General features: G+C 38.9%; 4 protein-coding genes across 6 annotated transcripts; 2 read left to right on the top strand and 2 right to left on the bottom strand.

The window, feature by feature from the left end:
• Nucleotides 1-12718: 12718 nt before the first annotated feature.
• LOC131692627 (craniofacial development protein 1) lies at nt 12719-13988 on the bottom strand. Its single transcript, XM_058979784.1, has 2 exons — nt 13857-13988; nt 12719-13723 (listed from the first exon to the last, which is right to left on the bottom strand). The coding sequence occupies exon 2, from the start codon at nt 13715-13717 to the stop codon at nt 12935-12937; it is 783 nt and encodes a 260-aa protein (XP_058835767.1). The 5' UTR covers nt 13718-13723; nt 13857-13988; the 3' UTR covers nt 12719-12934.
• Nucleotides 13989-17304: 3316 nt separating this feature from the next.
• Nucleotides 17305-48332, top strand: LOC131688987 (transmembrane protein 170A). 3 transcript variants are annotated; one of them, XM_058973696.1, is made up of 3 exons: nt 17305-17613; nt 17679-17991; nt 46281-48332. In XM_058973696.1, exon 3 carries the CDS (start codon nt 46764-46766, stop codon nt 47154-47156), a length of 393 nt encoding a protein of 130 aa, XP_058829679.1. In that variant the 5' UTR covers nt 17305-17613; nt 17679-17991; nt 46281-46763; the 3' UTR covers nt 47157-48332. The 3 variants fall into 3 exon arrangements, with proteins under 3 accessions (XP_058829679.1, XP_058829677.1, XP_058829678.1); XM_058973694.1 differs by having other exon boundaries at nt 17305-17991; XM_058973695.1 differs by having other exon boundaries at nt 17305-18046.
• LOC131688986 (uncharacterized) lies at nt 20941-23212 on the top strand. The gene is made up of 3 exons (XM_058973693.1): nt 20941-21189; nt 21545-21883; nt 21938-23212. The coding sequence occupies exons 1-3, from the start codon at nt 20961-20963 to the stop codon at nt 22993-22995; spliced, it is 1626 nt and encodes a 541-aa protein (XP_058829676.1). The 5' UTR covers nt 20941-20960; the 3' UTR covers nt 22996-23212.
• LOC131688009 (uncharacterized) lies at nt 29531-31380 on the bottom strand. The gene is made up of 4 exons (XM_058972133.1): nt 30820-31380; nt 30566-30762; nt 30179-30414; nt 29531-30121 (listed from the first exon to the last, which is right to left on the bottom strand). Exons 1-4 carry the CDS (start codon nt 31152-31154, stop codon nt 29531-29533), a joined length of 1359 nt encoding a protein of 452 aa, XP_058828116.1. The 5' UTR covers nt 31155-31380.
• Nucleotides 48333-60948: the final 12616 nt, after the last annotated feature.

Below are 60948 nucleotides of genomic sequence, written 5' to 3'. Positions count from 1 at the left end.
AAAAATACATGCAATTATTCTAACTTTAACATAATAATATTCCATGTCTATGTACTTTAACCGTAGATAATTGTGCTTTACTAAACGTACATTTTATTTTAAAGATGAAATTTATTTCTTCACTCTAAGTCGAAAACTGTTCTACGGTAATTTTTTTGGATTCTGGATTCAGTATACGATTTTACATTGAAAATGACTATCAATTTATTGAGTTCAGAAATGCTTATCTTTCGGCATAAATCTTTACATGTGTACGAAAACAGAAATGCCACAGTTCCAGATTCCTCTCGGTAACAGCATTTGACATAGAAGCTGTCACTAATCACATTTTTTGCGAAACTATTTTGGTAATGGTAATGTATATGACATAACAGGGGTTTCGTGACCACATTTCGAGGTTATTTCAAATCTTGCAAAGCATAAATAGACCTTTCTCGTCAAAAATTTATATATGATAGGATGCTTCCCTTTTTATCCCCGATTCGTTACTGCCTATTGCCGCGATGATTTGGTACCTCTAACTATTGAAAAAATCAAAAATAGTGCAAGCTGCTCATTTAACCCCATATTCTGAATACCTATCTTGCCTTGTTTCCCCGTATTTTTACACCATTTGGATGAATTTCCTGTGGGGAATACTAAAAGGATGCCAGATCTGCATATATATTAGTAAATCTGCAGATTTTGCATTTTCACCGCAGATCTTTTGCAGATTACAAATATTTAGCAGAACAAAGCCTATGCCAGCCAATTTATACCAGCCTTCGACATTTTTGATCATTTAAATTATATACATACTACATTTCTACGTCAAATTTATTGAAGATTTTTGTAGCAATCTGCAGACTTTTATATTTTTACTGCAGGCTATTGTTTAAATAGACCTGGCATCACTGATGCTGAAATGATTCATTCATATACCTGTCAAAAACATAAAGCATTGTATGAAAATGTATAACCTCACTTTTCTGACAGTTCGGTGTGCTTGTTTACCTAAGACTTGTTTACATGGACTTTAAAATTTACATTACTTGAATACTTTCGATGCTCTTTGAAAGAATATCAACTGAAGAGGGTGGCATATGCTGAATCGCAAGATCAAGCATTGGGCTATAAAACGATTGCTTTCTGGATGATGGATAAGGATTTGTACACATTTGTTTGTTTACTCGTGGGTTAAGTCCTAACAAGATGATCCGATTGATTACTCATTTTTAGGTGGTGAAGTTTACCTGAACTTTATAGGTAACGAATTCGGTCAATGATAAGTTGTTGAAATGATTTTGATCGTTCAATGCCCATTTCGAAGAACGTTTCCATTGGTCAGAATGCCTACCAGCGTATGATAGCTGCAAACATGAGGACAACAAGGTTATCACTTTCGAATGGAACAATTATTTATTATTCGTGTTCAAGTTCCATTACAGGAAAAGTTTCGTAGATTATCGCATTGTCGTTGATTTAGCCGTTTAGATTTACAAAATAGTGCTCGGCACTGACAATAAGGAGTAAGAAGGATTTGATAGGAGTGATAATAATGCAGAGCATTATACATTCTGGAAGAATATCAGGGAGGAGAAATTATATGTAAATTTATATTATATTCCGAGTTGCCATCATTTTGGCACCGCAATAAAGCTATCTACAACTGCTGTCTTGTTCAAATTGGCGCGAAATAACTAGGCAGCGAATGATTAATTTCATAGTTAATTTATTTACTTTTTCGGAAGGATAAGTAATTAGTATGTTGTGAATATATGTGTCGCCGGTGCCGTGTGTTATGGTGGTACGGAACGGAACCGTCGGTCAGCAGACAGTCCTTGTCGTACTGGTCATAGATGCGACGTTTTTTCTCATCTGATAGCACTTGACATGCTTCAGAGATCTGTCTTAACGCTCTCTACTTAGCGCAGGATACGCGAAACCGCTGCTAGCTTTCGAAAGAAAATTTCTAGCTTCTGTTACTCTATCAGTCTCTCTCTCGACTGAGAACTACAATTTCGGTCGATAAAATTATGCTATGAAAATTGTACTTCCTGGAATTTCATCTAACGAGATCAATTCATTGTGAGGAATTTCGCTGCGTTCCAATATTGCTTGCCTCTGTAGGTGATGATGTGTGTGGATTCACTTCAGCAGCCAGATCTTGTTTTGGGTAATTTTGCTATCTTATTCTGCTAAATAAATCATCTGCCTAAAGCCTCTACGTTATACTACGGTCACTTTAAAAACGCCCTGCTATTTAATCTTGTAGCTCTCGGCAAGTCAGTCCTGGCACTCTTCTCGACTATTCCTGGCACTATACCGCTGACGTCACACTTATGGCGGTGATCAAACTTGGCGAGAGCGGCAGTGGTTTCGTCGGAATTGGTCACTCGACAAGCAGTAAGTGCAAGGACTCTGCTACTTATGCCTGAGCCCCTCATTGAAACCTTCGTCCTGCCGGAGTGCTAGCTTCGTCCGATACCGGAGCGTATTGCTGAACCGAAGCAGTCTGCTACTGGCTAAATTCAACCCAAACATTTGAAACATTTGAAAAGGGTCTAACTGCCAAACGTAAACCTTGAGAAAAGCAAAAGAAGTTTTGGTCGAATTCATTATAATTCTATTTAAAAATTTAATACTGTTTTATTTAGTTTGATTGTGCACATTGTTTACATCAGGAACTCCCTTTAATTCATTGAGTACGTATTTCACTGCCTTTATAATCCTTTTGGAATCAGTTACAATAATCCTTTATTATCATTTTATAATAAACGTATTGCTAGTTAGCACTTTTATATCAGCCGGGCCCTTTGATAATTTGTTATAAAATCATTATCAAAATTCTTCATAATCCATTGTTGCGTTATGTTTATGCACAGGGCCAGATAGATAGTTTTTAACTGGGAGGTGACGTGTGGATACGGAAAAAACCTAATGTCAATTGCAGCCAGGGGGAGCTGTCAAATGCAGCCAAAGGGAATCGTCAAATGTAGCCAGTCCATTTAAAATATGTGAGGAAGAAAGAGTGGCTATGCAAGACAAGAGATCAAATGAACAGAAAAAAAGAAAACATCTATCCACAGGTTTTGTCCCAGGATTTCAATAGAGAACATGAAAATTCGATTTGTTTGCATTTGGCAGTAGGCCTTTTTCAAATGCTTGGCTAGAAATTTCTTACTTCTTCAATGAATCATGTACAAGAAAAGTAAAAATGTTAAATTTATCGAAACAATGTATGATGCTCCGGATGCCGACATCAAATAAAAAATTACAGCTGAGCGACCTTGTTTGGAAAGTGTTAACATTTGGCAGCGAACCAAACCAAGTTTCTCATACTATGATCGAATCAACAAAAATTCCAAGACCATGTAAACAATCTCTCTGAACTGTCAAAAAAGTGAGGTTAAACATTATCATGCAATGTTCTCCACCGAGAGGTTCACTTTAGTTTGTTTACATAACCAATGAACTTTGTACCGCCACTCACCACTTCATTTGCCGCGTTGCCAGGAACTCAAGCAAAAATATACAACACAGTGTTGCCCAAACACACATTTTGAGTCCCACCATTCTTGCAAAGGTGAAAAAAATACTCAACATTCTTGCATTTTTCAAATTTAAAAAATCCATTAAAAAATCACGATAGCTCCAAATAGTCTCATTTCAACGGTAATATTCTTAAAAATGTGTAGTCTTTTGAATAAAAATAAGAAAAAAGGGGGTTAGGTAGGACGAGAAAGGTCTATTGACATAATTTCAATGATTGTTCCTATATGAATGAAATTACAAATTTTCAGGTTAACACGGCAATAACTTTGCAATTTATAGAACAATTTTATATTTTTAGTTATCATATAATGATTGTCATCTCTTCCAAACAACTTAACCCTCTGCTGCCAACCACGTGGTTTTGCGGGGTTAAGGAGAATCATTGTAAAATGTCCAATACACGATTTTATGTTGTTACCTCCACTAAAACCACTTCAAAACACTCCCACCTGTCATACAAGTACATTGTCTGCTTGTTGAAATCATATGAAATTATTGACCTATTATTGACCTCGATTTGGGTTGACAGATGTGCGATTCGTTTCTCCAGAGACATAATTCGGGTAGTTATCATGGCATCAGACTTGTGTTGCATATCAATTAATTGCTGCGTATAGGTCAAGCATTGCAGCATTGAAAGTTCAGAAGCAGGTGATGAGTTTGACGTTAGTGTAATTGCTTCCGGCAGCTCGTTAGGGTCAAACTCAATACGGTTGGTCAAAATGTGGTGAAGGCGGTAAATTAATTGGCTGCAATGTTGCAGTAGCTACGGGGATAAGAGATTGTGACATGGACGTGCTAGATACATTTAGAGCAATGGGCTCAGATGGTGGATATTGTGCAACAGAACTTTCCGAAGCCACGATTGCCTGCTTCTGTGTTTTTAAACACAACAGCTGGTTTCGGAAGCGGTGCCATAAATTTTAGGTTAGATTTTTTGTTTGCGTTTTTCGGATTTGTATTGCTTGACATAGTGGGCGCATCTATTTTAGTTCATTGGGTCATTGTAGGAGGCGATACTTCTAGGGGCCAATTTTCCGGAATCGTTATCATGAATGCATCTTTTTGTGCATGAAATTGCTGATGACACATGGGCTCGTTTTACTGATTTTCTTCTTTTTTCGAGCAATAGCACTAAAATCAGATGATGAATCGCCCGACATCTCATCTACGATTTGAACAGCTTGATCATAAGATATTTACACGTTTTACATGACATTTGGACTTGTACCAAGATTTTCTGGGCGCATTTTCATCTCTAATCAGCTTTTCTTGTTCAGAAATGGTGGTCCCGTTTGACCACATTAAAATATCACCTCTAGTAGACGAATCAACCCATTTGTCAGGGACAATCGAAAGCTCTTTCCTCCCTCTGGCGTCTACAGTCTGGAAAACAGTGAACGGCATATCTTGAACTAAATATTACTAATATAGTTACATGAAATATTCTCACTAGTTAATAATCTTACCTGTTTGAAAAAAACTTCAGTTACGCTGAAAACGACCCATCCACATCCAGATTGACGTTTGGGAATTTCCAGCGCTTCAAGTGACAGACGTATTGAAATTTTCACTGCGGATTCTGCACTCAACTGTGATGAAATAATGTGTAGGCGAACAACGCATCACCGATCTATATTTCAGATGGCGTAGTGGTTCGAGGATTGGTTTCCACGCAAGTGTTCCGGGTTCAAGTCTTCATGCAGGTGAATTTTCTTCAACGTAATTAATAATAAAAAAAACCCTAATTGAATTCATACATAACAAACCAGCAATCTGGAACGGGAAAGGTGGGATAGGATTGTGGGAGCATAAGTACTGGAGTATGTTGTGTCTCCTTCATTGTACACTGGAAGATATGAAACATATTTTTATGCGCCGTATTTCTTAGAAGTGTCTCTTTAAGCTGCAGAGAATGCTATACAGAAGCTACGCATTGGCCCGAGTTATTTACAGTTCGAATATGAACTTCAAAGTTCTCCTTCTAAGCTCCTTAGAAGGCTACTCGCTTGTATAATGGCAACTTTAAAGTGTGTATAATTACTTAAAAACTGAGCTGCTTAGAATGCTATTCGAGAACTTCTTCTTAGCTGCTTAAGCCAAAAAATGCCCTCTTATCCGAACTTTTGTTTACTTGGGATAAAAGCTCTGATTCAGTCGATGACGATGTAGTCTCTTTCTTTTTCTTTGAAAAATATTACTAATAGTATGTGTATCTGCTATTGAAACTTCAATTGAAAAGTTCTCAGCATAGAGCAAATATGGGCAACTAAAACCTTCGCTATACGTTAGAAGAATCTTTGAAATGGCATCCTTGAACATGTTTCGTTCAAAATTCAATAAAAGTTACGAAAAGTTTTAAAAACGCACGTGGAATGCCTTTTTTTAAAGTTTCGTCTTCAAACGTCCAATTACCTAGTTAAGTCGATTATTTTTCTGACAGACCCAAGGATTTCCTTTATTATAGTGTATATAAACACTCAGTGCAACGTTTCCCATAGTGCAACGTTTCCCACACTACTTTTACAGTAAACAGCAAGTTACGGCGGGTAGCCTAGAACAAAGTTTCAATAGCCTACCAATCGCCAGCATCTAGTTTAACCTACAGACACTTCATATAACAGACTAGCGGAGAGAAAAACAGTAAAACTAGCAACCATGAATGTAAACTGGCATCACGGAAGCTCCCATAAGCTTTACATGGGCTTTCTCTTGCACTTCCCCTCTCAAAACCTTCATGCTCGTTTGGCTGCACTTTTTGACAGTCCGTTTGGCTGCAATTTTTGACACTTCGCTAGTCTGTGTATAAAGTATCTGTAGTTAACCCGTCTAGCCGCTTTTTCATTTACTGGGTTCGAAGGGATATCCCCACACGCAGAATTTTATTTATGCATCGATAGCATACTTTTCTATCTGGCTCTCGTTTCTTCTGCTGTAAATTTTATGCTTTGGACATATTCGCTCTATCCATTCATTGAATGCTTACTAGAAGTATATGCATAAAAATGCATAAAAATGACAACATAAGAAAAAAGACGAGAATAATAAACGAGATAATGACAACATAAGAAAAAAGACGAGAATAATAAACGAGATAAGTATGCTAACTATGCATATTTTTGTTTCTCAGTGTAGTCTTTATTAGTCTTATACAGTCGTGATTCGCTGGTTGGGCCACATCTCTGTCCAACTAACGAATTTGATTCGTTAGTTGGACCGACTGACAGGTGTCAAAAACTCTCCAAAGGAGATGTTAGGAGCGTAATTGCATCTATTCACGTCTCTAATAATTGTCAAAATGATTGTCAAAGTAAATTTGACATAAGATTTTGACATTCAGATGTTTTTTTAGTTGGACAATGGTCCAACTAGCGGAGGTCCAACTAAAAAGCGGTCCAGTTAATAAGTGTCCAACCAGCGAATCATGACTGTACACCAACAGACATACCAAAGCCCCAATGGTGTTGGTCTTAATAATAAACTTATTACTAACATTGAAGTCATATATACAAAAATAGTGGTCATACAACCCGGTCAAAAAATGCGGACGAACATGGTCAGGCGATTTAAACAGTTTGACCACAGACTAACAGACATAACACTTAAAAACAAAGCTTCGCCCGCTTTAACAGTCATTTTAAATATATTTGTAGTTGGGACTGTGGCCACATTTGAAATTATGGCACCACTGACATATGAACAAGTATATGGGGGATAGACCACTAGTGAAAAATTGCTCCCAAACCTGAGGGGTAGCTCACCAGTAAATGAGTGTTTGGGACCGTGAATAAAAGGTGGAGCTAGTATTCTGGGAAAATGGTCGGATCGATGTTTTTTGAGGAAATTCCCTCATAGTGTTATGTCTGTTAGTCTGTGGTTTGACGTTTAACTCAACTCGCCTGTGATAATTGCCCCTAAGAACAAATGCAATTTGCGAATGCGATTTAAAGACGATTTCAACACTCTTAGACAAATTTTCTGGCGGCTGAAAAAGACTTCGTTGTTTTTGCGTTTTTCAAACATGGCGGTTCATGTTTGGCTTAAGCTTAAAATAGTTTTTTAAACAATTGGCGTGTTCTCGCTTGTATTTTGTTTGTCTAGTGCACTTCATTTAGCCAACGAATGTGGGAAATTGTGGAATCGTGTGTAAATATAGTGGAACAAGATCTCTGACCTAAACTCTTAATAAAAGTCAGATTGTGGTAAGTTTTGGTGCCAATGCCAATTTCACCATTGATTCTTCCTATAGTTTGGTGATGATTACCTAGTGTAGTGATAAGTTTATGTGAGTAGATAATGAATCCGAAAATAAGTATTATTTGTAATTTTCATATTAGGCAATTAAGGGCGATTAAATGGCGCGTTCCCTGGGCGATTTAAGGGCGGGTAGAGCGGCTAAAAAATGACGGCGGCAAATCGCCCAAATGTTGCATTTGAAATAGCCAGCAATTTGATGGCAAATTGAAGGTCAATTAGCGCATCCGAGTTGACAAATAGCCCCCCGCTAGCCAGCAACTTGCCTCTTTTGACCGGGAATAATTCACAAAATGATAAAAAAGTCAAATGTGGTTAAAAGATCCATTAAAAAGTCTAGAAAATCGCTGACGCAGAGTTTGTCTAGACACGTTGAAATCGCAAGCTGAAGCACCCTGGTTGAAAAACCTTTGTAGACCAGTGATGGCTCCATGCATACAGTCGTGATTCGCTGGTTGGACATTTTTTATCTGGACCGCTTTTTAGTTGGATCTCCGCTAGTTGGACCAGTGTCCAACTAAAAAGCATCTGAACGCCAAATCCCATGTCAAATTTACTTACTTACTCAATCTGACAGTATTTAGAGATGTGAACAGATGCATTTACACTGCCAACATCTCCTTTGGAGAGTTTTTGACATTTGTCAGTCGGTCCAACTAGCGAATCAAATTCGTTAGTTGGATAAGGCTGTGGCCCAACCAACGAATCACGACTGTACTATAGTTAGTGCGTCTGAACCAGCCTCCTGGCAACCCTATACCATCATATGGAGTTTGACAGCGACCAACATATATGGGGCGTTATAGCTATAAAGCCCCAAACAAAGAATTATGTTCGGCACTATACACGATATTCAAGCATTCCACACGAAGTTTTGCATCTTGTGGGATGATATAATACCATCTTATTCAGAAAATCAACATTTAGTAACTAATTACAGCTTTTAAACATTCGATTCAAAATTTATGTTTTGATTTTCATGGCAGTGATGCTGGCTGTACAGAGACGTCGTCCTTGACAGGGGGCTGGTCTGAACGGTAATCGAAGCATAATTTTGTTGCGTAATGTTCGTGGTGCGACATTTATATTGATTTGTTCCAATATAGCTGGGGCATCTATATGACCTTGCAAAGTGTCGGCGATGAACAAAGCTCTTGCTGTATTCCTTCGAACATAAAGGGGTTCCAGTTGAATCAGCTGACACCGGTTTTCATAGCTAGGTAATCGGACAGGATCTCTCCACGGCAATCTACGGAGCGCGAAACGTAAAAAGCGACGCTGTGCGCTTTCAATTCTCTCAACGCCGTTATTGTAGTTTGGGCTCCACACTTCAGGACAATATTCTAGGATTGATCGGGATAAAGCGCAGTACAGCGATGTGAGACAATAAACGTCTGTAAAATTTTTGGCTATCCTGAAGATGCATCCTAGCGCTCGAGACACTTTACCGACTGCATAGGAGACGTGTTGTTTGAACGTAAGTTGAGAATCCAGAATCACTCCCAGGTCCTTCACGTGACTGACGCGATCGATTTCTGTTTCTAGAAGACGGTACTTAAAATAGATCGAATCCTTTTTCCGTGAAAATGATATTACCGAGCACTTCTTTGGGTTTACATACATGCGGTTCATGGTACACCAGTCAGCAAAGGCTTGAAGCTGCTGTTGGAGAAATCTGCAATCTTCAATTTTACGAATTATGCGAAAAATCTTGAGATCATCCGCGAAGGACAATCGGGGAGTCTTCAGAATTAGATGTACATCATTGAAGTATATCAGAAACATCAACGGTCCTAAGTGGCTTCCTTGAGGTATTCCTGACGTAAAAGTGGCAATCTTCTATGACAACCGATATCTCTCGGTCTGTGAGGTAAGATCGAAACCACTGCAGAACACTACCATTTATTCCAAATCTCTTCATTTTTGCTATTGTGATATCGTGGTTTAGCTTATCAAAAACGACAGATAAGTCAGTGTAAACGACGTCAGTTTGAGCGCGACGTTCCATACTCTCTGTTATGTAGGATGTTAAGCATAACAGGTTAGATGCAGTTGACCGCCCGGACGTGAAGCCATGTTGATCGTCACTTAGGTACTGCTTATAGTGAGCCTGAAGAGGTTCCATAATCACCAGCTCGAACAACTTCGAGACAGCACTCAATGAAGTTATCCCACGGTAATTATTGACGTCTCGCTTATTGCCCTTTTTATGAACTGGGAACATGTTCGCTGATTTCCAGCTAGATGGAAAAATACCTCTAGTAATAGATGTTCTGAAGAAGCGGATCAACCAAAACTTCGACGGCAGGTCTGATTCCTTGCGCTGCTCGTTCACATATTTCCAGAAACGTTTAGGATGCGACTTGAGATTACGCTGAATATTTTGCTGATATCGATAGAAACAGTGTTGACTGGCTCGTTTGTACGCATGGTTGAGACTGACGTAATAGTCTCTGAGTGATATTGTGAGATACTTGGTAAACCTCCGCAGGGCAGCTCTCTTTATAGACTTCAGCCGTCGCAGTGTACTCGTTTGCCATGGAGGGCCGGTTTGTCGATGGTGGACTTTCTTTGGAACGTGCCTGTCAATAGCGTTCACCAGAACGTTTGAAAAGGTTTGAACTGCGGTTTCGACATCTGCGGGATCCAGAATATTTTTTTGCAATCGATGGTGGAAAGAAGGTCTGCGATGCTGCGATGATCAGCTTTACGGAAATTGTAGGAGACAGAAAGCGGTAATATATCGAAGTCATGCACCACAGAGCTATCAATCGTGGCGATCAGTGGAGGATGATGTGCCACTGGTTTTACTAGGGGAGAGGAAGCCGTCACTATTGATGTGGCGGATACCTGATCGCTGATAAAACAAAGATCGAGATGGCGGCTATTGGCAATGGCAATAGGATTGATTTGTAGTAACGTGGCTCAGTTATAGCTGTCAAGTAGCCTCACTGCACATGGGTGGAGAACGGAATGGTCCGAATCCGGATAAAGAAATGAAATCCATTACGGGAAGATTTCCATGAAATGCTAGGAAGATTAAAATCTCCTAGTACCATGATCTCATCAACAGCGTTAGCATCTTCGAGGATAGTAAAAACTGAGCTGCAGTGTGCTTCAACGTATTCGGTATCACGAGCGCGGTCGGGCGGAACATACAACGCACACAAGTACAACTTACGGTCGCCAAGCTCGATAATCGTCCAAACCTGCTCTAGACAAACCCAAGAAGTATTCTCGACGATTCTTGCCTTCTAGCTGGTTTTAACAGCTACTAATACGCCGCCTCCGGTGGATTTTCGGCTGTTGCTAGGGATCCGGTCACAGCGAAACACCTCGTATTCAGTACCGAACACCTGACTGGAAAAAATGTCATCATTCAACCATGTTTCGACGAAGACAATCATGTCAAAACTCTTATCGGAGACTGCAAGACGGTATTGCTCAACGATTGAATTAATACCACCAATATTTTGGTAGGTTAGCAGCAGTTTAGCCCCTCGTTGACCAATGCTGGAAATCGAAGAGCTTTGAGGCAAGGAAGAGCTCACAGATGCATTGTACTTGCCTGAGGTAGGTTTGCGGAAGACCCCTCGTCCCATCTCCACCACAAGACCGGGTCAGCTGCTGGTCGCTGGCAGGAAGGGTTCGACTGTGGTGGGGGGATTAAGGGCTTCCTCACAGCTGGCGGCAAGTGTCCGTCCCGGTGATCGAAGAGACGACATTACATGGGATATATGCAATGCAGCTGGACTAGGTGTCTCGTAAACAGTTACTCTCGGTGCTCCACGAGTATAATATGAATATTAATTATATGAATTATCTCACTGCTAGGTGGATTACTTTGTGGTCTGTGTATTAAATATACCATCCAAATCAACTACACGGCTGAACGCAATGCTTTATCCGAGGGGAAAATAGATCAACTCTGGACAATTTTTCACTTTGAAATGAACTTTTACAGATAGACATACGACTAGCACATAACAATTGTACACTAGTACGGAAAACTACTATTATTACAAATCGACAACTAATAGGTTTCTACTTATGTATTTATTAAATTAATTTAATTTGTCTATGCACGATAACGAAGTCGACCGATAAATGGACACACAATGACTCTCACTGTGAGCCCCTTCCATGAATACCGTCATCAAATTGTGGAACAATGTTTGTTTGCCGTACACAGCAAAAGTCAATTGCAAACAACCCGCCAGTCAGCTACGTCACCGCGCACAGACTAGTGGTTGATCGTTGGTATGCGCAGGTGCAGAATATGAAAAATACATAGAACATAAAAAAGGCACATAAACCCTCTCGGTCTCCTCGATGCACCACTATCGCGGCGTAATGCAATAACCATCTTAAAGCAATTTTCTGTCAGATGATCTGTAGCACCCATCCACTCAATATGCTTGATAATGTTTGCAATACCGTCGAACTAATCAATCTTGGGGAGAGCTTGTTTTTCCAACATATTTACATCAAAAACATAGCTTGTGTCAGTTATCAATGGTAGAAGGAACCATATAACCACAATTTAATAAAATACTGACGAAAGTTCAAGTTGCTCTACAGTTGGATATACTAACAATACTTATCTCCTTCAAATGGACACGAGAAAAATCTTCAAATGAGAAATACAGCATTTTTTGCTTCAAACTATTCGTCTCTCAGTAAGAAATATAAACGTCGTTTTTAGCTTACATCTGCAAGTAGCAACTTACAACTATTTTGGAAAAAATATTTTGATTTCTGTTGTATCTCGGAGTATTTTATAATTTATATTGGATATGGCAATCCACGACGACCGCAACCAGTATATTTTAGAATTGAAATAATAATTATACTAATGGTTTTGTTTATTATGGGAATAAAATGTTGTAACAATCAAAATGCATTCTTGTGATATCGTAGTGATACAGAATTTTAGGTCCTTTTCATATTTTTTAATTACACTTGTGTTACGAAGCTCATATCAATAAGGATAAACTAAGCAAGTTATGTGGATTATAATAGATACAATTTGATTATCAATGTTTGTGGTTACAGTCCTGTGTATTTTCTTAGTTGGTTAAAAAAAACCAAAAAGCTTTGAGTAACACTGGAAAGCTAAGGCTAATCATGGAACGTAGCAAGCGCCCTATCGATTACTTCTACTCGTTTGTCGAATAGATTTTTCAATCTCAAATTGTCGCAAGTCTGCCCGCTCTAGGAAATCTTGTTTTTCTAGATATCCATTCTTCCCTTTGTTGTGTGTTTGTAATTCCTCTTCGATTCCTTCAGTGCGCTTGAAACTGTTCCAATCAAGCTTAGTCTTTTCCAAAGTGCTAAGCTTATTTTTCTTCCCAATTTGATTTAATACTGATCCAAGACCACCGCCAGACGGACGACCTAATAGTGGCCGCGGTGGGCCACCTCTTAAATTCGACGAGACTGACGCTAGTGCAGGTTTGGGCAATACTTTTTCTTCCTTTGAAACTGTGATGTTTTTAGTTACTTCTACTGCCTCCCCAGCAAATTCGAATATTTTAGTAACGGTTTTTACAGTTTCGACAGGCTTGGTGGTACTACTTTCTTTCGGCAAACTAGTCGAAGAGCTGTTAGAGCTTCCGGTACCAGCAAGGAAATCTGCCCACAAGGCATCTGTTTTTCGCTTTTCCTCTTCTTCGTCCAATTCATCTTCTACAGGGACAATGTTTTCTGCTACCAAAGGCTTACTTTCAGACTTCGCCTTTTTCTTTGCTGTTTTTCCCGCCTTCCGTTTACGTTTCTTGCCACTTTCAGATGGTTCGTCATCGCCGTTCACATGCTGATCATCGACAGCATCGTCAGATTCTATTTCACTTCCGGAATTACAATCATGGCCAGGTCGGAAATCTTCGTCACTTTCATCGCTGTCGCTGGGGTAATCATTGGGATCCATTATGGTCTGTTTGAACGTGAATAATCAATATGGGAATTATGAAACATATAACAAGTTTATGGTTTTATTTTAATGTTACTATAGAACATATTTTGCAAGTTTATTGCGATAAACAATAAAGAATTTTGGATTTACTTACTTGAATGATTTTGTTGGTTTAAAACGGTCTTTTTTAACTGATTAAGGTCTGGAACTAGTGGCTTGGAAACACAATCAGGTAGTTTCTCAGCGAGGCTCGGTCTCGATGACAGATGTATTTTTTGAGTTTTACTCACAAACACATTCAAGAAAAATGTCGGTATAACACACGCTAACGATAAATTGCCAATAACGTGTTTTTACACAAATTAGACGTACAGTCAGGGCGGTTAAATTGTAATTCAATATTAATTCTTCAAAAGGGCTAATGAGATTTTTGTAAACAAACTTATTTCGCTCATTACTCCGCTGCCGAGCTGAATTTCATGAAAAATACACATGAATCAACATCTTTACCCTTAGTAGAATCAATTTCAAATGTTTCCTGTGTTGAAATTATAACAAAATAAGAGAAATTAGCAAAACAAAAGTTTGTTTACAAATCTTATTAGCCCTATTCAAAAGTTGATATGGAATTGTCGTTTTTGTTTATTATTTTCCAACAGATCGTGATGTAGTATTTGTGTCACTCATGTGACGTGTATGTACACGAGCTGTAGAAAAGTCTATTGATTGCCATTGAGTTATCTGACGTTTAAAATACGCACACTGAGATCTCGTATTTTTAAACTACCGCCATCCAAGCGGTTTGTTTGCCACCCAATTCGCCGTGTCCATGAGACGTTTCTGATCAGCTGATTGTTTCTTGTTTATTTCTTCTGTCGTTACTCGGGTGGGCGTGTCCGACAAAATCATCGATTCGATTTAACATCAAATGAGTCGGACCCATCAAAAATGCTCGTCGGACAAGATCTTCTGTTCGCATTAATAGAGCAAAAAATATTGTTGACAGAACATAAGATGAAGAGAGATAAACCAACACCAAATGCGCAACTGTCACCATTTCATTTAACCATTGACACCATTGACAGTTGATCACCTAGAGATTTAAAATTGGCCGACATAGTCATTTCTCTAATTTGGGATAGGCTGGAATGGCTGTGCTATTCTATTCTATTCTATTCGAATCCTTACACAGCCAGTATTGAAAAGCATCCTAGAAAACACTGCAGTTATTCTGTAGTGTTTTTCTTGTCAATATTAATATTTGAAGTATATTTTCATATGTCGCAAATATTAAAACGGCCAGGCCTACTGTGCAGAGTTGGGATTGAAGATGTTTTCAAAATTAGACGACAATTAAATTATTCATTTAATGAATAAGTTAATTAACGAATTGTTTTGAATCCTAAAGGAGGAAGAAACGAGGACAACCGTACCAACCGTTTCAGTTTGAAGGGGGTATAATAAATCGTTGGGAGTGACTTGGTTAAGAAGGTTAATGTCACTCCTTTGGTCCTTTGGGATGGGACAGAGGTATTTACACCTTACCCTGGCTAATAAGCCTTGGTTAAAGCGCCTTTACTCGCTCTTAATTCGCGGCCGAGAAATCCAGATGTTTTTCCGAACTATTCTGGCTGCTTCTAAAAACTGAAAAATTTGACCAGCGACAATCGTACTTTCTCTTATTCTAAGGAAGGGAATCGCGTCGGAGGTAGTGCGCATAATTCGTGCAATGATGCGCTATAATGCGCACTACCTCCTAAACAAGCGAAAAAACGACTGTCGCCGGGCGGACCCTCCAGCTCTCAACTGCAACAATAATACTAACGAACGAACCAACTAATTTCAGAAATAATCTGTTAGAAAATGGCAAATAAATCTGACTCACGTGTAATAAGATCATCCAGAATGCTGTCATCTGCATCTCTCGTGATGGCGGCATTGACTCCCACACACAGAATACTCACAATTTTCTGGGTTCCAGTTGTAGTTGATGTTGCTTTCAATCGAGCCCAAGAGATCCCTTATCGAGCCAGCCATCGCTTCAAACATTTTTTGAATTTTGAACACTCCGAAGTGAACGTCTTTGTCGGGTTCAGCGACACCTGCAGCCAGGAGGTCACCGGAATGAACCAGCTCTGGGTTTGCCAGTTTTGAGGGCATTTCCTGAGGTTGGGCCGCTTGCAGGGTGATGCCTGTGGTCGTATTTCCTCGAACTCAGTCCGCTTGGGGCACGAACTTCTATATCCAAAATTGTTCTCTTCATCAGCTGAGGTGTTGAAGAGCAGCGAAAGGAAAACTTTATTTTCTGAAAAATGTGTCAGCAGCGATAAAAACACCTTCGCCGTCAGAGGTTGCTGGAATGGCTGTGCTAGTGTTTTAACGGATTTTCATATAAATGTTTGCACAAGCATTAAAAACTTATTTGTTTGAACATGGATGTCTGTTCTCTGTACTTGAGCTCTATCGATGTAATTTGACAGTTCAAAAGTTTCCAGTCTACCGACGAAATCGGGCGCTTGGAGGTCAACCGATTAATTATCTGATTTAATCAGATTTAATCTGTATAAACCTGGTTCCAATTTTAAACCGATTTAATTGGTTGAAATCATGGGTTGAAATAGACCGATTTCAACAGATTTCCTCGGTCATATTTAATTGGTTGTCGCGTCGGCAGACGCCCATGTTAAACTCCCATAAGAGTCGGTGCAACAATCGACCGAATAATTGGTGGTATAGTTGGCCGATACTATTTTTGGTTGGTTTTTAAAAATGCATCACAAGTGATTTGCCCCTAGCAGTAGGTAATTTTAAGTCTGTTTCTTCTTTCTCCAACGAAAAACGAAAGAGTAAAAAAATAATTAAGCATCCCCCAAAGCCGACTAAAGTTCTTGACAAACATATGATTAGGGCTCAGAAGCCAACTGTCAAAATAAACTTTGGGGGGAATTCTGGACGAACCATCATCCAGCACAGCCGTTGAGAACAAACAAAAGAGAAAAGTTGACCTGTATGCACCGTGTTTATGCCCAGTTTACATTAGTGCTGGTTGCCATCTGCTGGTGCCAGCATGCTGGCAACCAGCACTCTACCAGCATAATGTAAACGCTTGCCAGCAGCTGGCACCAGCAGATGGCATGCGTTTACATTATGCTGGTAGAGTGCTGGTTGCCAGCATGCTGGCACCAGCAGATGGCAACCAGCACTAATGTCAACCCTACATTAGGTGAAAACGGTTTCACCAGAATTTCTCCTCTAAATGAATTTTGACATTTTGATTAAGAGCCCTAATAATCATCCTTATTTTACTTAAAATGAAATCAGATTCTCATTAATTTTAGGTAAAATATGCACTTCCTCGCCTTTTGTTTCCGGCAGCGTAATGAGAGCATGCAAATTTAAATTACCTTCTAATAGGTAATGGATTATTATGTGTGCAATCAAAGTCCTTCTAATTGGGACTTTGGTGTGCAATCATGTTGTGCATTCTAGTGTTTTTTTTGCTGTGTACATTGCGATCCATTTTGTCGGAGTTATATATCTGACAGTTTGATTCATTTTTTTCCCGATACGTCATTTTTTGTATGTTGCTATTCAAAGTGACAAACCATTGAAAAGCAAGACGAGGCGCAGAAGAGTACCTCCCGTTCGATTGTCTCCTGATGGTGTCGTGAAACCTCTTTCTGATTGCTTGCATCGGAGCAAAAACGAAAATAACGATGCAGAATTACCCTGTGAATTTATTGTGAACAAATTTGTGTGCTATCCTGAAAAACTATGAAGTGACCGTCAAGGATTTAGTGTAATGTTTTGTTTTTTTTTGGATGCGCCCCATTTTGGATGTTCCGTGAGAGTAGTGGATTATTCATGTGGTAATTGGTATCTGTATGTTTGGGATCCTCTCTACCTGTGGGGTAAGTGAGAAAACTTGAAAATCGTAGTTATCAATAGCCGTAATTTTGTGTACGAGTATTGATAGGAAAGTGAAAAATTGAAGCAAACAAAATGAAAAAAGTGAAGAGCACACACTGAAAGTGAATCCACTCCCGAGTGATTATGAAAACATTCCTGTCGAGTCTTCAAGGCTGCCGTGTTTGTAATTGCTGCTGTTGGTGAATGGAAAAGATGGAAGCAGTGTCGGAATGAGGCGATGAGAACTGCGCCTAGTTCAATCTGCCAGTAGAAAAATACAACGACGTAGTGAAGACTCCTATTAAATGTGTCCTAAATGTACGCTGTTAAACGGAGATTAAAGGTCATCGTCGGAGCTAGCTGCAAAAACTGATAGAAAGGTACGGTCCAGTAAATCTCATCACAAAGGAACTTGTAGTTTGCAGTCCGGAGTAGGTTCGTACATACATGACAACACTTGGGTAGATTATTTCTGCTAAATCCCCGTGCTTGCTGGCTCTGAATAATCGATTTGGCTGTCATAGGGAAACATTCGTTTATTTTCTGTCGCAGCTTTTGTCAATCGATTAAAATGGCAACAAATATCGGTAGTAATTTTTCATTGCAGGAAGCATTATTCTGTTATAATTGTTTTGTATTGAAATTGCAACTGAGTTTTTTTCTGTACCTAGTTGCTCATGGGGAGAATTATCCATACGACAACAGCACTAAGACTGTGTAAATATGTGAATGAATGATTCACGATCCTCTGATAAGGCGTTTTTTTTTCTTGATAATGCTTGATAGAGAAATGCTGAATCAATGTGGCTAAATAAAGTTACTTTGTTTGTTGTGGCCATGTGTGCGGAAGTTATGTTACTACCATAGTTTAGAGCAATCCACGCTTCGAAATGTAAACGGATCCAGCATATTATAATGTCAAGGACACAGGATAAAGCTTCTCGTTAATGCGGCTTAAAAATATATTGTTATATTGTTTCACTTGTCCTTTGATCACATTCATCTGTGTATCTTCTCGTTCCAGAATGATTTCTGAAAATAACAAGATTTTCATAGTGTTTTCCCCTTTACCTTGTACTGCACCGGTGTACTGTAAAAAGAGATAAATTACATCCGAGTTTGAATGAGTGTAGCATAGACTGTACCGGTGCAGTGTGTGAAAAACGATTTTTTCTCAATGACCTGACTGAAAGGGGTTTCGAGATTGTTGGATGTGCAGATGACATTGTCCTAATTGTGAGGGGAAAACATGAATCTGCACTAAGCGATCGGATTCAATTAGCCCTGAACTTCATTATGACATGGTGTTTCAAAACTGAAGTTGGTTCCCCTAACCCTCAGTGGAACTACAATCAACTACGCAGAAGAAGCAAAACACCTATGTGTTACCCTAGACAAAAAACTGAATTGGAACTCGCACTTGACATAGTAATGGCCCAAAGTTAAGCAAAAGACGGCCCAAGCTAAACTAACTTAAGTTCAGAGGCTGCCTCTCTATCACAGGCGCTGTGAAATCAACACCCACTACAGCTATGGAAGCCATGCTTCATCTATACCTTCATTGCACCCAACATGTTATGGGGGAGGCAAGACTTGGCTTTCTGAGAGTACGAAATGGTAAACCATTATTTAATGACGATTTAAATAATTATCTGAGTATAATAAAGGAATTGAAGCTAAACCCTGTCTCGACTACAGTTCCTCGGCGACCAAAAATACAGCATGTACTTTCATTCAACTCCTCATAATTATTTCTATAATCATTATGCTAAACAACAAACTGAGGCGACATTCGGACACTCCACAAAAATAATCTGTACCCATAAAGGATGTGAGCAATATACACCTCCAATATCAACGACGACGGATCTCCAAAATGAACCTCAAAAAACTGCTCGAACCCCTGGACTTTCCAAAAGCGCGTATGCACTGCCCGACGACCAAGAACGCTTTCTTGACTCTGAACTCAATGTGAGCAGACCAATTTAGTTTGGAATCCAACATAACTCCAACGTAATTGACTTGATCCGCACACAGTGGCTCAGAATCAAAGAACTGCAAGGGACAAACCTCGGTTGTTATTCGCTTCTTCGCGAAAAGAGCCATTGAAGTTTTGCTTGGGTTAACTGATAATTTAACTTGTCGACACCGCTGTTCGACAGCTCTTAATGCCTGTTGCATTAAGTTGTAAGTAGGGGTTTGCCCACTGCTCGGGTTCTTGTTTGCACGGCGAATTTCCAGGGTGACCTAGGTGCTTCTACAGAATTTCGGATTTTCGTTTCACAAGAAAAAAGTGTAAACAAACAAATAAATTAATAGATTTGCCGACTTTTATTCCACCAAATCTCCTCTTTGCTGCACTCTGTCAATGAAGTTGATTAGCTGCTTCTGACGATGGCGGGAAGGCGGGCGGTTTCTTCCGACCGGCCGGGAACACTCCTGCTGGTGTCGTTGGCTGCTCCGGCAGCGGTCCTTGACTTTTAGCTAGGGAGGAATAAATCTGGAACGTCTGTTCCTGGCTGTGGTCCGTCACTTTCTAAACCCGATGGCCGCCTTCCGCACTCGACTATCACAAATCGCCAACCGCCTTGTCGCATAGCTGCCAACAATGAGCAGCATAACAAGTGCACACGTATTTTCGCAAGAGGAGAGCGGTAGCCTACCTAAGCCCTATGTTATTACAATTGTTATCACAATTGTCAAACAAAATTTACTACACCTATCTGCACGCACAAGACCGTTCACAAACGCAAAACTATATTGTAAAATCCACGCAAAAACGACCGCATGAGCGCTGCTATCGCGATGGTGAGCAAAATCAAAACAAACGTCAAAAGAAGTGTGTATTTTTTAAAAGTTTATTAAAATTCATTTTTTTCCTGAATAAGCAGATTTATTTGGTTTAAACGCTATGATTGGGGTAAAAAAATCGATTCCTCACAAAGTGGTATGTAATACATATAGTTTCTGTCCTTCTAAATACATTTTTTGCAAAGTGAAAATCGAATTTGCAAAGAAACACAAAAGCTTCTTCGTGTCCTTCCAAGAAAATATCTTATTCGTTAATTTTGTTTTTATCTAAGGATTTTAGATCCAACCAGCGCTGTATTGTGCCGAAATGTTACACAACTGGCTATAAATTACTTCGGGTACCACGTGCCAGCAGCAAAGTATTTAAACGATGGCAAAACCTGCTAAATGTAACAGGTTATGGAGGTGAATTCATTAGCGAAAGGCATTTCAAAACCGATGATTTTGTCGAAAGTAAATCTAAATAACCTACACAAAAAAAATATATATTAAGTAATATTTCAATACAGATTCGAGAAAAAAGCTGAAAGCATCTGCGATGCCATTTTTGAAACTACCACCCACTTCCATAAAGATAAGGATACAATCCGGATGTTGTATAATAGGTTGTCATTCGAAACGCATAGGAAATATGGAAAAGTTTCCTCAGAGAAAAACGGCGTCGTTCGGAAAATGGTCAGAGCTACTGGGAATCACAACTGAGGAAGCAACTAACCTTCCCCTGTATATTTGTCGGAGGCATTTCGCAACAACAGATTACGTAACAGGTAAACCAATTGGTAGTCGAAACACTTGTCGCGATATAAGTGTTGTTTGGTGGAATGTACCCACTTAGTAACACAGTAGTAACGTACATTTCATGCATTAATGGGTGAAGGAAAAGCCCTGTTACGGTATGGTGTACTCCCATTAAGGTAGTAAAGCTTTATATTAATGGTTTCCAGCCAATACAATCACAAAGACAACATGAGTAATTAAACGTGGGAAACTTGTTAGATCATTCGGGACTACGAACAAATTTCAATTTTAATTTTCTAGTTTTATTTATAGTTTCATGTTTCCTGTCACTCAAATTAGCAAACCCAATCATTAATATTAGTCTCTAAATTATGTCTTCCTCAGTTCGTTCTCGATATTTGAAAATGAACGCTATTCCCTCCCAGAACATCGTGAGGATGATTAAAATGCCATATATGGATCGAAGGAAAGTGAGGGATTTGCCGACTCTAGCATATCTGACAGATCACAGTTATTGCAAGGAAGACTTGAAACCAAGAAGCAATCGATGTTGTTTTGTGCCAGGATGTTCTATAAAAAGTTCGAAAGGGATATTCTTGCACAAATTTCCAGAGAATAAGACAATAGCGGAGGCCTGGAGACATGCCATCAAATCAGTACACAAACCGACACAGAATTCCTTCATTTGCAGCCAACACTTTCATCAAAGTGATTATGTATCAGGTATAGCTCTTGTGATATTGTATGTATGAAATAAGGCAATCTATATATTTATAGGACGAAATTTATTGAAGAATGGTGCTGTGCCTTGCCGCAATTTACCTTCAACACTACTGGAGAAAACTCAATCAGCACGAAGTAGTAATAATCCATATTTGCGAGCATTCAGAAGTTTTCGGAATCCAAAACCTACCTGTCCTTATCGCGCCCTCGATAGTATATCCGACGAGGAAGTGAATCCCGTTATTACAGCACAAACCATGAGCAACAAATCTAACGATGATAGCGCAGCAACAAAGGAAGATAGTTGTCGGGATTTTCCTACAGATACATACAATAACGAAGGATGTGAGGAAAAGGTGTCGTTTTTGTCAGAACTTCCTTTCTACGAAACCACTGAAAGAATCGATCAAAACAATAACGTGACTGACTGCACAAATACTGCAGAACAGATCGATATCGACCGCACTATTCGGGAACTGCAGCAAAAAAGGAAAATTATTCTTAGTGATCTTTTAGTCACGGACAAGGATTTGAACGTGTGGACGGGTATGCCATCAATGTGCATATTGGAAATCGTATGTACGACAGTTAAGAATCTAGAGGACAATGTGTATAAGAACAAGTATAAAATGCACACCACTGACCGAATAATTCTCACACTGTCTAAGCTGAAGCAAAATGTATCATTTGCAGCGTTAGCTGCACTTTTCAGGATTTCACCAACTACAGCATCATATTATTTTTCATACACTATCCAAATCTTATCAGAAGTATTTAGTCCTATGATTTACTGGCCGACAATGGAGGAAATTCGTAGAAATATGCCACATTGTTTCAAACAAAAATTTGGTAATGTTCGATGTGTACTCGACTGCACCGAAGTGGGCATTGGCTGCCCTAACTGTTTGAATTGTAGAATAGCTTGCTATTCTAATTACAAGCACAAGCGAACGGCAAAATTTCTTATCGGCGTTACGCCCGCTGGATTAATAAGTTTTTGCAGTCGAGCGTATTCGGGAAAAGCTTCTGATAAATATATTTTCAACAACGAGAAATTTATGGAAAAGTTGACGAGATACCAGGATGAAAGGCTGAGAGTAAGAGTGGGTTAAAATTTTGTTCAGAGCAAAAGTGGGTTAAAATATTCTGTTAGATCAGAAATGGTATAGTCATCACACCTCAGGCAAAAGTGGATCAAATATTAATTCGCGCAAAAATGGTTCGACAAAATTTTCAGGGCAAGACTGGTATAGAATATTAACCCATTTTTGCGCTAAGAAAAGAATCAGAATTTTCTTATTCGGATTTGTGGGAAATGAAATTTTATTAAATTTTTCGATGCCTTAGAAATCGTGTAATATAGGACCCGTATAGGTCAATAGGCATCGGAAATTGACGATTGCCGCCATTTTGAAATCCAAGATGGCGACTTCCGGTTCCCACAAAATAGTGAGAACCACCATCAATATGGGTGTCATTTGAAAGGGGATGGTGAGCAGACACCGAAAATTGACCACCACCGCCATTTTGAAATCCAAGATGGCGACTTCCGGTTACCACAAAATAGTGAGAACCACCATCAATATGGGTGTCATTTAAAAGGAGATGGTGAGCAGATACCGAAAATTGACCACCACCGCCATTTTGAAATCTAAGATGGCGACTTCCGGTTACCACAAAAAAGTGAGAACCACCATCAATATGGGTGTCATTTGAAAGAGGATGATCAGCAGACACCGAAAATTGACCATTACCGCCATTTTGAGTTCCAAGATGGCGACTTCCGGTTACCACAAAATAGTGAGAACACCATCAATATGGGTATCATTTGAAAGGGAATGGTGAGCAGACATCGAAAATTGACTTTCACCGCCATTTTGAAATCCAAGATGGCGACTTCCGGTTACCACAAAATAGTGAGAACCACCATCAATATGGGTGTCATTTGAAAGGGAATGGTGAGCAGACATCGAAAATTGACCACCACCGCCATTTTGAAATCCAAGATAGCGACTTCCGGTTACCACAAAATAGTGAGAACCACCATCAATATGGGTGTCATTTGAAAGGGACAGACATCGAAAATTGACTTTCACCGCCATTTTGAAATCCAAGATGGCGACTTCCGGTTACCACAAAATAGTGAGAACCACCATCAATATGGGTGTCATTTGAAAAAGGATGATCAGCAGACACCGAAAATTGACCATTACCGCCATTTTGAGTTCCAAGATGGCGACTTCCGGTTACCACAAAATAGTGAGAACACCATCAATATGGGTATCATTTGAAAGGGAATGGTGAGCAGACATCGAAAATTGACTTTCACCGCCATTTTGAAATCCAAGATGGCGACTTCTGGTTACCACAAAATAGTGAGAACCACCATCAATATGGGTGTCATTTGAAAGGGAATGGTGAGCAGACATCGAAAATTGACCACCACCGCCATTTTGAAATCCAAGATAGCGACTTCCGGTTACCACAAAATAGTGAGAACCACCATCAATATGGGTGTCATTTGAAAGGGACAGACATCGAAAATTGACTTTCACCGCCATTTTGAAATCCAAGATGGCGACTTCCGGTTACCACAAAATAGTGAGAACCACCATCAATATGGGTGTCATTTGAAAGGGAATGGTGAGCAGACATCGAAAATTGACCTTCACCGCCATTTTGAAATCCAAGATGGCGACTTCCGGTTACCACAAAATAGTGAGAACCACCATCAATATGGGTGTCATTTGAAAGAGGATGATCAGCAGACACCGAAAATTGACCATTACCGCCATTTTAAAATCCAAGATGGCGACTTCCGGTTACCACAAAATAGTGAGAACCACCATCAATATGGGTGTCATTTGAAAGAGGATGGTGAGCAGACATCGAAAATTGACCTTCACCGCCATTTTGAAATCCAAGATGGCGACTTCCGGTTACCACAAAATAGTGAGAACCACCATCAATATGGGTGTCATTTGAAAGAGGATGATCAGCAGACACCGAAAATTGACCATTACCGCCATTTTGAAATCCAAGATGGCGACTTCCGGTAACCACAAAATAGTGAGAACCACCATCAATATGGGTGTCATTTGAAAGGGAATGGTGAGCAGACATCGAAAATTGACTTTCACCGCCATTTTGAAATCCAAGATAGCGACTTCCGGTTACCACAAAATAGTGAGAACCACCATCAATATGAATGTCATTTGAAAGGGACAGACATCGAAAATTGACTTTCACCGCCATTTTGAAATCCAAGATGGCGACTTCCGGTTACCACAAAATAGTGAGAACCACCATCAATATGGGTGTCATTTGAAAGAGGATGGTGAGCAGACATCGAAAATTGACCTTCACCGCCATTTTGAAATCCAAGATGGCGACTTCCGGTTACCACAAAATAGTGAGAACCACCATTAATATGGGTGTTATTTGAAAGAGGATGATCAGCAGACACCGAAAATTGACCATTACCGGCCATTTTGAACTCCAAGATGGCGACTTCCGGTTACCACAAAATAGTGAGAACCACCATCAGTATGGGTGTCATTTCATACACCTTTAAAATTTGAAGATCCAAGGAATATTAATAAACCCAAAAATGGATTGAAGTGAACCAAAAGCGATTTTATTGAAAATTAGCATTTTTTCGCTTTTTTCCTCATATAACCTATTTTAAAACCACTAAAATTAATATGGAATTGCATATATAATATTTTTATTGATGCGAGAAACAAATCACAACATTTTAATTTCGCGCGGGTCGATCATTCTTATCCAGGGGGTGGCATCCGTATGTTGATGTACAGACGTTGACAGTATCCAACATATAGTGGGCCCGGTCGCTTCTAGGCTCATACCTTCCATGCTCTTGCGCTTCTAGGCTCATACCTCCCATGCTCTTGCATTGGGTTGTTTTATCTTTATTGTCTTCATGCCTCATCCACGAAGTATGAAGTGTATGGTGCTGCATCCGTGATGACTCCACCACCTTTGACGTGAGAGTGTCTTGGAGTGCTCGAGTCGAATAAATCGTAGTTAAACTGAATCGGATAGCGTTTCCGAGTGAACGTAACGATTGAGCATTTACTCGGATATAAAACCATTCTGTTTAGGTCATACCACGTACTAAAGCTCTCCAGTTCACTCTGAAGAAACTCGGAATCGGTTTTATCCCGTATTTGTCGAAAGATTTTCATATCATGGGCGAAAGAAAGGCGGGGTCCTTGTAATTTAATATTGATGTCATTAAAGTAGAGGAGGAAAATTAATGGACAGAGATGGCTACCTATTGAGATGCCGGATGTAGTGAAGAATGGTGCAGATAGACAGTCCTTAATGCTGATTGGGAATTGCCTTCCATCGAGGAACCAACGCAGAAGTTGTCCATGAATACCGAGTTTGTGCAGCTTCGCTATTGCGACATCATGGTTGATTTTGTCGAAGGCCGAACCGATCCATGTGAATAGCATCAGTTCGAAATCCGTCAGTAAATCCATCGAGTACATATGTTGTAAACGAGAGCAGGTTGGTCGTTGTCGATCATTTAGGCATAAAACCGTGTTGTTGCAATGTAATGTTTGCAGTGAAAGAAAATCGGATCTAAAACGGCTACTACTGAACACCCCCTTTCAAACGTTACCCATGTTTATGATGGTTCTCACTATTTTCTGGTAACCGGAAGTTACCATATTGGATTTCAAAATAGCCTAATTGTCGATTTCCGATGTCTACTGACCACCCCTTTCAAATGACACCCATATTGATGGTGGTTCTCACTATTTTGTGGTAACCGGAAATCGCCATCTTGGATTTCAAAATGACGTAATAATCAATTTCCGATATTTACTGACACCCGCTTTCAAATTATACCCATATTGATGATGGTTCTCTCTACTTTGTGGTTACCGGAAGTCGCCATCTTGGATTTCAAAATGGCGTAACAATCGATTTTCGATGTCTACTGACACTTTTTAAATGACATCCATATTAATGGTGGTTCTCACTATTTTGTGGTAACTGAAAGTCGCCATCTTGGATTTCAAAATTACGTAATAATCAATTTCCGATATCTACTGACACCCCTTTTCAAATGACACCCATATTGATGGTGGTTCTCACTATATTGTGGTAACCGGAAGTCGCCATCTTGGATTTCAAAATGGCTGTAATAATCAATATTCGGTGTCTGCTAACCACCTCCTTTCAAATGACACCTATATTGATGGTGGTTCTCACTATATTGTGTTAACCGGGAGTCACCATCTTGGATTTCAAAATGGCGGTAATGATCAATTTTCGGTGTCTGCTGATCATCCTCTTTCAAATGACACCCATATTGATCGTGGTTCTCACTATTTTGTGGTAACCGGAAGTCGCCATCTTGGATTTCAAAATGGCGGTGGTGGTCAATTTTCGGTGTCTGCTCACCATCCCCTTTCAAATGACACCTATATTGATGGTGGTTCTCACTATTTTGTGGTAACCGGAAGTCGCCATCTTGGAATTCAGAATGGCGGTAATGGTAAATTTTCGATGTCTGCTCACCATCTCCTTTCAAATGACACCCATATTGGTGGTGGTTCTCACTATTTTATGGTAACCGGAAGTCGCCATCTTGGATTTCAAAATGGCGGTAATGGTCAATTTTCGGTGTCTGCTCACCATCTCCTTTCAAATGACACCAATATTGATGGTGGTTCTCACTATTTTGTGGTAACCGGAAGTCGCCATCTTGGATTTCAAAATGGCGGTAATGGTCAATTTTCGGTGTCTGCTGATCATCCTCTTTCAAATGACACCCATATTGATGGTGGTTCTCACTATTTTGTGGTAACCGGAAGTCGCCATCTTGGATTTCAAAATGGCGGTAATGGTCAATTTTCGGTGTCTGCTCACCATCTCCTTTCAAATGACACCAATATTGATGGTGGTTCTCACTATTTTGTGGTAACCGGAAGTCGCCATCTTGGAATTCAAAATGGCGTAATTATCGATTTCCCATATCTACTAACCACCTCCTTTCAAATGATACCCATATTGATGGTGGTTCTCACTATTTTGTGGTAACCGGAAGTCGCCATCTTGGATTTCAAAATGGCGGTAATGGTCAATTTTCGATGTCTGCTCACCATCCCCTTTCAAATGACACCCATATTGATGGTGGTTCTCACTATTTTGTGGTAACCGGAAGTCGCCATCTTGGAATTCAAAATGGCGTAATTATCGATTTCCCATATCTACTAACCACCTCCTTTCAAATGACACCCATATTGATGATGGTTTTTCCTGATTGGTGATAAATCATTTTTGAAAACATTCTTAGAATAAAAATGGAATATATATCCTCTCAGGGCAAAAGTGGTATATCTTTTTAACCCACTTTTGCGCTAAGGTTTTTTTATCCCATTTCTGCTCTGACTGGTACTTAAACCGGTTTTGCTCTAAATAAAACGTATACCGCTTTTGCTCGCAGCGAATTTTTAACCCACTCTTGCTCTCAGCCTCTCAAATAATGGTCGACAAGGGATTTGCTATTGAATCAGAATGCTTAGAAAACGGAATTCGCCTACACATACCTCCAATAATGCACAGTGAGCGATATTCTGAAGAAGATGCATTGCTGAACGAGTCAGTAGCAAAAGCGAGGATCCACGTAGAACGCGCAATATCTCGTATTAAAATATTTGGTGTATTGCAACGAAATTTAGATGCCAGTACATTGAAACACGTTGATGAAATAATGAATGTTGTCTGCGGGATCGTTAATATATCAGCGCCGATATTACGAGACGATAAGTTTTGAGCAATTCATATATTTTTTTCTGTTCCGCAATAATACATTTAACAGATATTTGATGTAACCGAATAAAAACATACTAATCATCTTACTGAGTTCTTTTGCTAAATCAACTATACTTCCGAGTTACATATAATAGTTCCACCTTGATAGTAAAGCCATGGCAAACAGGACTGTTATGCGTATCGTGGTAGTATATGCTGTTTCCTGTATGAATTATATGCACTACTTGAGTTGATGCTGAATGATAAAAATCTTCCGAAATCGGCCGCCGAAATGCTTAGCGTCGTTAAACTTTATAATCATCATCGTTGCCAATGAATCCGGGAGTTATTCCGGAAAATGTCCGAAAGAATTTCCTATGACTATGGTGCTCTTCAGCTGATAATACAGAACCTCCCACCATATCTAGACAAACACGTGAAAGGAGCATAACTCTTTGTTTACTTTATCTTCCGTCAATAAATCGGTCGCTTTTACGTTTGCTCCTTAATTCTTAGCATAATATGCTAGACATCAGAGGCCTTCGATATTTATTGAAACAATGTTGGGAAGTTTTGTGATGACGTCATTATTATCGAAAGAGAAAGTAAACACAGGGGCTCTCATTTGCGCTTAGGCCCTTTTCACATGTTTATCTAGATATATAAGAAATACCGGAGCAAGTTTATACGGTTTGCGTCTTCAAAGCTGTACTGTCTTCCTGTACTGCTTTATTATTCGTGTTTATCTTTTAACGACTTCTTGATATATCAGAGGACTTTATGGTTTAGTCTTATTAGTCTAATTGTAGGGTAAAATCGGTTTATTGTTACCTTTTTGGAGATACAACAAATTATCTACACAGTTTTGGCAAAATTTCTGAAAAATAATTTTTTTTTCAGGACATGCAGCAGTTCTTCTGCGAAGGTTTTATCGTAACCGACCTCTATGACAATAAAATCGTTCTCTTGTTTCGAATAAACAATGAAATCAGTTGTTTCACAGTTTAAAATATGCATATTAACCTGACATTGTGCATAATATGAGTGTTTCTTATTTAAGTAATATTTTGCATCTCCATCAATCTTCACGTATCGCTGTGTGGATGAGCAGTTTGCCATTATCCAGTGCAAATCATGTTCTTCTCCTGCAGCAGGACATTTTATCTCCAGGACAATTCGTGCCATGGTGTCCAAACCATCTGGACTACCTCCGATCCATGGGTCCTCGTATTTAATAACAAAACCAGTTTTTTTAATGGCAGGATTCCTTTTTTGTGCATAACACAAGAAAGCCGTCTCCTCAGTTTGCTTCCCATAGCGCGTACTTTTGGTTTGGAAGTTACTGGGTTTTAAATATTGGTATATTTTTTTCTCCCAGTTAGGTTTTGGATTTTTGGAGTAGGTGAACAGACCGTAGCATGAACTTGCAGTAATACGCCTAGATCGCTGTATTTTCCAAGCCTTATTATTTTGAGCGCATGTTTCCGTAGCAATCTGACATACCTGCTGCTGCGTAACACATACAAATTTTTCGTAGAAAACCTGGTGTGAATGATCAATGAAGTGAGTTTTAGCAAGTTCTGTCACATCATTTCCACTGAAAAGAACAGACTGCAACTCCTGCTCTGTACAATAAATGTCCGTATGTACATGAGCAATAGAGCTTATACCAGTACGAAATTGAATAATGTTTTCGTGACGTCCAACCATATGCTTAGCAATTGCGGATTGAGATGATACTGTAAAACATAAAGCATCAAGTAGAATCAAGAAACAATTTTTAAGGAGCAACTATACTGCCGTGACACGCATTAGAGTCCCATTTGCATAAGCAATCCATAGCATATAAGGCAGTTATGAGTACCACGGCAGTATGATGAGGAATGTTACCAGCGATAATCTTTCGAAAAGATTCTGAAAGTAGTTGCTCCTTCGTTCCAACGTCAACGCAAATGTTGGGTTTACGTTGCCTCACACAACATAAGTCTTGAATCAGTTTTGCACCCCAAAGACTTGTTTTTTCAATTTTTGAATATCCCCAAGCCTGGGCAGAATCCGTGCAGGAAATTTTTTCGAGTCTGTTGCATCTGAAATAGTAAAAAGTTTTTGAGTTGGATAATTAACAAAATATTATTTTCTCTTACTGGTTGATTCGCAACAAACACGCCACGATATGTTTACACCGTCTTGTACCAGCCTTACAAGAGCAATTCAGGTCCCAAAACTGGTGATTTTGACAAATTTTGAGTGACACTTCGTGTGGGATCCCTCCAGGATGAGAGCTTTGTAAAACATATCCTTTGGCATGGATATACATACCAGATCTGCTGGTGTAACCTATGCATACAATATGGTTAGCACTTAACACCGCTAGGCCTTCCCTTATCGGTCTAACAGAATCACCAACATACTCCAGCACATCCTCAAGTCGAATGACGATATCTTCTGCGACCGGTTCTAGATCTGAAATAAATAACATAACCTTCAAAATCGATTCGTATTTTACCTTCTAAAAATTTAATCGCGTGTGACTGTTTCACTAGCCGGATCTAGTTTTTCTTAAAGATTATCGATTTTTTTACCTGTTTCGTTCATAGTTGTAACAGATATAAATCTTTTCAAATCGCAATCGAATTAAAATGTGGCTGTATTGGAAAAAAACGTATCGAATTTGTCAAATGACTCACCATCATGCAGTTCCAATTCTTGTCACCATGAGCGCATACGTTTCTGTTGGATACGTCAATAAAAATTTACAAAAAAGTGAACGGTATCGAAACAGCGGTGAGCATAAATTTTCGTAAACAATACACTCTACGGAGAGAGTACGCACGAAAGGGTATATTTCCACCCAGTGCTAAATTGTTACCTTGACGGGTTACAAAGTCAAAGATTGTTTCGATGCAAAATCCAGTAATTAGTGTTTGGTAATCGTCAGCAAACCCGTAGGTTGGAAATCCAAGCTCCTTGAGTTTCTTCAACAAGCCATCGGCAACCAAGTTCCGTAACAAAGGTGACAGAACGCCACCCTCAGGACAACCGCAAATACTCAACTTCCGTATCTCAGCCTGTCGCAGTGCCGAGCAAAGAATGCGGTTACTAAGCATTGCGTTTATCCAACCCGAGATACATGCAGATGACCGCGCGTTGCTTCCAGAATAGACTGGAAGGACATTATCAAAAGCACCCTCAATATCTAGGAATACACCCAAGCTAGATTGTTTGAGCGAGAAAGCTTTCTCAATGTTGTAAACAACATCGTGAAGCAGAGTGATCGTGGATTTCCCACGCTGATATGCATGTTGCATTTTCTTCAGTGGATATTCAACAAAACTAACGTCCCTAATGTTATGATCGATTATCCGTTCTTTCCAAAGAAACGAATTCAAGCTCCCCCGTCCCCCTTTGGGAATAAATCTAACAGTTACTTCTTGCCATGCTGTCGGTATATACCCGGTAGCAAGACTGGAAAGCATAATCTTTTTCAGGACCTGTTTGAGAATATCAAATCCCTTTTGCAGTAGCACAGGAAGTATTCGATCTTTTCCGGGTGATTTGTATGGAGCAAAGCTGTCAACTGCCCATTTAACCGATTCAGTGGAAACAAATGTGCGTGCTAACGCCCATGAGTCCGAATCACCAGAATGAGTGAAAAATCTGTGAACATGATTCAGCTCCAGATCGATACAACCTAGAAAGTGTGAGTCGAAGAATCAATTAAGAACATCTTTTTCGTCCGTCACATATTCCTTCGATTTTTTTTAACCTGAATGTCTCGTGCCATTAGCGCAAAGTTTTTGCCAGCCAGCCCACTCTGCAGCTCTAAGACATTTCTTATATGCACTACAAACTGACCTAGAAGCCCTGGAGTCATCACACTGATGCCGGTTCCAAGCTATTCTCATATCCTTCTTCATTCTTTCAAGCTCGGCCCTCCACCAAGGGGTTCCCCTAGTCGATTTAACAGTACGAAGTGGAAAAGCTCCTTCGTAGGATACTATTATGAATGAGTTTGTCGTTTCCACAACGACATCAAAGTCTAATTGACTAATTGTTGAAAAATATCCATGAAATTTAGTCGCCAAGTTTTCCGAAAAGAGTTTGTAGATTTGGGATTACGATATGTTAGCACATTGAAGGTGACATCAAAATGATCGAAAAATTTATGATTGGAAAGAGACGGTTCAGTTTCATTTGGAACCTGCCAATTTCCCAGTTCATGCAAAATTCTATCAGAGCAAAGCGTTATGTCTAACACTTCCTCCCTCCCAGACCTCGCAAAAGTTGGTCGGTTTCCCACATTCAGAATATGGAGATTTGTACTACAGGCCAGATTCGATTATCCGTAGGGTGCAGAAAAATTTCGCTTCGGATAATCGAATCATCCGGATAATCGAATCAAAACAATTTTTTTTTTCTCTTCATGAAATATATTTGTTATATGTTGAAAAACAGTATCTAAGGTGCATGCATCAATGTTTGACTCATGGAACTTTTTTTTTTAACAATCTGTTTTAATAACGAATATCGATCACTTTATATTCTATAAAGTGATAGACATATAAGAAAAATAAGTTATATAGCCAAGTTATTTTATTTTAAAGTATTGTGTTCGATTGATTGGGACACTTATGTTTGGTCTCTGGTAAATTCTCTGCGTGAATCTTCAGTTATCTTAATGCTGGTTTCTGTAAATTCAGACAGAAAAAAACAACTAAATTTATGATTACGCACTACTGGTTTGTATATAACAACACAACTTTGGGAATTCTCTAAGGGCCGATTTCGTCACCCGCGCTTAACATTTAAACCAGGTTCACCAGTACGTTTCAATCCAGCTAAAGCGTAACGCGAGGGTGAAAAAACCGGCCTAAAGAGAAGCAACACGCTAGATTCCACTGAGAAGCTTTAAAATTTGTTTCAAAACCGTCCGAAACTGGTCCAATAATGGACGCTTGCTGAACGGTCTGCTGGGCGTCGCTTAATGTTGGTCCAACGAAAGACCAGCAATGGACGATTGTAAAACATGGATTTTTGCACACGTTACAAGTAAAAAAAAACCAAGGATCGTGCGTTGTTCAATCAGCAGCATGCGCTCTAGGGCTTTGGAGAGCCACTTGGAAACTAGCTGATTCTTGGTTCTTGGAAATTTTTAGCTATAAATATGGCCAAACGCATTCAGTTTGTTATACATCATCGCACAGTAAACTTTTTTCTCTTGTTTGCTTGGTGGAAACATCATCCAGAATCTTCATTTGGCCATTGTCCAGCGTTCTACATAGCCGAGTCACTCAAAAGGATGTTCCGTGAATCTACTTCGTAACGACATACTAGCGCTGTTCTACAGTGAAGATCCTATATTATTAGTCCCCGGGTTTGTCCGCCTCCGAATTTGTCAGCTTTTTGACCCGATTTTGTCAGCCACATTTAAGACAAAGTCTTGTGGTTTGATTCTCTTATGTTATATGTTGGGATTAAAGTAAAAGCCTTTTACTTAAGTGTGCTAACAATTCCAAATGTAGATGTTCTTAAAGTGATTAAAATGCTTCGATTTTTGTTAACTGATGCGATAGTAGACTAATTCCGAAGAGTTAAGTGGGGTTTTATATGATACTTTAGATAGTTTCAATCAATATGAAACACATATATTCAGATTTTGTCAATCTTCAATACATAAATGGGACTGACAAAATCGGTCATTATATTCATTCTAAAAATTACAGAAAAAATCACAGATTTTAAAATTTTGTTCTTGTAGTAATTGGTCGGTGTTAAGTCAGACCGAACTAAGTCGCAAAAGATCAACAAATGAGATAATGATAGTAATAGATAAAGAATTTCATCAGCGACATTCGACTTTTGCCAGATTTGAAATATGTAACAATAAACAAGAATTATGGCAGGGGTGGGCGTAGCGTAGTTGGTAAATCGATTGCCTTGTACGCAGCGCACCTGGGTTCGAGTCCCGACCCCGCACATAGGGTTAGAAATTTTTCACAAGAGATTTTTCTAACCCGAAGAGGCGAATGACCTTATGGTTAAAACCTCTATAATTGAAATAAAAAAAAAAGAATTATGGCAAAAATTTATTTTCATTTATAATGTAAAGGATGCTGCGATCCAAACTTTAAACTCGTTTTTCTCGAAATCAATATTTTGTCACTTAGTCCGGTCTGACTTAACACCGACCAATTATAGCTGACATCTACAGGAAATTATAGTTTGTAGCCAATCTATTAGGTGCATAAAATTTTATAGGACACTGCACTAAATTGAAAAATTTGTTTATTATATGAAATTTCTTTATTTTCCCAAATTATTGTAATTTTTACGAGAGTTTAAAATTTTGTGCTTCCAGGAATTGTAGCTGATATCAATTTCAATCGATTGTTGTATTTAAATATTGGGATAAAAAAAGTTTGTTTTTGTGAAATATGCGATATTTTGTGAGAACATAAAATTCTGGTCTTCCAGAAACTGTAGCTAGTACACCCAAAACAAAAATCGCTTGCAATAATTATAAGCGACAATCACTTGCAAATAATGTTAGCATCGATTGCAAAAACGCTTGCAATTGTTGCAAGCATTTACAATCACTTCATCTCTCGTTATACGTACATAAGTTTCTTCAACACACTGTCAAAGGATTACCACCACATTCACGTGCCTATACTGGGTTTTTTAGCAACGCACTGCGAGTTTTTATTTTATGTCTACTTTTTATTCATTCCTCACCAACACCATTAAATGCAGTTTTGTGACTTATTCATTACACACGAGACGGCATCAAATTGCGGATGTGCTGATTGTACGAGTTTTAACGCTCTATCCACATGTGCTAAGGTAGAGCAGTGCCTATAGTCAGACGATGCACAAGGACGTGAGTTCGAACCTGATGCGTCCATTATTTTTCATTAATCATGAAATCATCCAAGTGTTTATATACGACTTTTACCCACTCATAACTATCTGATAACAAGGTTGGATGGATTAAGTATTGGTTAGTGATCTGCCCGTATGTGGCTCATTTTCAATGCCAGCAGTCTTTTTTATCTAACGCATATTAGTCACCAATACACAGACACCGCTAATACATAGGCAAAATTAGTTTTTTCTGTTTCTTGCATTACATGCAAGGAAGCTTCTTGCAATTTTTGCACATTACCAAAACGCTTGCAATTTTCGCTCGTATTTATTGCATTAATGTAAGCGATTCTTACAGGGTACGTTTTGGGTGTAACAATTATAATTGATTGGAGTACGAAAATATGTAAGTCATCGCATCGAATTCAAAATTATATGTCTAATTAAAATTTCTGTATTTCTACGAAGTTTTCATTATTTTTTAGAAACTGTAGTTGGTAGCAAATAATAAATTATAAATGTGTAATGTAGCTTGAGAAAAAATAATGTGCCGATAATCGAAACAATTTGTTCGGATTATCGTACTACGGATAATCGAATCATTATCTACGGATAATCGAGTTACGGATAATCGAGTCTACGGATAATCAAGACTACGGATAATCCAATATGGCCTGTACTTATGTATTCCATCAGTTCGGAGCCTCTTAGATTGATGTCTGAGCTGCCCCAAATGATGTGACGAGCATTCGCATCACTGTCGATAATGAGCGGAAGCCCATTTCTGCTACAATATGATACAACGCTTTTGAAATCATCAGAAGGAGATGTCTCGTTATTCGGTAGATTTGCTGAACAATATTTATATAATTTGATATATATATATATATATATATATATATATATATATATATATATATATATATATATATATATATATATATATATATATATATATATATATATATATATATATATATATATATATATATATATATATATATATATATATATATATATATATATATATATATATATATATATATATATATATATATATATATATATATATATATATATATATAATTTTTGTCTACGTTGCCGACAGTCAGAGTAACTGTGACAACACAGATATCGCGAGTTGTGAGTTTCTATATGAGACACGCGTCAATTGAAAAAATGCAAGCACGAGGTATTTCACGTGGGTTAGTCATGCCTGTCTTGTTGTAAGCAATGAAGGCAGAGTTAAGTAACTTTCCAAAATAGAAGTTTCCTGTAGGGAAATACGGTTCTTGGACCAATGCTATGGAAGCTTTACTTTCCTGCATGAGTCGAGATGAATTCATAGTTGCTGTACGTTTATGCTAGAGATTGATTTGTGTTATTATAACCATTGTTGATTAGAGAACTGTACATTTCATTTCCAACACAATTTGCCAACAACTAGAGGACACCAAGCAAGTTGCGATGCCATATCAGGTTTAAATGGGACACGATCATTTGATTCCACGATTTATGTCCTCGGCACGGAACTACACTTTGACTTAGGGTCTCCTACTTTCAGTCGTCTCCTACGACATGGGAGCAGGAACCCAGTGGCTCAATTCTTGGCCGGATACCACACGGCCTCTGGGCAGGTTCGTCTGTACACACCGAAATTTGATAATCGAAAGCCAGCAAAACTTCACCGAACTACCATCAGCCGAGAGTCTCAGCAAACCCCCAGCCAACAAAAATACAGCAAAATTAAGCGGATCATTGGCGAAAAAACTTCGCTGCGTAGAGTGAACGTTCCGCTGCGTAATGAAGCATACTGGGGAGTTCGTCCGGCTTTTCCCAGGCACCAGTTCGCCATTGACAATATTTTAAATCCCCTCAACATTTTTAATCATAGCACGGGTCGCATGACACTATAGAATTGGCGTTTCCTGTTTGGTGGGTTTTTACCACCGGTACAGGTAGTCCGTAGTGTAATTCTTAATCAGTTGAAACAACCACTACCGACACTACACGGCTTATCTAGACTGTTCGGCGAAAAAAGCTGACATTGCAGTACAGCTTCCATAGATGGCCGAACAGCCGACCATGCCTTCAAAATCGTTAAACCATATTACTTTCGATTTTGGCACTTTACACCAGACGCTCCCCTTAATGGTTTCCATGAGACCAGTGTGACCTTACTAACCAACCTGTAACTCCGGAATCAAAAGTCAATATCGAATGAAGTTCAACAGCAGTCAAGGGGATTACTGTGTCTTTCATTTGAAATCAAGTTTGTAACAATCGGTAGAGAATTCGTTGGGGAATGGGTGTGATATTAGCTTAGAAACTTGGCGAATTCCCCGGGGGCATCAAGAACCGTCATACAGTGATGGCATTTCACTCTAGTGATGCACTGGCGCGTAAGTGTGATACCTACACAGAGGATACAATGATCTCACACCACAGAAAAAAGCAGAACGCTCTTTCTTTCGGAGCTGTATAGACCGATTTCAAGTGTGCGCTGGTGTTGAGGTAGTTGGGTGCGAGATAACCGTGCTCTCTTGCTCTTTAAATTCTCTGTGGCGCGCTCAGATAAAATCACCACCGCGCGCGCCCCAGAGTCGCTGTGGTGTATTCACTGGCGTGGTTTCACTGGCGTGTATTCACTGGCGTGTGATCTTTGGTTTGTTTTCGTCTTACAAGCGGCATTGCGGGTGAGATTGATTTGATTTGCACAGGTTGTTGCGTTGTGTTGTGTGGATGGTGGTGGCTTATTTCAAGCTTATATGATTTTCTACTGAAGATTTCATACAAGTTGCTTGGTAAAGCGAACGAGTTTATAAAGTATTGATAAACTACCTGCAAAACTAAAAGTACTCGGTCCTTGGAGCAAATTGGGAAAACTTTTTACGTATCATCGTATAGAGAGTTTTATAATGACCAGAGGCACCTGATATGCAAACTCGTGTTATAAGTATTAATAGTTTTATTATAACTTAATCCTACAAGTTTAAAACGAAATCTTAGATTTCGTCGACAGGGTTGACATATTCAGTAAAATTAGGTATACGCTTGTGGCGATAATTAATTCACATACAACATCACAATTGAGCGTACACCCGTTATTCATTTGTTCATTTGTCTATTATTTTGCGTGGAAATCGTTTAAACAGCAGGCGAAAGCGAATGTTTCAAGAGCATGGGAGCTAGGAACGGGATTCTGCGCGTCAATGAGCGAAATAAATTGGCTCAGTTTCGGGGTCAAGAAAAAAGGCCACTAGTGTTCACGCTTATTTTAAATGAACAATGAATCTTGTGTTCCATAAAAGGATGTTATAAATGGGTCATCAGCAACAATGTTTATGTATTCTAGATTTTTGCGTCAGTTAGTATTTTAGACCGTAATTATAATGCACGGATTCATTGCACGTAATATCAACAGCAAAACAAAGTATTAGGTATCTGGTAGTATCTGTCGGAATCTCTGTCAATCTCTATGAAATTTTCGTATTTTAAAATAACAAGTAAGGTGTTTCCTCAAGTTTAAACAAGCGATTTTTGTGTGATAAATTATTCCTCATTATAACTTTCTTGAATGAGGTGTTTTATCAAAAAGGTACAAGGAACCAGTGTTGGGAAAATATCAAAATATCAATGTTCACAACAGAATCTTTTCATAGCCGATTTTCTAATAAAAAGTTCACTGATATAAAATATCGCTACGGAAAAAATCGTCAGTGAACTTCAAGAGTGCCGATGTTTGGGAACATTATTCGGTTCAAGCAAATATCGGAAGAAGAAAAAATCGCTCGCGAACTTTTATATCAATGAAAATATAGAAAAAAGTTCGCCTTATGAAAACATCTTCCACGATCTTCGAACAGGGGATTTCCGAGGGATTTCCAACGATTCCAAAAACCTGTAGATTAACATGATAAAAAACTACGTTCTATAATATTACGGCGATAGCTCAATGGGATAAAGCGTCAGGCTACTTTAGTGTCAACGAAGCTTTCTTCTGAAGCCACCGTGTGAAAAAAAACTTTTCGTCAATCGATAGAATTAAAATGGGAAAGAATTAAAATGGTGCTTGAATGGTATGTTGTCAAAATATATATATGGAAAAAAGCAAATTCTGGTATGGTGGCCCTCATATTTCATACTCGGTCATACAACCCGTTGTTTGTATGACCGAGTATGAAAGTTTCACATACAATCATATTTTCAATGTGATGTGCAAAGCATCACTAAAAGCGTTTTTCGCTTCCGAATGTCTCTTTTTCGATGTTGCTTTGGGCGAACATTCTTTCAATAGTTTTACTGAGGCAGAAGTTCGTGTGCGAACTTCGATGCTAAATCATTGAATATTTGTCTCAAGAATGATACATTCGGATGCGATGTTTGGTTTCACAGATTTTTGTTTGGAAATGTTCTGGGAAAGATTGATTCGCGAATGAACCTGGAATGAACTTTTATTGATTATGATTTTCCCAACACTGCTAGGAACAATGAAAAGTTCCAATTGCAAGCTTGGAAATTTGCTCAAAAACAGTTGTAAAAATGCGTTGAATGTTGAGCTCCCTTGCACATATAGTTGAGCTAGTGTATCTATAGTTGCATGTCCCATAGGAGCCGTAATTAGCAATGGCTACATTAATGATACATGGTAGTGGTAATGGTACAAGAAGTTTCACATACATAAATTGGTTAATAAACAATCTTAACATTTTTATCATTTTTGGGATAAAATGCTTTCGTTTAATATATTGACATAGCCCATAGAACTTTTCATCGATTTTTTAGCAGAATTTTCACTCAAATATTCTAGTTCTTTGCACGAATACCAAAGATACGTTGAACGATTTCCCATATTTGCAATTAAAATTCAAGGGCAGTTCATAAGCCACGTAGAACAACTTTCAACATTCTACTTTTATTGCACTATATTATTAGTCTAACTAATGCTATCGTTGTAATGCAGTACAAGTGTAGATTTTCAAAAAAAATTATATTAGAATTAGAACGAAATATAATAAAGTGCAGAACTATTAAACTATTACGTACTTACTTGGTTAGCATTACAAGAGCATTCGAAATTGATAAATTTTGAGAAGAAAATGGAATATATTGAGGATAATTAGTATTGTCTGATATAATATTACTAAATATCCATAAAAACTTATTTCATCATGAATCAAATCCTATATTTCTGTTTATCAGAAAATTTGAATCACCTAATTGGACTAAGAATAAAAATCAAGGAAGTGTACTCGATTCGAAGTGTATGCATGAATACTTACAGGTGAATTGATTAACATATGTATAGAATACGAAGTTTACGTTAATATTTGGGATAAACGTAGATCGTATTCCTTTTTCGGATCGAAATGAAAACAAAAGCACATCCTCACGTCACGAAATCAACTATAGGTTCAAGATTTACACAAGAAGATTTTTCCCTCTCGCAGGTTGATGGAATTGACGGTATTGTAAACATCATCAAGCCACAATAGATTCAATAGAGTTATCTAAATATAAGGACCTTCGCTCTTTTTAGTTTTTATTTGCACCAAGTTCTACTACTAAAAGTTAATTAGTTCTCATGTTAATAATCCACCAAACATTATGACTACTGAGGATTTGATTTATATAAGAAGCCCGCTTCAAGATGTTGATTACAATACACCTCGATAGTGGTGTGTCGAGGAGGCCGGGAGGGCTGATATGAGCCTTTTTTCTGTTCTATACCTTTCCTCTATTTACCAGCTCATAACCAACAATCAACCAATAACAAATAGATAATTGAGAAAGGATGTGCTATGTGTGGTGATTGGCTATTCAAGTATTAGTAGTGTTTGAAGTACTAATGTATGTCTCATGTGATGATCATAACTTCAGCTGTATCTTGTACCTATCTAATCTATTACGTCTCTCATATATTGTCTTTTATTTCTTCTTTTCGAGTCTTATACTGCCATTATACACCCGCCTTCGGCTGAGTCAACAAAGATGGTGATAGTGAACGTCTTAACACTCACACATTCGCAAACGCGGTCTCAAGCATGAACCTATAAAAAAAGCCCTCGCGCACGCGGTTACGTATCGATCACGTCCGGAAGTCTATCCTTGATCCTAGAAGTCTAGGTCCATGCCTTCAGCTGGACCAATTAAGAAAATACGCTCATACCTATTAGACAACACGTCTCATGGCGACATGACCGGGAACCCTATCGATATAAACGATCCCACTCTCTGCCAGAATTCTAACCGCGCACCGAAAATTTAATATCAGACTCACGGTTCGCGCGACCATTCAAGAACATACGTTACAAAATCACGTCAGCGCACAAACGTTAGAGCCCCTCGCGATTTTCCAAGCAACCTACGCCCACGAACTCGCAAACGTGATTACACCCCGGTGATAAGGTGAAAATCTCAGCACTCATAAACTTAGCAACACGATCTCAAGCGTCAACCTACAAACTCCCGCGCTCGCGCCATCATGAATCGGGATCGTTCGGAAGTCTCTATCCTCGGTACCAACAATCTAGGTCCTTGTTAATTAATAAAAAAAATAATAAAATTGAAAAATAACTCCCATATCCACTAGACAAAACGTTCCATGGCGACATGACCGGAAACTCTAGTGATATAGGGTAACTCTCTCCCTGTCAGAATGTGATCCGTGCACCGAAAGCTAAAGATCGGAATGACGGTCCGCGAATATATGAATGGCCGCAGGGTTTCAAAATCGAATTTATACACGCGAAGTCACATACGCGCGAGCACACGCGACAAACACGTCAACATACGACCGCTTAAGCCCTTTGCGATCATCTACGCACACCTATGCCCGAGATCGCGTAAACTTGATAACACTCCGGCAATTGTGTGAACGTTTTAGTACTTACGACGTTACAAACGCGGTCTCAAACGCGAACCCGCAAGCGCGCGCGATCATGAATCGGTCACGTCCGGAAATCTTTAGCCTTCATTCTAGCAATTTAGGTCCATACATTCAGTTGGATCAATAAAAAAAAATAAAGCTCATATCCACTAGACCACGCGTTCTACGGCGACATGAATGGGAATTCTAATGATATGTAAGAACCCACTTTCTTCTGGAATCTGAACCGTACACCAAAAATCAAAAATTAAGTATCAGATTCACGGTCCGCGCGCGATCATTCTAGAACACACGCGAATATACGAAAGGCACACGGTTATCAAATAGAATTTATACACGCGAAGTTCATACACGTTAGCACACGCGACATACAAACGCGCACGCGACATGCAAACGAACACGCGACATACAAACGCACACGCGATCGAGCACGTTAACGTACAAATGTTCGAGCCCTTCGCGATGATACACGCGATCGCGAGTCCCTACGCCCGCACATACCTGAACCGTACAATGAATATCACATTCAGAATCACGGCCCGCTACAATTGGCCTAATGCAGTGTTTTATTGGGTTACATTGCCTGTCTCGTCTGCAAATTGTAGTATGTGATTCTGACGGGGAGCCCTTCCGAGAACCTAGCTCTACAGCTCCAGTAGGACAACTCTCGAAAAAAAAGGGATTTACACAAGAAGATTTTTATTCGGTGAGGTCATAAACATCCACTGATACATAAACTTAATATTATAAGTTTTACAAATTATAAAATCACGGTAAACAGATAAAAGTTCCTTGGAACAATTTAGTATGTTCTGCAAAGACGGTGGATTTGCCATTTTGAGCTTCTTTGCTATACTCGTACCCGTACTCGTGTTAGGTTTTAATATTAATTCTCTCTCTTATTATTCCATCGCATGGAAATTCGAGAGAAAACCAACTAATTTATTTAAATGATGGCACAGATGAAAAATGCCGTCAAAAGATTCCAGAACTAATTATTGAGGGGTTACACCACTATAGAGCACGAAAAATAGGCATATTTCGGGAATTTATCTTGACGCAATAATGAGATGAATCGAGATCTTGTTTAACTTTCCGGCAGTGCGCGATGCTCTAAAAATCTAGCGAAATCGTCTTAGCGGCTGCTCGTTCAGTGGGCCATAAGCGCGACTTTCGGAGGGTTAATGAGATATATAACATAAGTAATGAATTGCAAAAAAAGATTTATTCGAGTAATTTCACCACAAGATGGCGGCTGTGCAGCACTTTCCCGTCGGGAAGTTTTTTTTGGAAGGGGTCCACGGCCAGAACTCTATGTCCCGTAATTTTTGATCCAGAGCCAAAAACCAAAGCTTTTTATGTCTTGATTTTTTGCGAAATGGCACATTTTTTCGTCGAAAAACGCTGAAAATGTGTTAAAAATCGACACAGAATTGCTTATTAAAAATTATGCAATGAAAAAATTAAATCCCACGTACATCGCTGGAGAAAGTAATCTTGAACATGCTGTAAAAATTTTAAGCTGATCAAAAATCATTTGTTCGAGTTACATTTCCGGCCAGATCAAAAAATAAAATTATTTCGAGAAAAACACGATCAACGTTTTCAGTATACTCGAGGTATACATAAGAGGCGTTGCGAAAAATTTGAATATTTATTTATTGTTTTCGCGATTCATTTTTTGGAATATCATTTTCAGCATCCTAAAGTACCAGTAAACAAAATTCAACCAATAAATAAAAATTAAATGTTTTAAAAAATCTACAGTACTGCAACCCCTTGAAAGCACTGTACCGGTCAAATAGAAGCGCTTCTAAATTGGCACGTCATTATTTTTAATAACGCGCTACAGAAAAAAAAGTAACAATGTGAATTCTCGTGAAATTTATCTTGTTTTATATGGACTTTATCTTGGAAAAGTTGGACATCGGATAAGCCTCTTCTCGCGTGAGTGAGAGAGAATTACAATGCCTGCGTATGATAATAATCGAAAACGTGTGTAATACCAGGACATTATTTGTAATGGATCACTTTACTTTTTGGCGTCGCCAAATTCGCAATCAAAATAAGTTAACTTACCATTGAGTTATTCAGTCGAACAAAAAATAGGCCTAATGTGGATGTACAAATCCCGTCTTACATCTGTTATACGATTAATCTGATACTACAGATCATTATAAAACTTTGTTTATACCAGTCGATACATTGATACGTAAAACGTTTTCCTTGTTTGACCTTAGGCTGGAATACTTCAGGTTTCCCACGGTAGTGTAACAATACTCTATAAACTCGTAAGCTTTACCAAGCAACTATGAAATCTTTAGTATAAAATCATATAAGCTTGAAATAAGCCACCACCATCCACACAACACAACGCAACAACCTGTGCAAATTAAATCAATCTCACCCGCAATGCTGCTTGTAAGACGAAAACAAACCAAAGATCACACGCCAGTGAATACACACCAGTGAAACCACGCCAGTGAATACACCACAGCGACTCTGGGGCGCGCGCGGTGGCGAATTTATCTGAGCGCGCCACAGAGAATTTCAAGAGCTCTTCTCCACACTCTATATCGTTCCAGTGTTGGGTGTATGAAAATTTACCTCTGCCATCAACATGCGCTTACACATATCAAATACGGTGGTGTATATGAACGAAAGAGAAGCGCTCTCGTTTTGCTTGCCAGAGTGTGGGGAGTAATTTCAATTTCTCTTTACTGCACAGAGGATAGGGACATCACTGCCGTCATATGTGGCCAATGTAGTCGATGCTAATCATTAGTGATCTAGACCCGCAAATTTAAGTAATGTTGCACCCATTTTAATATGTGTTACATCATTCGGACATCATGGTGGTTCAAGTTTATATGGGAATTTGCTGTGTGACCGCACTCTTCAACCCGTAACTCCGGAACCGGAAGTCGGATCAACTAGAATTTCAATAGCAGCTTATGGGTGCGTTATACCTTTCATTTGAAACTTTGTGTAAATCGGTTCAGCCATTTCTGAGAAATTTGTGTGAGTTTAAATGACATACACATACATACAAATAGACATTTTCCGATCTCGACGAACTGAATCGAATGGTATATCCAGACCTCGGTTGAAAGGTCGATTTTTAAAATGATTGCATAGCTTCTCTTTATATGAGAAAGGCAAAAACATGTCAACTTTGCCATTAATCTTTTCCAAATGAATGAATATTTTTTAACAAAAAAAAATAACTTAGGTAATTACAAAAATACTTCCCAAATAAAAAAAGTTTAAGATTTTAATATGAAAACTTTTTTTTAAGCATGCACAAATATTGTTTGATTTTGACCATTTATATAACAATCTCCTCTTAAGCCGTTTATGTAGAATTATTAATGTGATAAGTATGGCACCATAGTGATTAAACAGAAAATGCAGTTTTGATATTCACCCCCACCCCTATATTAAATATAGAAACAATATAGGAGATAATTAGACAATGTTTGGGATTGGGCTTCCACTGTCTCGAAATAATGAAGCTTAAATTAGTGTGATTCTAAATTCGTTATGAAATTTGCGTTTTGACTTCGTCTCATCAGAATACGACACTAACTTAGTTAACGGATTAAGCTAGCGCCGATTTAACGCTAGCTCCAAAAAACGGAGACACAATTTATGTTCCTGAGCAAACTCCTAGTCAAGTGTGATGTCCCGCATGAAAAGAAGCTCATTTTTCCAATTTTCTCCATAATGGAGAAAAAAAAAGTTTTTACCAAAATTGCTCTTCACTAAGGGGAAATATAGCATAGTGTGATGTAACCAAAATGCCATTTTTAATCCAAACTAATCAATTTTTTTTCCAACCGTACCTTACAGAACCACACAATGGTGCACAGTGGTGCGTACTTTTCGCACTATCTGCTGCGACCACCGCCATCATCAATAGGAATATCTCAGCAGCTGTCTGCCAGTAGCTTTCGCCATCGGAAATCTACTACCACTAGGAAGTACTACTTGTCATCATTGCCGCGGCTTGCGGAGACGTCAATTGTAACCGATAGAACCAATTCAAGCCCCACTTTGCTAGCGCTGTCATCACTGCTATCACTAGTGTTGCCCTCGAACGAAGAGGAGTTAGCGCCGGACAATCAGCATCAGCTAGCGAATCGAATGCAGATCGGGTCTATTGTTCAGTCGCCACGGAATCGTTAAATAAATTTCCTTATATCAGACGAGACTGCAGTTCGTTGGGTTCCAGCGCCGCCACAGGAGTGTGGTGGGAGCGAACCAGAGATTAGTAATAATAGAGTTCTTAGGGATTAGGACGAACGAACCTATCAGGGTTTTTCGGAGGAAGCGATGTATTCCGATACCATCGCGGAACTGGACACGATAGCCAATGTGATCGGTCTGCGGGGTGTTGGTACTAGTACTTTAATTAAGTTTGTGGATATGTGGTACCATGTGTTCCTGTGGGCTCTGTTCTCATCAATCGTCATTCACACCGGTGCAGCGGTGATCGCATTTGTAACGCTGCGCAAACATAAGTTCGGTCGATTTTTCTCAATTTTTATTCTGGTTATGGGTGTGGTCTCTCCGGTTACCGGAGGTACCGTTAGCAGTGCAACCATTGCCTTTGTACATAGAGCCTCGAATCTACCGATGTCGCCCATCTTGGCAATGGTGTATGGCGTAGGTCAGACTATACTGTCTGCCTGTCTCGGGTTTACGCGAGTACTAGCGACATTGTAAATACATGTATCCGTTCTTACGTGGTTATTGTATTAATACACCAGAACTAAGAAGACCACTGAAAAAAATAACTCACACATGCAAATCTACACACATCTAAATTATTGTACTAGTAGAAATTCTAAATAGAACAGAAAACAAAATAGGAAAATGTTAGTCATTTTACGATAGACCAGGTTTTTATCAAAATGCGAAAGAGAAGAAGAAAAAGATAAACATACGTAGAGGCACTCCGGTGAGGAGAACCTTCCTAATGGCCATAGAGGACAAGATATGGTTATTAATAATAAAGTCAAGTCAGCAAACTGCTAACGAATAAGCTGATACTAGCTTAGCGTAAAAGAAACTGGAAAGGGAAGCGAATACAAAGCGAAAGAAAACAACAAGAGGAATAGTGATATATACCTAAAGAAATAATTGAACCTAATTAGTAGCAAAAAATAAATGGGATAATCTAAAGCTAGTTAATGGAATCAAACGCCACTATAACGAAACCTAAATGTGCTATCATTATCACTATCAACCAACAAAGAAAACAAAACCAGAACCTGCACTTTCGATATCATTTGGCCCAAGCTTCCCTATGTTCATCAACGCATACCCCTCGCCTTCCTAGAAGATTCACTTTGCCCAACATATCTATAATAGCAGCAGATGGAATCAATTATTTATTTATAATTACTGTGCTTTTTGTCATGTTTCTATTCCCCTACGTCCCGCAGCATCCCCTTGTGAGGAGTAAAGTAGCTTTGCAGAGTTTCCGAGTGTTATTCATATTTGTTCCCCATCATTCTGAATCCAGCGATCGTTTCTAATAGGAGTTGTGTATTTTGCTCTCAATAGTTATAGTAGCGATGTATGTATATTTTGTTTCGATATTATTATTCCTTGAAAACAAGCGAACATTTTAGTTGCTAGGCAATAAAGTGGGAATCAATAATATGGTTTAGTAATGAAAGGGATTGTAATTAAAGAAGAGACATATTAGGCGAACAAGGAAAGAGATGGTGAATATTGTGTTAAGCTGAAGTCAAATTCTCTCTAAATTTAAAAATAATCAAGATATATTAAATATAAGCAAAAATACAACAAAACAAAAAAACTCCTTGATGCTTAGAACGAAGCAGGTTTTAATCATATTGAATAAATGAATAATAATAAAAGTCAGTAAATCGACATTGTAGGCTGTAGTTTTCGTTAAATTTTTAAAAAGAAATATTTGAAAAAGTTTGCAAATAATCCATTGGGCGTAGATTTTTTTTTGTAACATCTACTATGAAATCGATTTTTTGTATCACCTTTAATACAGGATATCCAATATTTCAACTTCTTGGCTAGTTTGAGATTTGCGGGTCCCGGGTTGGCGTTTAACACAAAAAGCACCAAATATCTAACGGCGAAACACAAAGCTACTCGAGCGATGACGACAAGGGCGCAAACACGATCGAGGGATAAGGCAGACTGAATGATCATCAAGCGAGTGAGGGTAAACCTGATCATTGCTCACCACTAAGAAAGAAAATTAATATAAGAAGCGGAAAGCAGTGCGCCCAGACTTGTCTGCAGAAATAATATATGACTACTTTTTCTATTATTTTTCATAAATTGTAATTGATCATTTCTTTGAATTGTATATTATTTCCAAAAAAGATGTATGGCCCTTGGGGTTAAAACCTGAATAAATAAACAAAATTGCTTGGATTAATTTTCTGGCTCGTTTCAACATATTTTCCTCTTGAAACCTACCTCCAGATCAATAAAAATCTGAGGCAAAGCCTGACTAGGGGTGGCAACCCTATACAACTGGTGAAAATAGGTATGACTGCCGGGCCTGCAAACAGCAAATATTACCATCATTAACCAGTGACTTCCAAGCACACAATTCGCACATTCTATATGATTTTCAAATTCTTCAAGTGTTCTAGATGTTAAGATTTCTAGTATTATGCGAATTTATGATGTGAAAAAAGAAAATAAATTCAATATGGCTTAAAGTATCAAAAGCCCAATGCGAATGAATTACGACCGAATATTCTAAGGTAGCACAACAGCGACGAGTTCCCAGAAAACTAATCCCTATAAACTACTAAAAACAGAACGAACCAAAACCCAGAAAACTTATCAGAGTGTACCAAAACCCAGAAATATTTCGTTACAACTAGAACTAGAAAATTTTACAGTTGCAAAAAAAATGGAGTGCTTTTAGGGATTTGAAGTCGACCGATCAGTTAACAGAGTTCCCTTCAGTAATCAGAATATATTGGCTTAAATGGCACGTTCCCCGTGGCCGGGGATTTGCGCCTTGCCGTGTCTTTTCATCATTTTCTGAGCGGAAGGAAAGGAGGAGGGAGGAAGTAGAATTGGAAGGGTGGGAAAAAATAACAGGAAAAAAAACAGCAGGTAAGTTAAACTCACAAGTATGTAGTTCAACTCGCCTGCGAGTAAGCCTAAAGCTCTTTACCAAATTGGATAAGAAACTTTAGTATGTCTCTGCGTTTCAGTCTATGTTCATGTTTTTATTTATGTTTACTACCTTCACCAGCAGACCCCTTGGCCCCAATGGTGTTACTTAAATTAATTACATTTCAAAACAGTCATCATTTTTGCTTTTATCGAATTCCTCGTCCGGTTGAAATCAAAGGCCATCGCCACACTGTTGAAAATTCGTTGGAGTTCGGTAACAGCGTTCTGGCGACCATAGTTGGTTCTCCTGAACGGAACTCGCAGAAGAGAGTTATTGCGTAGAGCTCCAACACGGGCTTGAAGATCAAGACGTCCGAGGATTGTGGGGCAATCCACTCTGGCTGACAGTAAGTCCGAGACAAGCAGGGCTCGAGAGCAGTCCCTCCGGATGCATCGAGTGTCAAAGTGTATTAACTGTTTAAAACCATTTTGTTTAGATCACACTACGTACTAAAGCTCTCCAGTTCACTCTGAAGAGATTCGGCATCTTTTTTAACCCGTATTTGTCGAAAAAATTTCAGGTCGTCAGCGAATGAAAGACGTAGTCCTTGTAATATGATATTGATGTCATTAAAGTAGAGGAGGAATATTTCTGGACCGAGATGGCTTCCTTGTGGGATGCCGGATGTAGCGAAGAATGGTGCAGATAGACTTAGGGGCAGATCACTCTAAGAATGTATAACAAATTTGCATCAAATTGAAAAAAATGCATTTAATTTCCATTTTTGCATCAGCGTTGCACTGCCTCGCAAAAAAGTTTGTTTAACAAACGTCCTACGCTGATCCACTTTGTTCGACGTTTTGTTAAATGTAGGGCTAGTTTTCCTGCAGGGTTTTGACGTCTTACACGCAACGCAAACAACATTGCACGCAACACAAAAACATTGCACACAACGCAAAATACATTATGAATTTCTATTTTGATGGAAATAAATGCATTTAATTTCGCTGATTTTTAAAAATGCATCACAAGTGATCTGCCCCTAGAGATAGACAGTCCTTAATGCTGATTTGAAGTTGCCTTCCATCGAGGTAGGGGCGAAACCAGCTCAGAAGTTGTCCATGAATACCGAGTTTGTCCAGTTTCGCTATTGCGATATCATGGTTGATATTGTCGAAGGCCGCAGATAGATCCATGTAAATAGCATCGGTTTGCAACCCGTCAGCAAATCCATCGAGTACACATGATGTGAACGAGAGCAAGTTGGTCGTTGTCGTTCGTTTAGGCATAAAACCGTGTTGGTCGTCTGCAATGTAGTGTTCGCAGTGAAAATTAAATGCATTTTTTTCAATTTGATGCAAATTTGTTATACATTCTTAGAGTGATCTGCCCGTAGTGCTAACCCGTGTGACTAAGAGCCGATTTTGCCCTCACTGTCAAAGAACAAAGAGAATAGTGAAAGAGACGAAGAGTGAAAATGAGTCAAAACGGCAACACTCCCTTTATGATGATTTCAACACTAGAATTTTGGCAACCGCTTCTACAGGCAGCACTTTAAATGACTCCTATTATATTTTGAAAACAAACCGTATGTCGATCGATGGATTTGTTTATCAAACGATGTGCATTTCGAAACAAAGAGATGAAATAATTCTAAAGCTTATTTTTACTCATACATATACTCTAGAATGCACCTTACAATCACGATTGAACTAAATTCTGACGAAAATTCAAATTTCTTTTTTGATAGAAGTACAATACTTATCTCCTCCAACTCAGGCATGAGTAATGTTTATTTACATTGCACGATTGGTCTGCTCAATAAGGTATTTTTGGCTTCACACTATTCGTCTCTTTCCCTATTCTCTTTGTCAAAGAAGACCAATAGTATCAAACAAGGACGTGTTTATATTTTCTTATAATATTAAAAATCGCTTTGGAGTTTTAAGGGTTGGACCTAGGGGCAGATCACTCTAGGAACGTATAACAAATTTGCATCAAATAATGAAAATGCATTTAATTTCCATTTTTGTATCAACTTTGCACTCCCTCGCTGAAAAGTTTGTTTGTTAGCAAACGTCCCACGCTGATCCACTTTGTGCGATGTTTTGTTGAATGTAGGGCTATTGTGCCTTGCAGGATAATCGCTCGATATGCGATTATATGAAAGCTCAATTGAGATAGGCGCGTGACAGCCGCCTATATAAATTTATAGGCAGCTTTTTCCTTGAAGCTTTCGAAAAGCACACAGCTGGCAGAAAAATAAAGCTCCACTGAAATCTGCTTGCGGAGCAACTGCGGCTATTTTGCCCTCACTGTCAAAGAACAAAGAGAATAGTGAAAGAGACGAAGAGTGAAAATGAGTCAAAACGGCAACACTCCCTTTATGATGATTTCAACACTAGAATTTTGGCAACCGCTTCTACAGGCAGCACTTTAAATGACTCCTATTATATTTTGAAAACAAACCGTATGTCGATCGATGGATTTGTTTATCAAACGATGTGCATTTCGAAACAAAGAGATGAAATAATTCTAAAGCTTATTTTTACTCATACATATACTCTAGAATGCACCTTACAATCACGATTGAACTAAATTCTGACGAAAATTCAAATTTCTTTTTTGATAGAAGTACAATACTTATCTCCTCCAACTCAGGCATGAGTAATGTTTATTTACATTGCACGATTGGTCTGCTCAATAAGGTATTTTTGGCTTCACACTATTCGTCTCTTTCCCTATTCTCTTTGTCAAAGAAGACCAATAGTATCAAACAAGGACGTGTTTATATTTTCTTATAATATTAAAAATCGCTTTGGAGTTTTAAGGGTTGGACCTAGGGGCAGATCACTCTAGGAACGTATAACAAATTTGCATCAAATAATGAAAATGCATTTAATTTCCATTTTTGTATCAACTTTGCACTCCCTCGCTGAAAAGTTTGTTTGTTAGCAAACGTCCCACGCTGATCCACTTTGTGCGATGTTTTGTTGAATGTAGGGCTATTGTGCCTTGCAGGATAATCGCTCGATATGCGATTATATGAAAGCTCAATTGAGATAGGCGCGTGACAGCCGCCTATATAAATTTATAGGCAGCTTTTTCCTTGAAGCTTTCGAAAAGCACACAGCTGGCAGAAAAATAAAGCTCCACTGAAATCTGCTTGCGGAGCAACTGCGGCTATTTTGCCCTCACTGTCAAAGAACAAAGAGAATAGTGAAAGAGACGAAGAGTGAAAATGAGTCAAAACGGCAACACTCCCTTTATGATGATTTCAACACTAGAATTTTGGCAACCGCTTCTACAGGCAGCACTTTAAATGACTCCTATTATATTTTGAAAACAAACCGTATGTCGATCGATGGATTTGTTTATCAAACGATGTGCATTTCGAAACAAAGAGATGAAATAATTCTAAAGCTTATTTTTACTCATACATATACTCTAGAATGCACCTTACAATCACGATTGAACTAAATTCTGACGAAAATTCAAATTTCTTTTTTGATAGAAGTACAATACTTATCTCCTCCAACTCAGGCATGAGTAATGTTTATTTACATTGCACGATTGGTCTGCTCAATAAGGTATTTTTGGCTTCACACTATTCGTCTCTTTCCCTATTCTCTTTGTCAAAGAAGACCAATAGTATCAAACAAGGACGTGTTTATATTTTCTTATAATATTAAAAATCGCTTTGGAGTTTTAAGGGTTGGACCTAGGGGCAGATCACTCTAGGAACGTATAACAAATTTGCATCAAATAATGAAAATGCATTTAATTTCCATTTTTGTATCAACTTTGCACTCCCTCGCTGAAAAGTTTGTTTGTTAGCAAACGTCCCACGCTGATCCACTTTGTGCGATGTTTTGTTGAATGTAGGGCTATTGTGCCTTGCAGGATAATCGCTCGATATGCGATTATATGAAAGCTCAATTGAGATAGGCGCGTGACAGCCGCCTATATAAATTTATAGGCAGCTTTTTCCTTGAAGCTTTCGAAAAGCACACAGCTGGCAGAAAAATAAAGCTCCACTGAAATCTGCTTGCGGAGCAACTGCGGCTATATTTGATGCGCCTTTCAGACGCCCGCAATGTGAGATTTTATTATAAGCGCGACAATAAATTTTTGCAGGGTTTTGACGTCTTACACGCAGCGCAAATTACATTAATGCATTTAATTTCGCTGATTTTTTTAAAATTGATCAGAAGTGATCTGCCCCTAGGGTTGGACATATGTATATATTGTTACATTTAGAAAGATGAGCTCTATCAATTTATGTTGAAAGAATGTATCCTTAATTTGGGGCTAATTTCTTCGCCCTTGCTTACGATTTAAAGCAGGTTTAACACATCGGTAAACCTGGTTTAAAAGTTACACGAAGGTGAAGAAATCGCCCATTTATGACCAAATTCTCGGCATGTTTGGCTAGAATTATTCGTATTTTTACAGCCTCCTGTCAAGAACGACGTCTCTGTACAGCCAGCATCACTGCCATGAAAATCAAAACATTAATTTTGAATCGAATGATTAAAAGCTGTAATTAGTTACTAAATGTTGATTTTCTGAATATGGTATTAAATCATCCCACAAGATGCAAAACGTCGTGTGGAATGCTTGAATATCGTGTATAGTTGAGTGTACACGGAAACGAAAAACTACCTAAAATTGAGTTCCTTTGACTTAATCTCGTGGTATCGTGGGGGAACTTAAAATTAGGTAAACCGTGTTGAAGGTAGTTTCCATTTAACCACGGCAAAAATTACAACTCATTGATAGGTTTTTTATACCCAAATTTAAGTTGAATTTACCTAATTTTGAGTTCACCCCAAACAACTCAAAAGTACCTTCCTCCACGGAAGACCTCGACTGAGTCGAATCTCTCTTTTTGTTTTTGACAACACTAATAAGTGCGAAAGCGACGCACAACTCAAAAGTAAGTTAAAATAACTTATTCTGCAGGTTGTTTTATTTAACCGTGTACTGAAAGAGCGTAATGTAAAATTATTGTATGACCCCTCGGTTATACTTGGGTGAAACTAACCACCAAAAAATCCATCCGCCAAAATGTTTTAGAGGTACTAGTAGCGACATCTAGCGGTAAATAGCTAAACTAAAACAGCGCCACCTGTATTTCAGATATGTAAGCTTGTGAATTAAACCACAAAAATCTAACCACCAATTTTTTAAAAATTCAATTTTAATAAAACTAATAAAGCAATGGCATCTTTTTTTTTATTAAATCCAATGAGAAATTAGTTTAAATATCACAAAATTACAATTTTATTGTCAGCGGCCTACAAAATATATAAAACCATAGATATGTAAACAGAACAGTAGAAATGAAAATACATGTACTGAGATGTCTAGAATAGATCTCTGCAAATCTAAAAAACACAACGCAGTCGGGCCGTAAGAGAATAGCATAAGCCCCCGGGGATCTGAAAAATATGGTGCAGCTGGTTTGCATAAGGTACAATGCTTTCTCTTTGCATGTAGAAATCATTCATAAGAAGTGACCAAGGAATTTGTCGGCGCAGTAGAAATGAAACAACAAGCATTTAGATGTTTAGTATAGGTCCCTAGGGATCTGAAAAGTATAATTTAGTCGGGCCCAAAGAGCTCTTTGATACCCTTGGGTGGCATAAGGTAAAATGCTTTTCCCTTTGCATGTAGAAATCCTTCATAAGAAGTGACCAGGGAATCTGTCGGCGCAGTAGAAATGAACTACCAAGTGTTTCGATATTTAGTATAGGTCCCTAGGGATCTGAAAAGTATGGTGTAGTCGGGCCCAAAGAACTCTTTGATACCCTTGGGTGGCATAAGGTAAAATGCTTTTCCCTTTGCATGTAGAAAACGTTCATAAGAAGTGCCCAGGGAATTTGTCGGCGCAGTAGAAATGAAGTCAGAAGTGTTTAGATATTTAGCATAGGTTCCTAGGGATCTTAAAAGTATGGTTTAGTCGGGCCCAAAGAGCTCTTTGATACCCTTGGGTGGCATAAGGTAAAATGCTTTTCCCTTTGCATGTAGAAATCCTTCATAAGAAGTGACCAGAGAATCTGTCGGCGCAGTATAAATGAACTACCAAGTGTTTAGATATTTAGTATAGGTCCCCAGGGATCTGAAAAGTATAGTGTAGTCGGGCCCAAAGAGCTCTTTGATACCCTTGGGTGGCATAAGGTAAAATGCTTTTCCCTTTGCATGTAGAAATCGTTCATAAGAAGTGACCAGGGAATTTGTCGGCGCAGTAGAAATGAACTACCAAGTGTTTCGATATTTAGCATAGGTTCCTAGGGATCTGAAAAGTATACTGTAGTCGGGCCCAAAGAGCTCTTTGATACCCTTGGGTGGCATAAGGTAAAATGCTTTTCCCTTTGCATGTAGAAATCGTTCATAAGAAGTGACCAGGGAATCTGTCAGCGCAGTAGAAATGAACTACCAAGTGTTTCGATATTTAGTATAGGTCCCTAGGGATCTGAAAAGTATAGTTTAGTCGGGCCCAAAGAGCTCTTTGATACCCTTGGGTGGCATAAGGTAAAATGCTTTTCCCTTTGCATGTAGAAATCGTTCATAAGAAGTGACCAGGGAATTTGTCGGCGCAGTAGAAATGAAATACCAAGTGTTTAGATATTTAGTATAGGTCCCGAGGGATCTGAAAAGTATGATGTAGTCGGGCCCAAAGAGCTCTTTGATATCCTTGGGTGGCATAAGGTAAAATGCTTTTCCAATTTAATGTAGAAATCGTTCATAAGAAGTGACCAGGGAATTTGTCGGCGCAGTAGAAATGAACTAACAAGTGTTTAGATATTTAGTATAGGTTCCTAGGTATCTGAAAAGTATAGTTTAGTCGGGCCCAAAGAGCTCTTTGATACCCTTGGGTGGCATAAGGTAAAATGCTTTTCCCTTTGCATGTAGAAATCGTTCATAAGAAGTGACCAGGGAATTTGCCGGCGCAGTAGAAATGAAATACCAAGTGTTTAGATATTTAGTATAGGTCCCTAGGGATCTGAAAAGTATGGTGTAGTCGGGCCTAAAGAGCTCTTTGATATCCTTGGGTGGCATAAGGTAAAATGCTTTTTCCTTTGTATGTAGAAATCCTTCATAAGAAGTGACCAGGGAATCTGTCGGCGCAGTAGAAATGAACTACTAAGTGTTTAGATATTTAGCATAGGTCCCTAGGGATCTGAAAAGTATGGTGTAGTCGGGCCCAAAGAGCTCTTTGATACCCTTGGGTGGCATAAGGTAAAATGCTTTTCCCTTTACATGTAGAAATCGTTCATAAGAAGTGACCAGGGAATTTGTCGGCGCAGTAGAAATGAACTAACAAGTGTTTAGATATTTAGTATAGGTCCCTAGGGATCTGAAAAGTATGGTGTAGTCGGGCCCAAAGAGCTCTTTGATATCCTTGGGTGGCAAAATGCTTTTCCCTTTGGATGTAGAAACCCTTCCTAAGAAGTGACCAGGGAATTTGTCGGCGCAGTAGAAATGAAATACCAAGTGTTTCGATATTTAGTATAGGTCCATAGGGATCTGAAAAGTATAGTGTAGTCGGGCCCAAAGAGCTCTTTGATACCCTTGGGTGGCATAAGGTAAAATGCTTTTCCCTTTACATGTACAAATCGTTCATAAAAAGTGACTAAAGAATTTGTCGGCGCAGTAGAAATGAAATCACAAGTGTTTAGATATTTAGCATAGGTTCCTAGGGATCTGAAAAGTATACTGTAGTCGGGCCCAAAGAGCTCTTTGATACCCTTGGGTGGCATAAGGTAAAATGCTTTTCCCTTTGCATGTAGAAATCGTTCATAAGAAGTGACCAGGGAATTTGTCGGCGCAGTAGAAATGAAATATCAAGTGTTTAGATATTTAGTATAGGTCCCTAGGGATCTGAAAAGTATGGTGTAGTCGGGCCCAAAGAGCTCTTTGATACCCTTGGGTGGCATAAGGTAAAATGCTTTTCCCTTTGCATGTAGAAATCGTTCATAAGAAGTGACCAGGGAATTTGTCGGCGCAGTAGAAATGAACTAACAAGTGTTCAGATATTTAGTATAGGTCCCTAGGGATCTGAAAAGTATGGTGTAGTCGGGCCCAAAGAGCTCTTTGATATCCTTGGGTGGCATAAGTTAAAATGCTTTTCCCTTTGCATGTAGAAATCCTTCATAAGAAGTGACCAGGGAATCTGTCAGCGCAGTAGAAATGAACTACCAAGTGTTTCGATATTTAGTATAGGTCCCTAGGGATCTTAAAAGCATAGTTTAGTCGGGCCCAGAGAGCTCTTTGATACCCTTGAGTGGCATAAGGTAAAATGCTTTTCCCTTTGCATGTAGAAATCGTTCATAAGAAGTGACCAGGGAATTTGTCGGCGCAGTAGAAATGAAATACCAAGTGTTTAGATATTTAGTATAGGTCCCTAGGGATCTGAAAAGTATGGTGTAGTCGGGCCCAAAGAGCTATTTGATACCCTTGGGTGGCATAAGGTAAAATGCTTTTCCAATTGAATGTAGAAATCGTTCATAAGAAGTGACCAGGGAATCTGTCAGGGCAGTAGAAATGAACTACCAAGTGTTTCGATAGTTAGTATAGGTCCCTAGGGATCTGAAAAGTATAGTTTAGTCGGGCCCAAAGAGCTCTTTGATACCCTTGGGTGGCATAAGGTAAAATGCTTTTCCCTTTGCATGTAGAAATCGTTCATAAGAAGTGACCAGGGAATTTGTCGGCGCAGTAGAAATGAAATCAGAAGTGTTTAGATATTTAGTATAGGTCCCTAGGGATCTGAAAAGTATAGTTTAGTCGGGCCCAAAGAGCTCTTTGATACCCTTGGGTGGCATAAGGTAAAATGCTTTTCTCTTTACATGTAGAAATCGTTCATAAAAAGTGACCAGGGAATCTGTCGGCGCAGTAGAAATGAACTACCAAGTATTTCGATATTTAGTATAGGTCCCTAGGGATCTGAGAAATATGGTTTAGTCGGGCCCAAAGAACTCTTTGATACCCTTGGGTGGCATAAGGTAAAATGCTTTTCCCTTTGCATGTAGAAATCGTTCATAAGAAGTGCCCAGGGAATTTGTCGGCGCAGTAGAAATGAAATCAGAAGTGTTTAGATATTTAGCATAGATTCCTAGGGATCTGAAAAGTATAGTGTAGTCGGGCCCAAAGAGCTCTTTGATACCCTTGGGTGGCATAAGGTAAAATGCTTTTCCCTTTGCATGTAGAAATCGTTCATAAGAAGTGACCAGGGAATTTGTCAGCGCAGTAGAAATGAACTACCAAGTATTTAGATATTTAGCATAGGTCCCTAGGGATCTGAAAAGTATGGTGTAGTCGGGCCCAAAGAGCTCTTTGATACCCGTGGGTGGCATAAGGTAAAATGCTTTTCCCTTTGCATGTAGAAATCCTTCATAAGAAGTGACCAGAGAATCTGTCGGCGCAGTAGAAATGAACTACCAAGTGTTTAGATATTTAGTACAGGTCCCCAGGGATCTGAAAAGTATAGTGTAGTCGGGCCCAAAGAGCTCTTTGATACCCTTGGGTGGCATAAGGTAAAATGCTTTTCCCTTTGCATGTAGAAATCGTTCATAAGAAGTGACCAGGGAATTTGTCGGCGCAGTAGAAATGAACTACCAAGTGTTTAGATATTTAGTATAGGTCCCTAGGGATCTGAAAAGTATGGTGTAGTCGGGCCCAAAGAGCTCTTTGATACCCTTGGGTGGCATGAGGTAAAATGTTTTTCCCTTTACATGTAGAAATCGTTCATAAAAAGTGACTATAGAATTTGTCGGCGCAGTAGAAATGAAATCACAAGTGTTTAGATATTTAGCATAGGTTCCTAGGGATCTGAAAAGTATGGTGTAGTCGGGCCCAAAGAGCTCTTTGATACCCTTGGGTGGCATAAGGTAAAATGCTTTTCCAATTGAATGTAGAAATCGTTCATAAGAAGTGGACAGGGAATTTGTCGGCGCAGTAGAAATGAACTACCAAGTGTTTAGATATTTAGTATAGGTCCCTAGGGATCTGAAAAGTATGTTATAGTCGGGCCCAAAGAGCTCTTTGATACCCTTGGGTGGCATAAGTTAAAATGCTTTTCCCTTTACATGTAGAAATCGTTCATAAGAAGTGACCAGGGAATTTGTCGGCGCAGTAGAAATGAACTAACAAGTGTTTAGATATTTAGTATAGGTCCCTAGGGATCTGAAAAGTATAGTTTAGTCGGGCCCAAAGAGCTCTTTGATACCCTTGGGTGGCATAAGGTAAAATGATTTTCCCTTTGCATGTAGAAATCGTTCATAAGAAGTGACCAGAGAATTTGTCGGCGCAGTAGAAATGAAATACCAAGTTTTTAGATATTTAGTATAGGTCCCTAGGGATCCGAAAAGTATGGTGTAGTCGGGCCCAAAGAGCTCTTTGATACCCTTGGGTGGCATAAGGTAAAATGCTTTTACAATTGAATGTAGAAATCGTTCATAAGAAGTGGACAGGGAATTTGTCGGCGCAGTAGAAATGAACTACCAAGTGTTTAGATATTTAGTATAGGTCCCTAGGGATCTGAAAAGTATGTTATAGTCGGGCCCAAAGAGCTCTTTGATACCCTTGGGTGGCATAAGGTAAAATGCTTTTCCCTTTACATGTAGAAATCGTTCATAAGAAGTGACCAGGGAATCTGTCGGCGCAGTAGAAATGAACTACCAAGTATTTAGATATTTAGTATAGGTCCCTAGGGATCTGAAAAGTATAGTTTAGTCGGGCCCAAAGAGCTCTTTGATACCCTTGGGTGGCATAAGGTAAAATGCTTTTCCCTTTGCATGTAGAAATCGTTCATAAGAAGTGACCAGAGAATTTGTCGGCGCAGTAGAAATGAAATACCAAGTTTTTAGATATTTAGTATAGGTCCCTAGGGATCCGAAAAGTATGGTGTAGTCGGGCCCAAAGAGCTCTTTGCTACTTTTGGGTGGCATAAGGTAAAATGCTTTTCCCTTTGCATGTAGCAATCGTTCATAAGAAGTAACTACGGAATTTGTTGGCGCAGAATAAATGGAATCACAAGTATTAAGATATTTAGTAGAGGCTTCTAGGGATCCGATTAACAGTAACCTGGCCGCGATTGGTTGGAAAAAAGCTAAAAGGGCAGCCCTTTTTTTACCATCTGTGATAACTGAATCAGGAAAAAAGCTAAGAAAATCTGTGATAAATTTCCGAAAAATCTGTGAAAAATCACAATGTTTCCAAAAATCTGTGAAATTTTCATCAAAATGTCAAAAATCTGCCATCTGTGAAAAATTTTTTTAGTGAAATTGCTTAAAAATCTGTGAATATGGTAACCCTACACATTCGCCTTAAACATTGCACCCAAGCGCATAAGGCAAAATAAGTCAACGCTGATAATGATGGGTA

Source organism: Topomyia yanbarensis, chromosome 3, assembly GCF_030247195.1.
Source record: "Topomyia yanbarensis strain Yona2022 chromosome 3, ASM3024719v1, whole genome shotgun sequence".
NCBI lineage: Eukaryota > Metazoa > Arthropoda > Insecta > Diptera > Culicidae > Topomyia > Topomyia yanbarensis.
Note: the sequence above shows the minus strand (reverse complement) of the source record. Positions and strands in the feature narration are given on the sequence as shown.

Coding starts and splice junctions, on each gene's coding strand:
- LOC131692627 (XM_058979784.1), bottom strand. CDS start 13,717: ATGGATCCCAATGATTACCCCAGCGACAGCGATGAAAGTGACGAAGAT.
- LOC131688986 (XM_058973693.1), top strand. CDS start 20,961: ATGCCATTTTTGAAACTACCACCCACTTCCATAAAGATAAGGATACAA. Junction 21,190..21,544: donor AACAACAGATTACGTAACAG/GTAAACCAATTG, acceptor TGTCTTCCTCAG/TTCGTTCTCGATATTTGAAA. Junction 21,884..21,937: donor TCAAAGTGATTATGTATCAG/GTATAGCTCTTG, acceptor ATATATTTATAG/GACGAAATTTATTGAAGAAT.
- LOC131688009 (XM_058972133.1), bottom strand. CDS start 31,154: ATGTTATTTATTTCAGATCTAGAACCGGTCGCAGAAGATATCGTCATT. Junction 30,763..30,819: donor TGTTTGTTGCGAATCAACCA/GTAAGAGAAAAT, acceptor TTACTATTTCAG/ATGCAACAGACTCGAAAAAA. Junction 30,122..30,178: donor TATGTGTTACGCAGCAGCAG/GTATGTCAGATT, acceptor TGGAAAATACAG/CGATCTAGGCGTATTACTGC.
- LOC131688987 (XM_058973696.1), top strand. CDS start 46,764: ATGTATTCCGATACCATCGCGGAACTGGACACGATAGCCAATGTGATC.